Source organism: Triturus cristatus, chromosome 4_2 (genome assembly GCF_964204655.1).
Source record: "Triturus cristatus chromosome 4_2, aTriCri1.1, whole genome shotgun sequence".
Classification (NCBI taxonomy): domain Eukaryota; kingdom Metazoa; phylum Chordata; class Amphibia; order Caudata; family Salamandridae; genus Triturus; species Triturus cristatus.
In genome coordinates, this window is record NC_140586.1 from 630753832 (window position 1) to 630825920 (window position 72089).

At 42.0% G+C, this 72089-nt stretch overlaps 1 protein-coding gene across 1 annotated transcript; it reads left to right on the forward strand.

Moving 5' to 3' along the window:
* Window positions 1-1789: 1789 nt before the first annotated feature.
* LOC146834774 (uncharacterized) lies at window positions 1790-58954 on the forward strand. The gene is made up of 5 exons (XM_085600141.1): window positions 1790-1899; window positions 5474-5618; window positions 11495-11643; window positions 54529-54668; window positions 58734-58954. Exons 1-5 carry the CDS (start codon window positions 1802-1804, stop codon window positions 58853-58855), a joined length of 654 nt encoding a protein of 217 aa, XP_085456267.1. The 5' UTR covers window positions 1790-1801; the 3' UTR covers window positions 58856-58954.
* The last annotated feature ends 13135 nt before the right edge of the window (window positions 58955-72089 follow it).

Below are 72089 nucleotides of genomic sequence, written 5' to 3' on the forward strand. Positions count from 1 at the left end.
CAGCCCTACTCTTACCTACGACACCGCTTCGTACCGTCACCGACTCCACTGCCTACACTGTAGCCATGGTCACCGCCCTCGACGGCACCATAGCCCCTGGTCTACCGAGGGCAGCCTCATCGACTCTGACATTGTCACCTGTCGCCGCTGCCTGCACTGAAGCCACGCTCACCGCCTCATGAGGAGCACGAGATACCGACCGCGACAACACCGCATCCCTGGGTCAACCGACGACTGTGCTGAACAGACGCCACGCCGCTACCTGCACCGAAGCCACGGACACCGTATCATGAAGTGCACGACGCACTGCCTGCGATGACACAGGAGTCGTCAGTGCTCCTGAACTCAACTTAATGGAGTTTGATCTGCAAAGCGTGTGACTTCAAGGGCTCACCGACTTCCACACTGACATGCAGCACCGATGCCGCTCGACTCAAGCGACGCCTCACTGCTACACTTCACTGCAGGGTCCTCGAGGCCTCTTCAAATCCAAGGTACTGTTTGCGGGTCTTCCCAGACACTGTAGCCATCGCTCGACTCCATCCAGGTCGGACTGAACTGTTGGATTTGTTGGTCACAATTCTGAGATAGCCCTGTTTGGCGCTATCAACTTCAAGGAACTGTATTTTTGCTTCATTCTTAACAAAATCATATCTTTCCTTGTGTATGTTGGATTTTTGTCGTTTTGGTTTTGTTCAGATTAGATAAATATTGGCTATATTTCTAAACTGGTGTGGTGTCCATTTTGTAGTGTTTTCACTGCGTTACTGTGTGTTATGTATAAATACTTTACACATTGCCTCTGACATAAGCCTGACTGCTCATGCCAACCTACCAAGGGGATAAGCTGGGGTTATCTTAGCTGTGTAATCAGTAGCTAATGATCAGTGGCTTAATTGAAGGTGTGCACAAAGCAAACACAAGGAGAAGATGGACGGCACACTGAAACTTTTCAGGCACTAACCCTCAGTCACAGATCTGTGTTGAATCCATCATCGTTCTTTAGCTCACTTCGCCACCCCAGTTCGGACCCAGCTATATGCAAATCAGTCTTGACCCTGTGCCTCATGGGAACAGTCCAGCTCCAACTACCAAGCCAGGTCTTCCCTGGAGCGGAAACAAGCATTCTGGGACCGGTTTCTGGGTAACCTCCCTCATCAGCTAGGCTAGCTTGAATCCAGTGGCAAAGTTAGCAAGGGACCCACGTCAGGGCATTCCCTGCCAACTTAAAGTGAACAAAGCAAACACAAGGAGATGATGGACGAAGCGCCGAAACTTTTCGGACACTCACCCCCCAGTCACAGATCTGGGTTGAATCCATCATCGTTTTTTAGCTCACTTCGCCACCCCATTTGTTTTTTCTCAGGTGGATGGTTAAAATGTGCTTTTTTTATCATCTCAATAAGACATTAATATCCTGAAAGTAACCAATATCTCAATACCTTCATTTGCCTCTCGTTTGCTGTTTGAACTAGGCTGTCTGGCTACCCAGCAGCTCTTCCCAAAATCACCATCTTGTCTGGCCCGAAGACCAGTGGCGTAAAGTAATGATTGATTCATTTGAAGATCTTGAAATTCTATAAAGCTGTTCTTTTTCCATAGGCAATCTATGTTGCAGCACCTCTTTTTGGGAGCTTTCTCCATTTAACCTGAACATTGGCATATGTGAGAGCTGTCTTTCTTGCAGATGCCTATAACCTAGGGTTATATATGAGATTACACACTTTGTTTTAGTTTTCTAACACATGTATTGTTGCTAATTCATTACTTTTGTTTTGACCTTAGAAACGAAAATGGATGGATGTATATAAAGCCAGATCTATTCCCAATCTGGTTTTACCTTGTGTGGATGCTCAACAACGCCCTCAACATTGGCTGGCTTTTCCTGTGGGATCGAGAGTAAGTCTAAACTGTGATCTATCTAAAGGAGTATTCACCATTTAAAGTCATAATATAACAAAAAAAGCTATGAAATGTTCTCAACCAGAGAAACTGAGATATCTCTTGCAGAAGAGGATGCAGACGTTGAGGGTGGTCAGTGGAGCTCTGTTGAGGATGAACTGCCCCTATCGGTTACTGCCATCCTATACAATGTGCCAAATACTTACCATCATCTTTGTTACTCTGCTGAACCCCTGTGCTCTATTACCTACCACCTTAGGTGTGTATAGTTCCCACTAAGCACCGCTTGACATACACTTGGGCCTCCAGGAATCATATCACTACACCAGCGACAGCCAGAAACAAGTGCCCCCCACTGCAGCTCCGCTGCCAACATTGAGGGGAAACGGCAAGCCCGACTCTCCGCAGAGTCCCTCTCTCCACGCCTACCTTGCCAGACCAGGATAAAGAAAGCAAGAAAGAAAAAGCTAGATAGGTTGACTAGGCTTATCTGAGTCTGATGAGTAACACCCTCTGGAGGAGCAGGTAAAACAGCAGGGTGTTGTGGGGCCTCCATGGCCCCAGATAAGAGGGAGGACTTGAGGGGAAGAACAGAGAATTGTGTAAGGAGTTTTGGGGTTTTTGTTTCTTTTGCTTGGTGAAATGGTGCCTTGAGGCACACAAACATTTGGAAAGGACTCGGACTGGAAAGAATTGACAACTGACACATTTTGGAGGCTTGTGGTTAGCTGGGTAGGTGGAGAGGGGAGGGAGACTGGGGGGATCAACTGACAGAGAAGGGAAAGATTGAATGGAAAGTTTCTAGATGGCACTTATAACATTTTGGTGGTAACTCCTGGGATCTTTTCAGTGAGCATCACTTTGAGATTGTAAGCAGAGTGACCGAAGCCATGCAAGTGAATGTATTCTCTCTGGGGTGGTGGAGGAGAGGCGCTGTATCGTCATTCACCTACCCTCAAATACAAACCTACACCACAAAATATAAATATGCAGTTTCTCAAAATACATGTGAAATTGTGTATATGTTTACCCCATAACACAGCGAAGCTGAACGTAGAGCAGAAATTAAATAGATCCTGGTTATTTGGAGTAAATAAGAGTGACGGTCACAAAATTAACTCTGACTCCAACACTTAGCCCAAGTCTCTGAGACTCGCGACCTGGACTCAAGAGTTCCCAGCAATGCTTGTATAAAGGGATGGGTGACTCCCCTCGAAAACACAATTTACTGAATGAAGTTTGCATTAAGAAAGATAGGGATGGGTGGAAATGATGCTGCCTGGGGTGGCATCGGCCGATCAGTCATCATAAATTGCCTTACATGATTTTGATAGCACATTATTCGTGCAGCTGCTGAGTGATGCATGTGGTCCCCGAGGGAGTGAAAAGGAAAAACATCAATGGAGGCTTGATTGTTTACCTGCTTTTGGGTGAGGAATTGGATTTTGTGCATTACCGGGTTCTTAGCCATACACACAGCTTCTCATAGGAAGCAGGGGATGAAGCTCCTCCTTGCACTTGACTCAGTGGTCTGCTGGATGCTGGCTCATGGTGAGAGCAGACCCCGTGGCAGATGCTAGGAGGTCGGGATGCTGAGGCAAAACAGAGAATAAGACAAAATGCCGTGGACTGCCATGAGAGGAGGTGACAAGAGTGAAGCTCCACTTCGGCAAGGAATAGAGGGGGGCAGATCTTGCCCTCCTAGACACTGTGAAAGGCAGAATAAAGGATTTGTTTCAGGGAACATACAGAATTTCTTACCAAAAGTGATGAGGTCTATGAGAAATCTTTAAGGCTTGCTCAAACACTAAAGGAAGATGGCTGCCAACCGGTTCCTCTCTGCATCGGTACAGATGGAGCTTGCATGTGCTGATCTATTGATGTTATTAACAAAGAGTGGTCAGATAAGCTTAGAGGAGGCTCCCCAGCTGAACACCTTTAGAATACAGCCAAGGTAGTGATCCTGGGGGCCATGCTTAGTGTTACTAGTCATAGTGGTCAAGGAGCTCGCTGGCAAAAGGAAAACACATGTATAGAACTTTCAAATCTAGAGCTTGAGTATGGGTTTTTGATCCGCTCGCCTGTGCCTGGATGAGGAAAAGGAGATTTACAAACATTAAGTGGTCAGATGTTGCTTGCATAAAAGCAGCTCAGAGACATTATTGAAAGGATGTATCATAAGCACTCAGTTTTCAAGCATAGTCAGTAGGTGAGACATTGGCCCTTAATATTAGCGAAAAGGCCATCACGAATATAATATTAGGGTATATAATAACGTTGGCATGATGATAAAACAAATTTGTGGGAATTTTAGATGTCTTTTGGGAATTTTATTCTCAACTTAATTATGAAGATTCAGACTGTTCTGTTGAGTATCCTAGGCCATTCTGGCTGGGGCTAAAATGCCTCTTTATGAAGAACTCCCCACTAAATTTGAACAACCCTTTACATTGGGGGAGAAAATCATGGGAATAAAAGGTCAACTTGGAAGTAAGTCCATTGGTTCAAAATTAGTTCCATCTGAATTTTTAATGGCATGTTAGCCCATTTTTCCTTGATAAAATCAATGGGTTTTTTGAGCAATTAAAGGTCCCTTTATCAAAAATGTAAATAAAAATAGTGATATTCCTGGAGAAAAATAAACACACCAGGAAATATCCTTCTTACGACCTAATATCCTTTGATTAACACTGGTGTTTTTGAAAGTCTTGAGTAATTGTTTGGCTGGGATAATCTATCAATTGGTTTCCTCATGCAGCATGGATTTATCCCTAGTAGATATTCCACTGTTCATATGAATATGGCCATCTCGTTTTTTGATGTAGCAGACAGCAATTAGAGGTAGGGATGGGATCATCCTAGGAAATACCAAGAATGCATTCAATCGGGTCGCCCGTTGGTTTTCAGTAGTCAAGTTGGGGGTTCAGTGTTAGATTTTTAAAGGCTCATTCAAATTCTCAATGAAAAATGTGTTTATAACTCGTCCCTTTTTTCAAGTCATGTGGAAAATGCAAGCAGAATCCTACCAGCCTTTGTTAATAGTAGCGAGAGGAAAATTACAGATCACATTGCATCCTTTTCTTCCGACCGGCTATCTCGGTGTTGGGACACTCCATCGTCATCCCCCTTCTGGTATTGATTTAAGAAAGCTATCAAAAATGACTGCTCACCTAGTGACCCCCTGTCACCCTCTGACACCCAAAGACATCTGTATCTGGTGGCATGCAGACACTTTATACACCTCACCTCCAAGACACAATACTGCGGCTTTTAGGGAGAAGGAGGCATCTGTATCGATCTGCATGGCTGCCACTCTTTATTTGACAATGCTAGCACTTATCAGCAGATCTGCTGAATTTTCATTGGGACAGTACCAGTTCTTCTCAGCAGAGGTGCCCTTATGACCAAGTAGCTGAACTTCTGGGCCCATAGTGTAGTGCTTTTGATGGAACAGTAGCAGCACTTCTCAGCTCTTAAACACTGTACCCCTGACTAATTCTGTTAATTTGTCTATATAGTGAAAATGTCACCGTATCTCCATGCAACTATTGTTCCACTTCTTCTTTTACAGGTATATCATTCCAGCCCTGGTGTTCCTGGCATTCATTGCCTTCACAAACTACTGTGTCCTCATCATCTCTTACCGCGCACTGTACATTAATGGCTTATGGCTGCAGAAGTCTAGAAAAATAGACCTTTGGCTCATCCGGATTCTCGTAAGTTCCTCTTTATTGTTAATATCAGGATTGTGTGCAGTACCACACCATTAGCTACTTCACAGATATCTGTTGAATAAAATAAAAACAAACAAACAAATAAACAGAATAAAATGTGCAGGCGTCCAATTTTTTCTTATGGCCCATTGCTGAATACCAGGGTTGCCATTACTAAGGAAGCTTAGTCTTGAATCCACTCCATGCTTCTTTCCTCCACCACTCTACACTTCTTGTTTCTTTATCTCACTTTTTGGGCCTCGCCTACGGGCAGCTTTTAGGGGTATGTTGTCAAAAAGCCATATTGTGTCCTGCAGTAGTACATTTTTGTGCCAGCCTGTTTCTTGGCACAGACTTTCTTTCTTGGCAGTCTCATTTGTTTGCTTCCTATTCAATGGCTTTCCTCCTCCTTGTGTTTTTCCCTCCTCTGGAGAACAGTTTCTTTACCAATATTTTAATTGGATGGCTTTTATCCTTCCACTGCTTACATATAGGGAACTACTTTTTGCTGTCTTTCATCACTTTATGGGATTGCAGGCATTTTATTTTGCCCTCTCTTCCTCATTAGCTGCTTCCACCTAAATGCTCACTCCACCCCATTTGCACTGTGTTACTCCCGCCTCAGCCTTCCTGTATAGTTGCTATATCTTTTCTTTTTTTTTTACATTTATTTCTCCCTCTCACCTCAGGCTCCTACCCTCCTACGTTGATTATGCAACCCCCCCCTCCATCTCTTGTTGCCCACGCCTCTGTGTTTCACTCATTGTGCTCATTTAAGAAATGTATTTACAAAATATTTTGGAGGGCTCAGCTGCTTCAATTTGATGCCAGACTACTCCTTTTTTTATGTTTGTGTACATTTGACTTTCTTTATATTTACTGCTCCACGATTGGCGTCCGTTGTCTTGGAACAGTGAGTAAAAACAAAATGGATGCTGAATCATGCCATATGTGAATGCGAGGTGAAGCATGCAGGCATTTAACACAGCATGCCTAGTCGACTTGGCATCATGATGCATATGCCCACAAGTGTGATGACTTATGCCTATGTTGACTTTTGTTTTGTTTTTATTCTTTCCTCTTTTTGCCATATGCTGCTTTGCCAATTGGTTTGCTGAAGGCTAGACCTATTGACTTTGCCATAATTGTTTTTTTAATTTTTTTCTGCTTTCCCTGTGAATTGCTGTTTTCTTGTGTTTCTCTTCCTCCTCCTTTCTCCTGTTTCTGCCTCTCTCTCTCTTGCTTTGGGTCAAAGATGATAAAAAATCCTTATTGGTCCGCAACGACTGGCACAAATTAAACGACAGTTGAATAAGGACGATGGCAGGAAGTCAGAAAGTGGTCTGATTTAGGGAGTTATTTCCTGTCTATCATTTCTCAGTTGTATTCAGTGTTCAGGCGCCTCTTGAAGCTAATGTAGCATGGTTGTGCCTGGAGGTGTAGACTCACTTGAACTACTTCACATATTTGGTGTAAATTTTTATGGTAACATCAAAAACTAACTATCGTATCGTGCTTATTTTCTGGCATGGATGCTGGATTGTGACGAAGAAAATGTTTAGAAATATTTAAAGATACTCCCTGGGCACCTCGCAGAGGAAACAATTATGCTTTTTGTAAGTTGTCTGTTTGAGTACTATAGGTTTGGCTTGAATGTTACCCTTTAGGGCCCCTATTGTGCATCGGGGCAAATAGGTAAAACTAGGTAACATACATTTTTGGGTGGTGATGGAGTAAAGTACATTTTTGGGTGGTGATGGAGTAAAGTCTCTAAAACATGTGTAGATTGGTCTATTTTGTGCATGCTTAGAAAACGTGCACGCCACGGGCACTCGAGTGTGAAGAATTAAATCCAAATGCACAACATTGAGGAACTCAACGCTTATAGAATTTGCAGAACACAAAGCAGCTACAAGAGTAGGCAAAAAGTTACTATCACTCAGCGCCTTATCTGTAGAGGGTGAATAATACTGTTGGCTGGTGTAAGCTGGTTATAGTTGCACAGGCACAGGCCTTTTCATTTGTACAGTTGGAAAGGAGAGCGCATACAAGCTTTTCCCCTAAAAAAGCTGTATATTCCCCATAGTCGAATAGCTGTATAGTCTCTATCGTCTGTGCATGGTTAGGTACACGTGTTGTGTGGGGGCTGGACAGACTATGAATGGTAATTGGTATCTATATAGGAGCCAATGCGGTGAGCCTACAGAAGTTGACAACCAGTAGCGGCTGCTACCGACCAGGGGTTGTGGGGCAGGAGGAGGAAAGGGAGAGGAATAATAAGAAAAAGCACTTACATCTTTACCGCTGGCCGCCCCCTATTCTTTCTCCATCCTCCTCTCGGCAGGAAGTGCACAGCCTCCCAGAATCCCCTGGCCAATCAAAATGCTACCTTAGCAGCGTTGTAATTGGTCAGAGCGCCATGGTTCAGCGCTTACACCGGGGCTGGCAGGCTGTGCATGTTCTCAGCCAGCGTGGATAACTTACAGAGTGCGCATGTGGCTTTGGACGGCCCAAGACTGTCGGCCAAAGCATCATGCGCACTTTAGGTGCTGCCACCTCCGTCCTGACTTCAGCTTCAAGCTGAATACAAAAAACTAAATGATAATAACGAGCGTTATTATCATTTTAAGTTTTGTATTCAGCTGGCAGCTGAAGCAGTGGGGTGACGTTCCTCTACCTTAGCGGAGGAGCCACCACTGTTGACAACCAGTTTCCCTGAACGAAAAATCCAGAGTTGACTGGTAGGTTGAGGGAATCTACATCAGTCCCTGCATATTCAGTTTCTTCCTCCCCTGTACTTACAGCTCCCTCATTCCCACTCAGGGCCTGCTTCTAAGGCAGAAGGTGAAACTGGTGTAGAAACTGGTGTAGAGTTTTTCTTAGATGAGATTGATACTCTGAGGTTCAGCATCCCCAGGGCCAAATTCCAGAGTGAATCTGAGATTTTACTGTGTGCAAAGTAAATGGTAAGCATTTTGATTTAAATTCTGACATTTCCTCAGATAGCTTTTATGTTGTTTTAAGTATACAACTACTCCTCTATTTGCCCTTCTTCTCAATGCAGAATCTCCTCTTGATCGAGCAAGTCTGCCACAACTGATCTTCAATGCATTTAGGTTAGGTGCAAAATCCTCACAAACTTTCAGGGGAAAATATTGGTATTGTGTATCAGTGTACTCAGTTGTACACATTCAGCACCCTGACATGTAGAAACACTGGCTGACCATTCATAAGGAGAGTGCCAATACACTCTAAGTTGTGCTCACCCACAAGATGCCTCCTGTAGAGTGTGATAAGGCATGCTACCTGAGGTCAGGTGGATAGGTCACTATTCATCATGTGCCAAACTAAAATACACGACTATAAGAAATACTATTTGGGAGACCCAGACATGCTAATAGGGAAACAAGACAACAGAGGGGCTGGGTGGATAGGAGATAGTAACAGGCAGTGGTTGTAGACCAGTGGAATTTGTCCATGTTGCGTTGTCATTGTAAATGTGGTCTAAATATCCAAAATTGACTGCCGGGGATGCATCACAAAATTCCACCGTATTTCCTTGTTAACTTTATAACTCAGCAGCATGGAGGTTCAGAACAGAATATTCAAGCCAATTACCATCCCCTATGCATTGTTACTTTTAGACCCCTTCCTCTTGAGAGCTGAATACTCACTCTTCTCACAGCAATTGAGAGTAGTCTTCTTTAATAGCTTTTTTCACTCAACACACAGTAAAACACCTCGCAGAGTGCTCCCAAGGCTGCCCACCTCGTAATAGTGATACGATCTTGGCCATGAGGAGCTCGATGGTGAAGCATGTCGATTAGGGTTTTATGTACTTTTTTAAAAAGAGACATCACACAGTGGGGCAAATGCAGTAAACATTCGAGTCTGTCTACCTTATCCCAATTTAGGAATCTGTAGACACTCCGTTTTTTTCTTTGGCGTTCTTGTACCCAATATCCTATGTAACTATTTATAGCTTCGGAGGGTTTATTGGACATTTTTGTCCTTTACTTCTCACTGGCGTTTTAGAGATCCAAATATCTAAGTCAGTTTTTGCCCCTGGGATACTAGCTCTTTTATAAAGCACAGTTGTGAGCACAGCATACAATTTTGAACTAAACATTATGCTAGGTCCATTAAATCACAGTATCTCACATACAGGCACCAGTGAATGTATTCCCTTTGATGGTCACCCAGTGGTAATGAAGGGGGTCAACATTGCAAGGTGGAGTAAGTCGGGTCTTAGTCATTGTGCTTAGGATAATACAGCGAAAATAAACCTTTTGCCAATAACTCCTCATGTGTTAAATAGCTTTGGTCTACCTTACAGCTATTTATTGTAGACGTCATCAAAACACAATTTCTTAAACTTTGTCTGGAGTGTCAACTACAACCCAGTCTTTACCATCAGAACACTTAAGGTTCCAACCACCTTTGGAGGATTTGAGTTTCCTGACCTTAAGAATTACCTCAAGGCATTTATCCTGTGTTAAGCTACATATAGGCTTCAAACAATTCAGACATCCCCAATTGTGTCTCAATAGAAAATGATGTCCTCCGGTGACTGTTTACAATCTTCATTAACAGCTAATAAGCGCAGAGTGCACTCTTGCTTTATGGTTACGGTTAAGACCACACATTCCACATTGTGTTATGTGGGTGCAGAGTTGCTAGTAAACTCCAGACTCCTCTTGCTGTCTTCAATTTGGGACCTTACTGAAAGCTGCTGTGCAGGTAAGAAAATACATTGGCAAGAGTGGATTGAAAAAGGAATACACACCATAAGCCAAGTAATAAACAGTGGTTCTGTTATTCTATTCAGTGTTTGATAAAAGGCTTTTTTATATCTCCCCATTGGTGAAGTATAAATAAAGAAACTATATAATTGTGCAGAAAGCTGTAATGCCACTAGTGAATGAGGTCTCAAACAAGGCTGATATAATTCTCTAAATAATAGGATTGCTAACCGGCCAATTCTATTGGAAAACTTCAATATCCAAAATAATCTAACTTACCCCCGCAGGAAAGTTTGTCCTGTTTCGGAAACGAGAGAACTGGTTGGAAAATTGAACTTAGAATTCAAATCCCAAATGCAGCTTGCCAAACTTACTAAACATCAGCCCACATGGAGCAATACATTCAGCAAAGAATCATACTGTGTAGCTGTTGGACGCCTTAATAAAATGCAAAACTTGAATGTGATTACTCACTGTGCTGTCCTCTCAAGCTAATCTCACTCATATGGTAGAAAAGGGCCACATAGCACAAGAACGTAAGGGATTTGTTACTGCACATGCATTGTTTGTTTTAAATCTCAAAATCGAGGTAGATAATTCAATATTCTTCTTCAGTGACCTCTCCACATTTTCCAGTTTGACACCGTTCCATAAGAAATGGCTTGTAAAAGCTCTTTAGTAGCAATAAGTCTTTATCAAGTGTCTTATGTTTGGTTTCAGGGATTGTCATCCCTCTCTGTTTGGGGAAACTCCTCTACCACATTTCAGAGTTAGATGTTCCGAAAGGATACTGGACTGAAGGATAAATTCTGTACCTTAAAGTATTTTCATGGCGCAATCTCATTTCTTCAAAAGATGAATTCCACATGAGCTCCTACCACTAAGTGCTTAAATGTGTTGCCTTGTTGCTTATTATGAGATGACTGTATTACATTTTGTTTTTCAATAAAAAAAGGAGAGGACTCAGTGCATCGTTTAGTAGGGGCTACCTGGTGCCCTGCGTAATGGTGCAGTAAGTTATTTCAACTAGGCGTTGGATCTCTAGGGATTCATGCAAACGAGAATGAATAAATAGGAAAAAATGCCCCTTTTTGTCGTACTGTTATTCATACTTTTAAGATCTTAATTTTTTTGTAGGTCCATAATGGAATCGCAGTTTATGCTACATGGACAACTATAGCCACACTTTTGAACTTTTCCGTTGTATTAACGTACAGTGGAGATGTGGCCAACGCGACTTCGACTACGGTGGCATTAGCAATTTTATCCTTCGAGGTTGTTTTATGGTATGTGAAGTCAATATATTTAATAAAAATATACAGCTTTCATTTGATCATTACACTCTTCAAATTAAGGAAACATTTCCTGTGGCAGAAATTGCACCTGTGTTTCCTAATGCTTTGGTGGATTTTTTAGTAACCCAGAGGCTCTGTGACAAGCTGCATTCCCCATCAACTGTTGTTTTATTTAAATATATTAGGCCATGTAAAAAGTTGATAATCTACCACTGTATGGTTAGCCCTACATTTGGAGTAGATTTCTGACTTTCAGGGGATTAAGAAGAATCCTAGGCTTGTTAGTATAAATGTATGTCAGTTGATTTCCAAGCATTAATCCAATTTTTCCGAATTAATTCATGCTTATTTCCCACAAGTCTGAAAATTTGAGAGAGCAAATTATTCAGTAATGTAGCCTTAAAGAAATCTATAGCAGGGAGAGTATTTTCTCCTCTGTAAGTTCTCTGTGAAATATGTGTGTGTTACTTGATGGAGTGGACGTCAATTCTGGCAGCTACTAAAAGGCATAGGGTCCCTGATGAATCTGCTTCCCTGTTACCTGGGGAACATGCAGTGGTGTCTGCGCACATACTGGGGCTTATTTACAAATCACTTTTAATATGGGAAAAAGTGATGTACCGGCGGCACAAGGGGTTTGTAAAAAGGCCCCAGAGTGTATGTGGAGCGATGCTGCTGCCTCCAAGCAGAAGAAGGAATTTCTGGGTCTTTTCCCCACGACAACTCCTTTAAAAGGAAATTCGAAAGTACTTTTTATGAGTTTTATCGTGTCAGTAGAAACAAAGAATCAGCCAAAAGAGTGGCTTCAAACATCTGCAAAGAAATAGACCGAGACAATAGTTTACTCTCTCAAACTCACTCTGTATGTTAAATATATAGCGTTATATGTTTTAATACATTTAAAATGACCATTTATTTAACAGACAATACAAATAAGTGTTTTTGGAACTTAATTGTTAATTGCTTCTTCCTAACTTAGTTGCACACATGTTATCAACCTTAGAAGAATGAAACATTGGTGAAAAACCTATGTTCATGTTTATCCTTGAGGCTTACAGGCTGCTGTTTGTAGCTAACACATAACCCTCCGAGCTATTTTACCAGGATTATGATTGGGTTACACATAATAGCTATCAGCAGGCACATAATTCATCCACACAATTTCATGTTGCAAATCTCATAACATATATTACACAAAGTCTCTTTTAGGCCAACAGAGCCAGATCAATTTTCTGCACACAAGTTTTCTCGGAGGCAGACTTAGTAAAAAATAAAGCACATAATTACTGGCCATTGGTGTGCTGATGTTGACTTCAGACCTGTCAACTCACACAGTGCCACTGTGTGTCACTTTTATATGATTTCGGCTCCTTTCACACGGTCACCTAGTGCGGACAATGTGAGTTGGAATGCACTTGTATGGAGTGTTTCCAACTCACATTGTGTTCAAGGCTGAGCTGATGTCCATTGAGGTTTTACAACCTTCCCAAGACGTCAGTGTCAGCCTTTGAAACTTGAGATTGTTATTTTAAGAGGGTCACTCACGGGCAGTGCCCAAAGCCCCGTTCCCTGCCTTGAAAGCCACACCCCCTCAGAAGCACTTTCAGATCTTCTAAGGTAGTGGATTTAAGGTCTCGCCCCGTCCTGGTGCCCTCATCGCACACAGTGGGTTGTTGCACACTGGCAGGTCTGTGGCTCTCTTCCTTCTGACTCTGCTCTCTCTTGACTCTACCCTGCCTGGCTTCACTTGCTATTCACCCCTGCCATTTTCTACATCCTGAAATTTGTGGGTTCCCAGACTACATATTTTTCATTCCAGCATTGTGTCACCTTCTCTTTTCCATCAGAGATGGTCACTTACTACTTCATTCCAAAGAGTGAATTGATGTGTGTTTTCAGGGTGCAAAAATTCCTGTGATATGTTTGTGAAAATGCACAAACACACAAGTTTGCACACATTTGGTGCCTTGTGCCTCTAGCACCCTTTCCACCCAAAACCTACATCTGTGACTGGAAAATCTGCCATGTTGGAGGACACTCCACCCATTGCAATTTATAGCCCTAAACGTTTCCAATTTTTGATTCTGTGAATCAGAAAGTGTAACTTACTATTGATCCAGCGCAAAAGCCGGGGGAAAAAGAGAGAGCACAACTATCCTCCCTGCGTCGCAGACCCGCCGTCACACTAGCTCATTCACACACGCATTCATTGGTGGGGCCCATAACACCAACACTTGCACGTTCTCTTTCACAGGTCTGCACACAGGAGGGGGGACGATGCGCTGGACATGTGGGTGGGGGTACCTTATAACCTATAGGGAAAGAAAAGTTATTTGACAAAATATACATTAACATTCGCCACCTATAGATTCCTAATCCTAAACATCAAGGCACTCCGCCCACTTGGTCGATCGGACCAATTAGTTGGATTGGTTGATGGTGATTTAGAACCAGCTAAAACACATTTAAGACTCAGAATCCTTTATTCTCTTTAACGAAGAACCACAAACTCATAATTTCTGTTAATCAATATTTGTTTATCTAAAATGTCATCGTAATTAATATTAGCATTTGTCTCTCAAAAGTTTAGAATTTCTAGATCAATTTATTTAAATCACAGAACATCATATTTACCTATTCTGGCTATCTGGGTTTTCTCTATTTCATTGGCCCAGTATAACCAAATTTTTGTCGTTAAATTGTCCAAATAAGCAGGCCAGAACTCAGAGTCCGAAAGTCCTTTGCTCAGCACGTTACAGTCCCAAAGATCGTCAAAGGACCAGAAGTCGTGCCAGCATCCGTCATCGCCTGTGGGGTCAAAGAGGGTGTGCAGTCAAAGTAACCGCCGAATGTGCATAGAGTAGCATACCCCTCCCTATTCTACTGCTCTTTTATAATAAATGTCGGGATAACATGAAACATTTTTGGGCGGAGAATGATTTCTATTGGTTGGGGGCAAACTTCCGATTTTTGGACAGTCCAGGTTCACATGGATTTTGCTGATACGTTTCCGGTGATGATCCAATACTGATTGTTGCAAAGTTTCGACTTCTAGTTGTAACAGTCCATTGTTCATTTATACCCGTTTCTAGAGTTCGGGGTCTTGGCAGTCCACCAATATCCTATCCTTCACAGGGACAGGGTGTATAGAGGTCGTTAGGAAGTTCACTGAGCCAGCCGAGTCTGCGCAGTAGACTTAGCGCTCACGAGACGGTGACCACGTCTGAACTTGGTTTCTGCCGCCATTTTTTCGAAAGGCCCAAATGTCAACTTAAGCGAAACAAACACAAAAGGATAATTAATACAAAGAAATGATGCTTCTAATGTTATACCCTTACTAATCCCTTTATATATTAGTATTTTCCTAGCATATAGCGACATTTAAAGCAATATATTCACCTTTACGGTCCTCCACGAAGATGCAAATGTCACAAAAGCAACATAAATCATGCGATATCTAATTACCACATATACTACTATTAATATGCGTACGTATTTTAGTTATTAGAGTTATTTTGCCTTGCAAATAGCAAGTTCCCTCGTGTAATTTGTGATTGCAAATGGTTAGTTTTAATATATCACAGCACACAATTAGTATATAATAAGTAGGTTATTCAATAAATTTTTCATGCAAAATAGAGGAAGTATACAAAATGTTGCACTACCTGCTTCATCAATCCTCCCTTTGGTGATTTTTAACATCACCACACTACCTTTAAATTTTGAATACATTTAGTAAAAGAAATGAATTCAATTCTCTTAATCTTTTTGTTAGATCACATTACTGTTTCCCCTGTCTCTTCTTCTCTTGTTTTTCTATACATATTGTCTTTCCATTCATCTAATTCTACTTCTTCAAATTATCTTTCTTTTCTTTCTTTCTCTTTGTTTCTTACAGTTTCTCTTTTTATGTGTTTTCGTAATTTTCTTTTCTTGCTACATAAACATCCTAGAATTGATGCCAAAATAATCACACATGTTACTGGAAATAATATCTTACCAATAAAGGTGCTACCTAGCTTTAGTAAAAAGTTCTTAATAGTAGAAAACTTTTTCCCAATCTTTTCCCAAATACCTTCAGCCTCCAGTGGAACAATTTCCTCATGCAAATCAGTTATATTTTTAATGTATGTCTTCAAATCTTGACTTTCGTCAGGAATGTAAGTACAACAATGGTGAACTTTCAGCATTCCACAGACTCCACCCTCTTTTGCCAAAATTATATCAAGGGCAAGTCGATTTTGCATTGCCATGGCACGCACGGCAACCATTTCAGTATTTACCAATAAAAATCCTCCAGCGGTGCTTGTTGACAAGCGATCCACTACTGTTGATAGTTTTCTAATTTTGTGTGCATTCAGAGATATTCCCACTGCTGGTATCAACGCTCCGAAAATGTCTCCTACAATTTCTGACCAAGATTCTCTTTTCTTACGTGTTAGTTGACTACCTAACTCATGTACACTATCTTTTCCTCTTCCCACATGGAATATCTTTGGGAAAACCAGGCCTAGATAACATGTGCCACACCAATGATCTGGTAATCGATAATATGCTATGTTCCCGCAGATAAAATATAGTCCAGGGAAAACTGGATCACTTCCTCCTTTAAATCCCCATCCACCCATGATTCTATAAGTGTCATGGCAATCACTTGTGCCTACAAAGTAATTATCATATGCAGTTTGATTCTTTCTAATACACAACTTCCCTCTCTGAGGCCAATCTAAAGCCATTGTTGGACTAGCTTCTCCTTTCAAATGTTTTTCTCTTTCAACATCCCAGACTGTCTTTTCTTCTTTTCCCTCAGGTACTTTTCTTTGCATTTTTAACCTTCTTTCTTCAACCATATCTAAGAATATTTTCTCCTCTTTCTTTAGACTGCAAGTTAGATTATTTCTAAATGTTGACTCTAATGTTAATTCTTTAGTTTCTAAGAAAATATCACCTAACACCTTTGCAGGTTTTACTTTATTCAACTTGTTAACTTCTTGTACTTGTGAAAATACATTATCTACATATGAAAAATAATATTCTAATTTCCCTATTTTGTAAAACAAACTTGCTAGTACACTACATGTTATTCCATATGCTACTGGGAGGTGATGGTAAGTCACTCCCTCAGATACAGACGCTGGCAACTGCATGCAGACGTAGCAATCCCTCACGTCCATCGTCTTCACATATTCGTATAGTAATTTTGAAAATACATTGTTAGAAAAATCAGTAATAGACCTATATTTATGTAAATAATTTCTATCTATCTTAGTCGGATATACCTTCTGAATCTTTTCTACATTAGTTTTATTCTCACTATGTCCTTCTATTGTTTCTAGTGTAACCTTAAATGAAACCATTAGTGCCAACGCACTCCACAGAAGCATTGGTAATCCTGTACAGCAACAACACATTTTGAACCATCTTCTAAGGAACACACATTTAGATTTTCTATTTTCTGTGTTTGCCATTTCGAAAAATGATCAGTGTCTTTGGACTTAGCCTCTTCTACTTCACAACTAGTTTTGTCTAACCCAAGGCTCTAAGCACCTACTTGGTTCTTTTCAGTTTTATGTCTTTTCTGGTAATTTATTGTTTCTCCATTTTGAACACTTTTATCTTTTTAGTTTGGCATTTGATCGTCTTTCACTTTTCTTTCGTAGTCTTGTTGCAGAATTTCCTGAACATCCGTAGCTTCTTCGATGTCGGACAAGATAACTCTCAGGATTTCCGATTCTTCGTCTTCCTCAACCACTCATGGTACAGTCACCTCTAGATCCCCTTGGCTGTCTGCCTCTTCTTTTATTTCAGGCAGTGCCACATATGACCATTCCGGCGACTTATACTTCTGGTTAGGTTTTCTCGTTCTCTTATTTTCTTCTGCTGTCGTTTGTTCCACGTCTTTCAATTTCTCTTGGCTAGACACTTCATTCACCTGTTCAGCCCTAGATGAATCTACTCATGTCAATCTGTATTTTAATCTCTTTATCTTGTTGGGCCAAATTTCATCCCCTGCTGGCCTTTTCAACTTACTTCCTTTTTCATTTTTCTCAGTTCTCCATGCTCTCTTTCTCAGGACTCGACCTTCTGGTACTTCTTCATTACTGTCCTCTGATTCAGTTCCAACTTGACTTTTACTTTCAGTAGTTCTTCTTTCCACCACTTCTTTTTTATTACCTACTTCTGTCCCTCCTCGTGTTTCTTCCACACAATCTTCCTGCTGACTAACCGTACCTTCCTCTAACTGGATGTGTGAATTCCATAAAACTCCTCGGGGGTCTTCCGCAAAAATCTTTCCCTCACTCTCTGTATCTGGTACCTTACAATCTAATTTTGTTACTTCAGGTGGAATTTCTCTTGAACTTTCATTCGGGACTGTCTTATCAAAAGTTCCCTTTACAGTTTCTTCACTGTTTTTACTCTCTCTTCTGTGCTTGGACCGGTTCAGTGTCTGATTCTGAGCTGGTGTCAGAAATCTGTAACTTTCTTCCTAAAGGAAGATTCTCTGGTGCAATTGCTGGGCTTTGTTCTGGTTCCCCCCTTTCAGGAGTTTGTCTCGTTTTTATTTCTTCAGTATCTGATTCAGAGCTTGTATCTGATTCTTCAAAGTATCCTCCCTCCTTGTTATCCACGGGGTTTGGAATTCGCAAGGTGTGACTAGCATGAATCCAGTTCTTCACTCCTGCACATTTTACTGCTGTTGTCGTGGTCAAGATCACCTGACGTGGTTTTCCCCAACGTGGGACCAAACAGTTTCGTCTTCTGTGCACTTTTATTCTCACCCAGTCCACTGGGCTCAAATCATGAGCTGGCTTCTTTTCAAGAGTGGTGGCATCCGATCCAACCTGATGGAACACAGAATGAACGGAATCAGCCAACCCCTTGCAATAATCCAACACCAAGACATCAGATATAGGCAATAGCTTGTGTTGCATTGCTCTTCCCATGACAATTTCATGGGGACTCAGACCTGGAATAGATCTAATAGTCATGAGTACCAGAGGCAAGACATCTGCCATTTTAAACCTGTGGCTAAACACATTTTTCCCAATCTGTTTTTAATGGTGCCATTTACTTGTTCCACCACACCAGAAGCCTCTGGGTGATAGGCACAATGTAGTTTCTGTTGTACATTCAATGCTTCACAAATTAACTTCATGATTTCATTATGAAAATGTTTTCCTCTATCTGACTCAATTGTGACTGGAAAACCAAACCTAGGAATGAACTCTCTCAATAGTAGTTTGGCTACTGTAATTCCATCACTTCTTCTCGTTGGGTATGCTTCCACCCATCGAGAGAACAGAGAAACCATCACTAAAACATACCTCAACCTGTTACAGGGGGGCATTTCAATGAAGTCAATCTGCATTCTGGTGAAAGGCCCTCCTTCTCGACCTATCGTTCCCAGACTTACCGCTGTTTTTCTTCCAGGATTGAACTGCTGACATATAAGACATCTCTGACAAAGACTTTCAGCTACAAATCTAAATTTTGCGTTATACCATGTCTGTTTAAAAAGTCTGATCATTGCATCTCTTCCTACATGTGCTTGTCCATGATACATCCGTGCCATGGCAGACACCATGCTATCAGGCATAACTGGTCTTCCATCCCGATAAACCCACACATGATCTGTTTCCTGTGGTGCACATCCTGCTTTTACCCACTGTCTCATTTCATCATCTCCTGCTTCTTCCTGCAACTGCCTTACTTCTTCCCAGGTATTCACAGTGTTAGTAAACAATAAGGGACATTAATTCATTTCTCTTTCTCTTCTCGTTAATGGAATTCTGATTTTGTGTGCAATATTGAGCCATATCGTTGGCAAACTGATTACCAGCCGATACGTAATCGCTGGACTTTGTGTGGGCTGCATACTTCCTTGAGGCTTACAGGCTGCTGTTTGTAGCTAACACATAACCCTCCGAGCTATTTTACCAGGATTATGATTGGGTTACACATAATAGCTATCAGCAGGCACATAATTCATCCACACAATTTCATGTTGCAAATCTCATAACATATATTACACAAAGTCTCTTTTAGGCCAACAGAGCCAGATCAATTTTCTGCACACAAGTTTTCTCGGAGGCAGACTTAGTAAAAAATAAAGCACATAATTACTGGCCATTGGTGTGCTGATGTTGACTTCAGACCTGTCAACTCACACAGTGCCACTGTGTGTCACTTTTACATGATTTCGGCTCCTTTCACACGGTCACCTAGTGCGGACAATGTGAGTTGGAATGCACTTGTATGGAGTGTTTCCAACTCACATTGTGTTCAAGGCTGAGCTGATGTCCATTGAGGTTTTACAACCTTCCCAAGACGTCAGTGTCAGCCTTTGAAACTTGAGATTGTTATTTTAAGAGGGTCACTCACGGGCAGTGCCCAAAGCCCCGTTCCTTGCCTTGAAAGCCACACCCCCTCAGAAGCACTTTCAGATCTTCTAAGGTAGTGGATTTAAGGTCTCGCCCCGTCCTGGTGCCCTCATCGCACACAGTGGGTTGTTGCACACTGGCAGGTCTGTGGCTCTCTTCCTTCTGACTCTGCTCTCTCTTGACTCTACCCTGCCTGGCTTCACTTGCTATTCACCCCTGCCATTTTCTAAATCCTGAAATTTGTGGGTTCCCAGACTACATATTTTTCATTCCAGCATTGTGTCACCTTCTCTTTTCCATCAGAGATGGTCACTTACTACTTCATTCCAAAGAGTGAATTGATGTGTGTTTTCAGGGTGCAAAAATTCCTGTGATATGTTTGTGAAAATGCACAAACACACAAGTTTGCACACATTTGGTGCCTTGTGCCTCTAGCACCCTTTCCACCCAAAACCTACATCTGTGACTGGAAAATCTGCCATGTTGGAGGACACTCCACCCATTGCAATTTATAGCCCTAAACGTTTCCAATTTTTGATTCTGTGAATCAGAAAGTGTAACTTACTATTGATCCAGCGCAAAAGCCGGGGGAAAAAGAGAGAGCACAACTATCCTCCCTGCGTCGCAGACCCGCCGTCACACTAGCTCATTCACACACGCATTCATTGGTGGGGCCCATAACACCAACACTTGCACGTTCTCTTTCACAGGTCTGCACACAGGAGGGGGGACGATGCGCTGGACATGTGGGTGGGGGTACCTTATAACCTATAGGGAAAGAAAAGTTATTTGACAAAATATACATTAACATTCGCCACCTATAGATTCCTAATCCTAAACATCAAGGCACTCCGCCCACTTGGTCGATCGGACCAATTAGTTGGATTGGTTGATGGTGATTTAGAACCAGCTAAAACACATTTAAGACTCAGAATCCTTTATTCTCTTTAACGAAGAACCACAAACTCATAATTTCTGTTAATCAATATTTGTTTATCTAAAATGTCATCGTAATTAATATTAGCATTTGTCTCTCAAAAGTTTAGAATTTCTAGATCAATTTATTTAAATCACAGAACATCATATTTACCTATTCTGGCTATCTGGGTTTTCTCTATTTCATTGGCCCAGTATAACCGAATTTTTGTCGTTAAATTGTCCAAATAAGCAGGCCAGAACTCAGAGTCCGAAACTCCTTTGCTCAGCACGTTACAGTCCCAAAGATCGTCAAAGGACCAGAAGTCGTGCCAGCATCCGTCATCGCCTGTGGGGTCAAAGAGGGTGTGCAGTCAAAGTAACCGCCGAATGTGCATAGAGTAGCATACCCCTCCCTATTCTACTGCTCTTTTATAATAAATGTCGGGATAACATGAAACATTTTTGGGCGGAGAATGATTTCTATTGGTTGGGGGCAAACTTCCGATTTTTGGACAGTCCAGGTTCACATGGATTTTGCTGATACGTTTCCGGTGATGATCCAATACTGATTGTTGCAAAGTTTCGACTTCTAGTTGTAAGAGTCCATTGTTCATTTATACCCGTTTCTAGAGTTCGGGGTCTTGGCAGTCCACCAATATCCTATCCTTCACAGGGACAGGGTGTATAGAGGTCGTTAGGAAGTTCACGGAGCCAGCCGAGTCTGCGCAGTAGACTTAGCGCTCACGAGACGGTTACCACGTCTGAACTTGGTTTCTGCCGCCATTTTTTCGAAAGGCCCAAATGTCAACTTAAGCGAAACAAACACAAAAGGATAATTAATACAAAGAAATGATGCTTCTAATGTTATACCCTTACTAATCCCTTTATATATTAGTATTTTCCTAGCATATAGCGACATTTAAAGCAATATATTCACCTTTACGGTCCTCCACGAAGATGCAAATGTCACAAAAGCAACATAAATCATGCGATATCTAATTACCACATATACTACTATTAATATGCGTACGTATTTTAGTTATTAGAGTTATTTTGCCTTGCAAATAGCAAGTTCCCTCGTGTAATTTGTGATTGCAAATGGTTAGTTTTAATATATCACAGCACACAATTAGTATATAATAAGTAGGTTATTCAATACATTTTTCATGCAAAATAGAGGAAGTATACAAAATGTTGCACTACCTGCTTCATCAATCCTCCCTTTGGTGATTTTTAACATCACCACACTACCTTTAAATTTTGAATACATTTAGTAAAAGAAATGAATTCAATTCTCTTAATCTTTTTGTTAGATCACATTACTGTTTCCCCTGTCTCTTCTTCTCTTGTTTTTCTATACATATTGTCTTTCCATTCTTCTAATTCTACTTCTTCAAATTATCTTTCTTTTCTTTCTTTCTCTTTGTTTCTTACAGTTTCTCTTTTTATGTGTTTTCGTAATTTTCTTTTCTTGCTACATAAACATCCTAGAATTGATGCCAAAATAATCACACATGTTACTGGAAATAATATCTTACCAATAAAGGTGCTACCTAGCTTTAGTAAAAAGTTCTTAATAGTAGAAAACTTTTTCCCAATCTTTTCCCAAATACCTTCAGCCTCCAGTGGAACAATTTCCTCATGCAAATCAGTTATATTTTTAATGTATGTCTTCAAATCTTGACTTTCGTCAGGAATGTAAGTACAACAATGGTGAACTTTCAGCATTCCACAGACTCCACCCTCTTTTGCCAAAATTATATCAAGGGCAAGTCGATTTTGCATTGCCATGGCACGCACGGCAACCATTTCAGTATTTACCAATAAAAATCCTCCAGCGGTGCTTGTTGACAAGCGATCCACTACTGTTGATAGTTTTCTAATTTTGTGTGCATTCAGAGATATTCCCACTGCTGGTATCAACGCTCCGAAAATGTCTCCTACAATTTCTGACCAAGATTCTCTTTTCTTACGTGTTAGTTGACTACCTAACTCATGTACACTATCTTTTCCTCTTCCCACATGGAATATCTTTGGGAAAACCAGGCCTAGATAACATGTGCCACACCAATGATCTGGTAATCGATAATATGCTATGTTCCCGCAGATAAAATATAGTCCAGGGAAAACTGGATCACTTCCTCCTTTAAATCCCCATCCACCCATGATTCTATAAGTGTCATGGCAATCACTTGTGCCTACAAAGTAATTATCATATGCAGTTTGATACTTTCTAATACACAACTTCCCTCTCTGAGGCCAATCTAAAGCCATTGTTGGACTAGCTTCTCCTTTCAAATGTTTTTCTCTTTCAACATCCCAGACTGTCTTTTCTTCTTTTCCCTCAGGTACTTTTCTTTGCATTTTTAACCTTCTTTCTTCAACCATATCTAAGAATATTTTCTCCTCTTTCTTTAGACTGCAAGTTAGATTATTTCTAAATGTTGACTCTAATGTTAATTCTTTAGTTTCTAAGAAAATATCACCTAACACCTTTGCAGGTTTTACTTTATTCAACTTGTTAACTTCTTGTACTTGTGAAAATACATTATCTACATATGAAAAATAATATTCTAATTTCCCTATTTTGTAAAACAAACTTGCTAGTACACTACATGTTATTCCATATGCTACTGGGAGGTGATGGTAAGTCACTCCCTCAGATACAGACGCTGGCAACTGCATGCAGACGTAGCAATCCCTCACGTCCATCGTCTTCACATATTCGTATAGTAATTTTGAAAATACATTGTTAGAAAAATCAGTAATAGACCTATCTTTATGTAAATAATTTCTATCTATCTTAGTCGGATATACCTTCTGAATCTTTTCTACATTAGTTTTATTCTCACTATGTCCTTCTATTGTTTCTAGTGTAACCTTAAATGAAACCATTAGTGCCAACGCACTCCACAGAAGCATTGGTAATCCTGTACAGCAACAACACATTTTGAACCATCTTCTAAGGAACACACATTTAGATTTTCTATTTTCTGTGTTTGCCATTTCGAAAAATGATCAGTGTCTTTGGACTTAGCCTCTTCTACTTCACAACTAGTTTTGTCTAACCCAAGGCTCTAAGCACCTACTTGGTTCTTTTCAGTTTTATGTCTTTTCTGGTAATTTATTGTTTCTCCATTTTGAACACTTTTATCTTTTTAGTTTGGCATTTGATCGTCTTTCACTTTTCTTTCGTAGTCTTGTTGCAGAATTTCCTGAACATCCGTAGCTTCTTCGATGTCGGACAAGATAACTCTCAGGATTTCCGATTCTTCGTCTTCCTCAACCACTCATGGTACAGTCACCTCTAGATCCCCTTGGCTGTCTGCCTCTTCTTTTATTTCAGGCAGTGCCACATATGACCATTCCGGCGACTTATACTTCTGGTTAGGTTTTCTCGTTCTCTTATTTTCTTCTGCTGTCGTTTGTTCCACGTCTTTCAATTTCTCTTGGCTAGACACTTCATTCACCTGTTCAGCCCTAGATGAATCTACTCATGTCAATCTGTATTTTACTCTCTTTATCTTGTTGGGCCAAATTTCATCCCCTGCTGGCCTTTTCAACTTACTTCCTTTTTCATTTTTCTCAGTTCTCCATGCTCTCTTTCTCAGGACTCGACCTTCTGGTACTTCTTCATTACTGTCCTCTGATTCAGTTCCAACTTGACTTTTACTTTCAGTAGTTCTTCTTTCCACCACTTCTTTTTTATTACCTACTTCTGTCCCTCCTCGTGTTTCTTCCACACAATCTTCCTGCTGACTAACCGTACCTTCCTCTAACTGGATGTGTGAATTCCATAAAACTCCTCGGGGGTCTTCCGCAAAAATCTTTCCCTCACTCTCTGTATCTGGTACCTTACAATCTAATTTTGTTACTTCAGGTGGAATTTCTCTTGAACTTTCATTCGGGACTGTCTTATCAAAAGTTCCCTTTACAGTTTCTTCACTGTTTTTACTCTCTCTTCTGTGCTTGGACCGGTTCAGTGTCTGATTCTGAGCTGGTGTCAGAAATCTGTAACTTTCTTCCTAAAGGAAGATTCTCTGGTGCAATTGCTGGGCTTTGTTCTGGTTCCCCCCTTTCAGGAGTTTGTCTCGTTTTTATTTCTTCAGTATCTGATTCAGAGCTTGTATCTGATTCTTCAAAGTATCCTCCCTCCTTGTTATCCACGGGGTTTGGAATTCGCAAGGTGTGACTAGCATGAATCCAGTTCTTCACTCCTGCACATTTTACTGCTGTTGTCGTGGTCAAGATCACCTGACGTGGTTTTCCCCAATGTGGGACCAAACAGTTTCGTCTTCTGTGCACTTTTATTCTCACCCAGTCCACTGGGCTCAAATCATGAGCTGGCTTCTTTTCAAGAATGGTGGCATCTGATCCAACCTGATGGAACACAGAATGAACGGAATCAGCCAACCCCTTGCAATAATCCAACACCAAGACATCAGATATAGGCAATAGCTTGTGTTGCATTGCTCTTCCCATGACAATTTCATGGGGACTCAGACCTGGAATAGATCTAATAGTCATGAGTACCAGAGGCAAGACATCTGCCATTTTAAACCTGTGGCTAAACACATTTTTCCCAATCTGTTTTTAATGGTGCCATTTACTTGTTCCACCACACCAGAAGCCTCTGGGTGATAGGCACAATGTAGTTTCTGTTGTACATTCAATGCTTCACAAATTAACTTCATGATTTCATTATGAAAATGTTTTCCTCTATCTGACTCAATCGTGACTGGAAAACCAAACCTAGGAATGAACTCTCTCAATAGTAGTTTGGCTACTGTAATTCCATCACTTCTTCTCGTTGGGTATGCTTCCACCCATCGAGAGAACAGAGAAACCATCACTAAAACATACCTCAACCTGTTACAGGGGGGCATTTCAATGAAGTCAATCTGCATTCTGGTGAAAGGCCCTCCTTCTCGACCTATCGTTCCCAGACTTACCGCTGTTTTTCTTCCAGGATTGAACTGCTGACATATAAGACATCTCTGACAAAGACTTTCAGCTACAAATCTAAATTTTGCGTTATACCATGTCTGTTTAAAAAGTCTGATCATTGCATCTCTTCCTACATGTGCTTGTCCATGATACATCCGTGCCATGGCAGACACCATGCTATCAGGCATAACTGGTCTTCCATCCCGATAAACCCACACATGATCTGTTTCCTGTGGTGCATATCCTGCTTTTACCCACTGTCGCATTTCATCATCTCCTGCTTCTTCCTGCAACTGCCTTACTTCTTCCCAGGTATTCACAGTGTTAGTAAACAATAAGGGACATTAATTCATTTCTCTTTCTCTTCTCGTTAATGGAATTCTGATTTTGTGTGCAATATTGAGCCATATCGTTGGCAAACTGATTACCAGCCGATACGTAATCGCTGGACTTTTTGTGGGCTGCACACTTCACAACAGCTAACTGCTTAGGCAGCTGTATCGCCTCAGGCAATTTTCCAACCACTTCAGCATTCCTTATAGGAGTTCCACTCGATGTCAAAAATCCTCTTTGGGACCAAATTTGGCCAAAATCATGCGCTACACCGAAGCCATATTGACTATCGGTTATCACAGTCACTCTCACATTCTTTCCCAACTTACATGCTCTTGTTAAGGCAAATAGTTCAGCAACTTGGGCTGATTTTACTCTTTTCAGACACAATGCTTCCAATACAGCTGCTACTGTGCATACTGCATATGCTGCACTCAGAATTCCCTCATCTGTTCTCAAGCATGATCCATCCACAAACATCACATAGTCACTTTCTGTCAAAGGTACATCTTTTATATCAGGTCGGGGTTTGGTACAGAAGTCAAGCACTTCCAAACAGTCGTGATCCACAACATCTCTGACTTCCACATTCTCAGCATCAGGTAATAACGTTGAAGGATTCACATTCAGACATCTCACAAGGCTCACATTCGTTGCACCTAGGATGACTTTCTCATATTTAGTTAAAGGACTATGTGTCATGAACTGGGTGCGGCTCCTTGTTAAAAGGATCGCCACATTGTGTGGTACAAATACTCTCACAGGATATCCCATCACAATTCCTTCTCTTTGTTCCAAACTCTTGCAAGTGGCTGCTACAGCTTTCAAACAACCTGACAATGCTACAGCTACAGGCTCTAATATAGCTGAGAAATATGCAATTGGTCTCCTTAGTTTTCCATGTCTCTGTATTAATATAGAAAGTGCACATCCATTTCTTTCGCTGCAATAGAGTTCAAATTCTTTTTCATAATCAGGAATACCAAGTGCTGGTGCTTCACACAAACTGTCTCTCAATTGTTTAAAAGCCATGAATTTCTCTTTATTTAATTCAATGGGGTCTTTTACATCACTTCTCGTCAAGCGTACCAAAGGTTTTGCAATCAGGGAAAAGTTACTTATCCACTGACGACAATATCCAACCATTCCAAGAAACATTCTCACTTCTCTTTGCGTCATTGGGGCTCTCATTCCTTTTATTATCTTGATTCTATCTGCAGTTACTTTTCTCAGTCCCTTTTCAATTTTGTGGCCTAAATATTGTACTTCTTTCTGCCAGAATTGCAATTTTGATGGGGATACTTTAAGTCCTCCATCTGCCAAATGATTCAGTAGTGCAATGGTATCCACTACACAAGCTTCTCGAGTTCTTGATGCCACAAGCAGATCATCTATGTATTGTACCAGAACTGAACTTTCAGGCATTTTTAAATCTTCTAGAGACTTTTTCAATATCTGATTGAATATTGAGGGACTCTCTGTGTACCCCTGTGGGATTCGGCACCGTGCCAAGATACGTTTGCCAAACCGGAACGCAAAAATCTGTTGACTGTCGGGATGCAATGGGATGGAAAAGAAAGCATGACACAGGTCAATTACTGTATACCATTCTGCATCATGGGGAATCTGATACAAAATCACAGATGGATTTGGTACAATGGGACATGACGCAACGATTTTGTTTATTTTTCTCAGGTCTTTCTTGCACTATTCTAAATGTTCCATTAGGCTTTTTCAGGCCCATAATCGGTGAATTACATGGACTGCTCATTATTTCTCTCAGAATACCTTGCTTGATCATTCTATCTATTATAGGAGTAACTCCTGCAATTATCTTGGGTGTCAATTTGTACTGTGGAATATTTGGGTAACTTACTCCTTCTTTTACAGCAACTTTTACGGGATCTACATTTTTCATTAATCCCACATCTTCTCCTGTGAAATCCCATACCTCCGCCTTTACTGTCTTTTTCAACTCTTGAGGCAGCTCTTCGGGGTTAAATACAGCAAATGCCTCGGTAATCTCAGGTTCCATATTAGCCATAGTCATTTTATACAGTACATCTTCATCTGGAGTCTCAAATGCTATACCATCGGGAGTACAAAATATGGTGCAATTCATCTTGCACAGCAAATCTCTCCCTAGTAAATTTACAGGGTTTGAATCGCACACGACAAAGTGGTGCATTTCAGAAAATTCCCCTATGTTAACTTTTACTGGATCAGTGAGATATGTTTTTATCTGTCTGTTGGATACTCCAACTACTTGGATTGTTTCGTCCGAGAAAGGAAGATTTTTAACATCAGCTGACCTAACAGTTGAACGAGTAACACCAGTATCTACTAGGAAAGTAATGTTTTCGTCATTTACCTTTCCATCCACAAATGGGCCTGTCTGGTCTACTTCTAGAGTTGCGCCAAGTATGCACTCCTTTTCCTCCCCTCGGCACCGTCAATAACCTTCTTCTGACTCACTCTCATCGCGTTGTAGCCAATACTGCGAAACAGCACTAGCGCGCGGCAGCTTAGTTACCTGTTCTTCGTTGTAGAATCCTGTCTCATTACTGTATTTCTGATGATTTACGCTCTGTGGAAAAGGCAGTTTTGGCGCCTGATTCTGTTGGGGAATAACCTGCTGCTGTTGCTGCGGTTAACAACTCACCACTTTCTGCACCTGTGAATTCAATGATGCATTATCACCATTAGCACTTGGGGGAAATTTACACTTGGATTTCCAATGCCCTATTCTTCCGCAATTATGACATGGCCATTTCTTTTTGGCTTCATCTATATTAAATTGTCCTTTCCCTTTTCCAATATAAAATTTTGGTTTTATACCCGTACCAGTTGCCTGTTCAATGAATTGTGCTTCCTGTCTTTCTGCTACTTTTACTTGAGCCCACATGGCTTTTTCTTTTAATTTACGCTGCTTTGCTTCAATTTCATCACTAAAATATTTTGCATGTCTTAGTACTTCAGCTATTCTTTTATTTTGCCAATCTACTGTATGCTGTTTAATCATTTCACTTACTTCAGGTCGCAATCCATACACAAATTGATATCCAAAAGGACTCAAATCCTTTTCACTCAAGTTTTCATCACCACTATACTGTTTAAAGGCAAGGATCAGCCTTTCATAGTATGCATGTACTGGTTCTTTCGCTTCTTGATGAGTTCTATCCATTTTTACCCAATCAGTTTCTTTAAGAGGTACTTTATTTTTCAGAAAAGTAATTACTTGTTCATATTTTCTCATTACTTCTGGATCAGGGGCACCTGTTTTTGGATCTCCTGGGTATTCTTGTGTAGGCCAGCTAATCATTACCTTACATTCTGTCCATAAATATGCTGGTACAATTATGTCAAAAAGACTATTCAAGTCAATCCATAGAACTTTTGATAATTTTACGAACTTGTCTACCTGCCTACACTCGACTGGCTTTTCGCGCAGTCGGGGAAAATCATTGGTAATTGACAAAATATCTTGTCTAGTCCAGGGAATATGTACATAGCCTCACCTGGAATCTCTCTCATGGGACATTCAGTTACTACCTTTTCTTTTTCTCTTACTGGGTAAGCTGCAAACGTTTTATCCGTTGCATCGTCTCATTTTCGAAACCATCTACTCTTCCATTTGTCTACATCACCCCATTTTCTCAGTAATTTGATTAAATCTTTAATCTGAATCATTCGTCCTGTCGTGTTTAAATTTTCAATGTCCTTTTCAGAAAAATCTACTCTATATTGTTTTTGCAATGATTTTACAGTTTCAAAATCAATTCCCATTTCATTTGCCACTTCTTCTAGTCTTTCATGTAAATTTCTGGCTCTCCATGTCATGCTTTTGCATAGAAACATTAATTCTTCATCCTGATAGCTCTTTAATTTTTCTGTAGGAATAGTCCCTACTATTAATTCCTCTAATACTATTTTTAATTTGGACACATCTAAAGGTTTAGGCTCAGCATCTTTTTGTTGTAAATTTCTTAGCCATTCACTTAATTCATCAGAAGTAGGACCTACAGGAATCATTTCATTTCGTGTCTGTTCTAATCCTTTTGGTGATCCTGGTACTGACTTTGTCGTCATTATTGCTCTACTTACTAAACTCTGATTTACTGTCAAATTTTTAGGAGTACTTTGTTCAGAAATTCCTACCGTTTGTCCCCACAAATTTTCTCCTGTATCTCATCTTTGTATTTCATTTTCTCTGTTTCAATTATAAGGAATCGTCATACAATGCTCACTATCCTTCTGTTTATCAAAAATCGGCATTACAGGTCCTATTGTTACAGGAACAGTTACAGCTTCCATATTTTTAGTTAATTCTCTAATTTTCTCAGTCAATTCTAAAGTGGTTCTAGCTAATTCAGCCGAATTTTCATTAGCCATTTTACTAACTTGAGTATTTTCTGTTTCTTTGAAAGGATTATTTCTTCCTGCCTCATGTGGTACTGTTTCAAATTTTATATTCTGTGGCGATTCTTTTACTGGGGCACTCAGTGTCAATGTGGAATTTGGTTGATACGGGGTGGATTTTTATAAAACATGTCTTCCAGCACATCATCCTCCGACTCATGCACACCATACTTAGAACTTTCTGATCCTGTATTATTTCTCTTTTCTGTACATTTTCTACTAGTGGTTTCTTCCACATTTCTCATAGGAAACAACCCATCAGTCATATTTGCACTTCGCCATCTCTTCATTCTATCATGATGATTCTCTTGTCCATATGACCTACCAAACATATATCTATACCTTCCGCCACTTCGTTGCCGTTCTCTGTCATACATCTCATCTTCCCATTCTGTCAATGCTTCAAACTGTGTAAGTCTAGGTCTCGGTTCTAATTTCATCATTCTTTCTCTCAGATTTCTCAAAAACGCTAAATTAAATGAACCATGTTCTAGAAATGCTAAAACTCCATCATCTTCTGTATATTTTGCCCAATTGTCTAACCAAATACATGTATGATAACCATATTACGTAATCATAAAAGATGCAGGTGATTTCGCTGGAGGGAGCAACTGTGCCTCTCTAGTCACAATCGGTTTGTCCTTTTTAAATAAGTTCTTGATTTTACCGAACCAGGACTTTTTTTTCTTTTCTGGTGGATCATAATTCATAATTTTCTCTTTTCTGTATCGCTAGATTTCTTCTACGACTGTTTTGTTTGTTTTATCCAATCGTAGCGCGACTCACACTAACGCACCAATCCTGAGCGTCTATGTCACTTTTGCAATTCTCCAATCCCAGCGCGACTCTCACTAACGCACCAATCCGGAGCGTCTACGTCACCCTGTAATTCTCCACTCCTAGCGCGACTCTCACTAACGCACCAATCCGGAGCGTCTACGTCACTTACTGACTGTCCAATCCCAGCGCGGTCTTTCTGACATCAGCTTTTCTTGCTGCTCCTGCTTCTGCTGACCCCTCCTTTACAAAATTTATCGGCAAACTTTTTACATTTACTTTTTACTAAAATTCTGTTAGTAACGACATAAAAACGCCACCATTATCTGTTTTGCTAACAAAAGGATAGTCCTGACCTTTTTCCACAAGAATTCCGTCTTTCCCGAGATCAGCGCTTACCTCTGCCCTACTACGGAATCGTTACATCCGTTGATAAAGTAGCACTTCCCTCTACTTCACCCTTCTAGCAAGCATTAGCTAACCGTTTCTCCAGAAATAAAACACCTGTTGGAGACCCGAAGCTCCTGAGAATTAAAACCAGAGTTTCACAATTAACCTGAATGCTATTTCATTTACACACATTCATACGGAAAATGTAGTTCACTCGCACAGAATCCTGTCTTTCCCAAGAGCAGCGCTTACCTATGCCCTACTACAGAATTATTTCATTCGTTAATAAAGTAGCACATCCCTCTACTTTACCCTTCTTTCAAGCTTAGAAAACACCTATTACCTTTCCAGTGATAAGCGTAATCAGAGTGCCTTTTGGACTCCTGGTACTTAAGACCAAAACTTCACAGATGACCTTCGCTACCATACACTTCTCTCATACAGAAAATGTCCCTAATGGCAACACACGACGATGTTACCGAATCTAACCCAGACAATGCGTTGTGCAACTTCAATCGTCACACGTTTTCCCCGTGTACCTACAGGGCAAAAACAATCCCGTCTTTCCCGAGAGCAGCGCTTATCTCTGCCCTACTACGGAATCTAGGTTTTCTCTAATTCATTGGCTCTGTATAACCGAATTTTTGTCATTAAATTGTCCAAATAAGCAGGCCAGAACTCAGAGTCCGAAAGTCCTTTGCTCAGCACGTTACAGTCCCAAAGATCGTCAAAGGACCAGAAGTCGTGCCAGCATCCGTCATCGCCTGTGGGGTCAAAGAGGGTGTGCAGTGATAGTAACCGCCGAATGTGCATAGAGTGCATACCCCTCCCTATTCTACTGCTCTTTTATAATAAATTTCGGGATAACATGAAACATTTTTGGGCGGAGAATGATTTCTATTGTTTGGGGGCAAACGTCCGATTTTTGGACAGTCCAGGTTCACATGGATTTTGCTGATACGTTTCCGGTGATGATCCAATAGTGATTGTTGCAAAGTTTCGACTTCTAGTTGTAAGAGTCCATTGTTCATTTATACCCGTTTCTAGAGTTCGGATTCTTGGCAGTCCACCAATATCCTATCCTTGACAGGGACAGGGTGTATAGAGGTTGTTAGGAAGTACACGGAGCCAGCCGAGTCTGCGCAGTAGACTCCGCGCTCACGAGACGGTGGCCACGTCTGAACTCGGTTTCTGCCGCCATTTTTCGATAGGCCCAAATGTCAACTTAAGCGAAACAAACACAAAAGGATAATTAATACAAAGAAATGATGCTTCTAATATTAATTACCACATATACTACTATTAATATGCATACGTATTTTAGTTATTAGAGTTATGTTGCCATGCAAATAGCAAGTTTCCATTTTATTTCTCGCCTATGTCCCTTTTTTGCGGATTGAGGCCATAATGTACCCTTTTCTGATGGGAAATGTGATGTATGGTTGGATGGAAGTTTGCTGGTGTCCTCGGTGTTTGCGATATGTAATGCATTTTAACAACGTTCTCCCATGTCCACAGTCTAAAACCCAGAGGTTGAAGTGGGCGAGATCGGAGGGGTACAACGTGCCCATACATTTTTAACTTATGAAAAACCGTTCCCCTACTTTTTGTGAAAAGACAGCTGTCCCGGGGCGGTTAATTCCAGATAGCTTAAATGCTTAAGCTGAAGTTTCATTCAGTGAGTCTCCTGTGCAGTGAAACCGAAGCCGGGCAGACTGCTGAGCAAACCTTCTTGCCAGTACTAGGTTATGGCAAATTCTGTTTTTTCAAAGGTTCAAAAAAGGGGTTTTGTGCATGACAGAGGAAACTGAGTTCCAAATTCCAGGGCTCTTCCTGAAAGTGATTGAGGACTAGCAGCATTGGGTTCCCCCAGAGGGGAAGTTTGTCATGTATAAGAGATAAGGAGGATCTGGTTTTAATGCCCTGCCAAATATATACACAGTCTTGAATGGTCTTAAACCGTACACGTTTAAAATAATTAGGGTAATTGATTCGGTACAGAAACATCTGGCTCTCAGAACCAAGAACCAATCAATACCAAAAATCTGTTTGCTTTGGTTTCAGAAGGCTGCGCAAACGGCCAATGAAAGCAGCCTAAAAATAAAGTTTAAAGTCAGGGAGGTCTAAACCGCCCTGATTATATGGGAGCTTCATAGACCCGATGGCACATCTTGATTTTTTATAACCCCAGATGAAACTGCTCAAGGCCCCATCCAGCTTATTAAAAACTAATTGGAAATCCTAAGTGGGATCGACCTAAATAAATAACAGAACTTGGGGAGTATCTTCATCTTTGTGACGTTGTATCTCCCTAAGATACTTAAGGGGAGCTTGTGCCACAACTTCAGTTGCTTAACAACAGCATCTATTAGAAAATCATAATTTAAAGAGTGAAGGAGTTCAATCTTAGGCGAGATTCATACCCCCAAGTAGGTAACGGTCGAACAAGTCCCTTCCACTGGAAATTCCTGCTGAAAATTAAGAAGGACTTGGGTTTTATCACTATTCAGTTTATATCCTGAAAAAAAGGCCAAAACTCCTTGCCTCCCTATTAATGCTTTCTATAGCCCCCTTAGGCTCCTCCATGAAAATAGCGATATCGTCTGCATACGCCATGAGTTTCAAGAGGCCCTGTCCAATATTCAAAGGACAAATCGTATTATTGGCCAACAATGCCCTAATAAATGTCTCTATATAAAGAGCGAAAAGAAGGGGAGAAAGGGGACAGCCCTGCCTTGTGCCGCAACGAATAGAAAAAGGAGTAGTTTGAATATTAAAATATCGTAGTCTGGCCATAGGGTTGTAATACATAGCACCAACCAGCTTCCGGAATTTTTTCCTAACCCCAAATGCTGTGAGTGTTGCCCAGAGATATTCCCAGGCCACCCGGTCAAATGCTTTTTCTGCATCCAATAAGACCATGCCCAGGTTGATTTTTAACTTCCCTGCAGCATCAAAAGCCGCCACTGCCGTGTTGACATGGGCAGTGGTGTCTCTCCCATGAATAAACCCATGCTGCTGCGGAGAAACCAGGCTGGCCATCATTGGAGCTAACCGGGTGGCCAATATCTTAGCAAACACCTTAGCATCTGCATTTATTAAAGAGATTGGGCGATACGAAGCCCGTTCCTCTGGGACTTTATCTTTTTTTAGAAAAAAATTATGTTGGCCATATTCCATGAATTTAGGACCCGACCAGTAACCCACACTTGGGCAATTAGATCTCGAAGCACCGGGCCAGGAGGCTCTTCCAGCACTTATAAAACTCTGCCGGAATAGCATCGTTACCAGCCGCCTTCCCTAGAGGGAGCCCCCCAATTGCTTTAGCAATTTCCTCCACTGTGTAATCTCCTGCTCTAATAAAAGAGAATCCTCTTCTGTCAAAGTCAGTAAATTGCTCGCTTGCAAATAACTCTGCATACCAATCAAATCTTGTGTTGAATCGGGAGAATATAGTTGCTGATAGAAAATGGAAAACTGATAGGCGATCTCCTGGGGGCGCCTGTATACAATTCCACCCTCGCCTTTAATAGCTTTAATCTTAGTTTTAAGACGGCTGTCCATGAGCTGATGTGCTAAGACTTTCCCTATCCTGTCCCCATACTCATATTGCAGTGTCTTTTGCTTTATTAAAACAAGCCGCTACCTTCTCTTTAAGTACCCTAATAATCGTGGCCCTGTGCTCCAGAAGAGATATATACAGAGAGTCTTGATCTGCCTTTCGCATTTGGACAGCCTCAGCATGTTGAAGCTCGCAAATAACAAGCCTTTGATAAGCTTCCTTAGTTAGTTTCTCCCACTTTCTATTTTGTTGCCAAACAAACTGTTGAGTGACTCCACGAATAAATGGTTTCATAACATCCCATACCACAAATGGTGAAGCAGACCCTATATTATCTGTAAGATAGTCTGACATTTTTTGAGAGATAAAAGCCAAATATTCAGAATCCGTAACCAAAAACTGTGGAAAAGAAAAGGAACGGGTCGTTTTAGAAATAGAATTGGCCAAAAAGGAAATTATCATATGGTTGTGATCAGATGTGATCCTAGGACAGATCTCCATGTCTGACCCCGCCAGTATGGTATCTGAAACCCAGGCCATATCAATACTAGAGTACTGCCGATGTGGCATAGAATAGTACGTGTACCCCGGTGCAGTTGGAAATAGAGAATGCCACGCATCTTGCAGCGAGTGCAAACGCCCTAATTCTAAAATGGAAGCCCTCACCTTGGCCATTCTAGGAGTAAGTGGCCGGCTAGTAGAATCCGTGCCATAGTTAATAACACAATTAAAATCTCCCATTACAACAAGCACACCCTGCCATCCCATTAATTCTAGACAAATATCATCAAATAATGTCGGATCGTCAACATTAGGGCCGTATAGAACACAGAACACGTATTTCAAAGTATTAATCTCAATTTGAGCTAGGGCCCACCTCCCTCTTTGGTCCGCTAATAGCTTATGGATTTGACAATTGAGTGTTTTAGACACCAAAATGGCAGTCCCCCTGATTGACACATTTTGTGAAGTACATATTATATTCTGGAAACCCAATTGATTGAGAAAGCCACGATCTTTATACGCTAAATGCGTTTCTGTTAAAAGTACTATATGGGGTTTATAAGCCCTAAGCTCTTCCCGTACTAATTGTCTTTTAGATCCTCTATTCAACCCAGACACATTCCAAGATAGACACCTAATCCTTGCCATACCCATTAATATAATTACCAATCATCAAAGCAAAAAGGTAATAATCCCAAAGTTCACACCACCAAAACAAAAAACTGTAAACCTTCTTTTTGACTTTTTCTTTCTTTATACCCTTAACCCTCCCAGGAGTGCCCATCTGCAGCCCCCTCAAAAACGACCTACCCCCCTCCCAGTTTCCAAAGAAGGAATAACCCACCCCAAAAAGCTGAAAATGGCAGCTAACGTCTCAGCGCACCACAGAGCCAGCCCCGGCTAGCCCCCAACAGCTGCAAGAAAAGAAATGAAATATAACAAGCTAAACCCCTAGCCGCCACAGAGGCTGCAACAAAAGGCCCCAAGCCCAGCCTCTATACTTTTCTAGTCTACCCCTCCCGATCCCCTTTGCAGAAAAAAACCCAGAACATTGTCTACTTTATCAATTCCTATTGTATCGGTCAGTCCTGCCGAAGGTTCATGTCATTTGCCATTTGCTTAATACTTGCTAAGCCTCGAGGTCCGAAACGAAAAATTGTGACTGCCCATCCCTGATAACTTTCAATCTGGCAGGCTCCTGCAAAAAGACCTGAGCCCGGTCGCTTTAAATGGATCGATGAGTTGTCTCATTTTCCATCTTTTTTCCATTGTAGTGCGGCTCAAATCAGATCTTAAAAAAATCGATAAAGAGTCAACCCCTACTGGCGAATTTGGCAGGGCTTTAAAAGACAGTGCCTTTTTTAACAAATAATTCCCCTCAAAAATTAGAATAGGCCGAGGATACCGAGCATTGAGCCTCTGCGCAGTAACAGGGAGTCTATGTGCTCTTTGAACCTGGCAGTCCCAATCCCAATCCCAATCAGACAGATCCGGAAAGACTTTTTGGAAAAAGTTGGACCACAAATGCTCGGGGGTCAGCGCCCTCCTTACCCTCCGGAACACCAAACAATCTTAAATTATTTCGCCTTTGCCGGTTTTCTAAATCTTCAATCTTAGCTTGACAAGCCAAGAGCTGTAGGTTGTGAGACTGCACAGTATTCGCTATAGCAGTAACTGACTCCTCTGTCTCTGCTACCCAGTTTTGTAACTCAACCATATATCTTGTAATTCCGGCCACAGTACCCGTCACCTCATCCAATGATAACTTAATACTAAGGTAGTCCGTTCTAATCTGAGCATGATGATCCTGAGCCTCTGTTGTTGTTCTTGTAAGGCCTGCAGTATTACCGCAAGAGACGGCTCTTTAGAAGAAGGCAGCTCATCTGTCTCTTGCACCAAATCTAGTGAGGATGGCTTGGTCATATTACCTAGCTCTTCATTTTGACCGGGCGAGCTTTCTGAGCTGTTCCCATTAGAGTAGTCCGCAGAGTTAGTTAAGGGTATCTCTTGTTCCCCAATGGTTTCAATATTTTCACAATTCACAGAGTCCTCCGCACATTGGCCACTTGACCAGCCAGGACCAGAACCCTACAGACAAGAACTCAGAGCCTTGACCTCCCCCTTTGCTTGGACCCACTTTCTTAGTGGGCTGCTCTCCATTCCGCCGACCTACAGAGCTATTATGCCAGCTAGCCCCTTGCAGGTCCATTGATCTTTTGCGAGGTTTGGCTACCTTGAGATCCTTTTTGCTGTTATTTTTATTTTTATTCCCAGTAGTGTTAAGGGTCTTTTGTGGATCCCGTCGGTTCTTCCCTACAATCATGACCTCAGGCATAGCATTAGATACAGTTAAACTCTTATTTTTTGGTTTCGTGCCCAGATCAGAGCGCTTGGGAGTACAGTCTTGGCCACATAATAACCTTTTTGAACCATTCTGATCCACCTCGGGACTAGACAGGCTACAGCTCTGGAGAGTACTACTAGGGCTATCGCTGTTAGCATCTAACGCAATATCCTCAGTACCCCCCAGTGCTACGTTAGGCATTTCTACGATGGCATCCTCCTGAGTGACTGGAATCGCCTCCGATTCAGTGGCCCCCCCAATGGTCCAACACTCTGGGTGGTTCACCAGCATCGTCACATTCGGTTTCCACTTCTAAGTTCCCCACTGGATCCTCAAAAGACAGTCTGTTGTTAGCGGCTGGCTCCTGTGTATCTTTCTGCGCAGCGCTACACAATATAGATGCTATAGCTATTGCATCAGCCGTTTGTACGAGAAGCTCTCCCTCCGCAATTAAATCAGCGGTTTTACCTGCTTCCAGGAGCCGAAGTGCGGGTCTGCCCACTCGAGCTGGTGTGTCTTTAGATTCATTCTTGTTGTTCAGCACCATCCAGCCTTCTTCACCGAGCGGTGGGGGTTGTAAGCCCGTAGTCCTTGTAACACAGGCTGCTTTCGCTGTGTTTTTCAGCGGCGCCATGTCAGTCTTTAACTCCAACTCGAAAAAAGAAAGGCACGACCAACCGAGCCCCGATCTGCAGAGGCCGGACCGCTAGCAGACTCGCCTCGCTGCCCGCCAAAGCTGCTGAAAATTACACCTCGGTCCAAGCATCCACGCTACGGAGTCAGCTACAACGCTGGGGAAGACAGAAAAATAAGCCTTCTAGCGTATCACTCATCTAGGTAAGTAGGCACCTCATAGCCTTTATTCAGCAGCTAGCGGTAATGACAGGTACTGGGGTAGCCAGCCAGGAGCTTCGCTGTGCTGTGAGACGAGGCGGCACTAGTCCGCCATCATCCTTCCCGTAACAACCTCCGCCATCTTCCTTCCTGTGACAACCTCCGCCCGCTAGGGAGTGTTTTCCAGAGTCAAAAAATGCAGGAGGAAATATCATATAGGAGTAAAAACCTCCCAAGAACTGAGGCAAGGCTAAATACCTTCAATAAACATCCATATGCACTGACAAAGCTTAAAAAGATAACAGCCATGAAAAGAATCAGGACGATGCTCACACTTTAGCCTTAAATATGAAAGAACCTGCCTCACCTCCATCAACCTTCAATTATCAATGATAGGTCAGATGACTTGCTAAATCTAGGCCTGCCAACATCTTAAAGGCCTCAGCCTACCCATCCGTATTTTTGATTGAGGGCATCCTGAGTCTTCCGCGTCGACTTACCATGTAATTATGTGTCCCATCCCTACCAAGTCTGTCCCAGATCCACAGGCTGTCAAGCTACCCTGACTTAACATATGTCTAACCGAACTACTGCTGTTTCCAGTGCTTCCCACAGACAGATGTTCCTGACGTTGGGAACTCATAGTGAACACACTCTAGGTTGCAATATGCTATACCCCACACCTACCTGCCTTCCAAGACACTACTCTGACCTAACTGATTTCCAACTCAGTGGACCCTCAGCAGTCTAAAAGCTCTATGGTACTCTCTGTTACTACAGTGGTGGGTTCTGTGTCTTAATGTGCACCTCTAGTTCTCCAGCATAAGCAAAGTTTTTGTACAGGGAAAGACATCCCACCCTCCAAGGCTGAGCAAACTACTGTCAATATGAACATCCTTGCTCTGAGTTAATTAAAACAATGTTGGAGCTTATCAAAACGTCCTCAAAGCGTTGAGCATCTATCTCCAAGCACTGAAATGACATATTAGAGGACCAAAAGCATTCATTTCCGTGCACTGTAAAATTGAAACCAGACACACCAAGAAACTGCTCCTATGAAACAGCTGTTCTCATTAATAACAATTATTTCATAACGTTATCAGGAAGGTACATTTACTATAATGAATAGGTGCATCTAGACATATATATCACAAATCAGTGGATGACGAAACAATGAATGAATCAAATCAAAAATAAGCTTTATTCGGAAAGTTAATTTCAATCCATGAAAGCGTATACATTATAACATATCATACTAAATACATAAAACACAAAAAAAGGTTTATAAAATCCTATATGTACAAGATATAGTGCAAGGAAATTGTCGGTACAAAATTGGGAAAAGCGAAAACAACTTTACAGCTCGAAAATATACAAGTCATTATTTCAAATTTAGCTACCCTGTTATTAAATTGGTGAAAATTTGGTGGAACTAGGGACCAGAAACAATATAATGTGCGCCCCTACTGCGTTATTAAGATGCGATTGGGGGATAAATCCAAAACAACGTATGGAACTATGTCTTTATATCAATAATACTGTTTGTCCATCTGTTCACCTAAAACCTAACTGGGAACTATTGCTTTGTATGATCAAGTGCGGGAACAAGCATTTACATGTCATGTGAAGGCAATAAAGAGAATCCACCCAGCAAATATATAATACAATATTAACAACTTTAAAAGTCCATATATACAAAGATGCTAAAATGAGTTAACAGTTTTTAGGGCAAAATAGAAGAAACGTATGCCCCCTACTGCTTTATTAGGATGCATTGGGGGATAAATCCAAAACAACGTTTGGTGACTGTTGTCTGCCATTCTTCTAAAATTTACTCTGTTCACAGAGAATCTAGAACAATACTATTTCTGTGTTTAATCAGATGTTTTAAAAAGACGGCAACATTATAATTTATACTGTTGTTATCAAGACATTGAAGAGCCAAGAATGCTGGTCGACATTGACGAATTCCCCAAAGTTTAAAAATTGGTTTCAGCCATCTCTTTCTTAGTTCTTCATAAAATTTACAAAATAAGGTGACATGAATTGTTGATTGCACAGAAATGGAATCACATGGGCAGAGTAATAATTCGTTAGACCAGTTATTGACGGTTGGAAAAGTCACCAGCCTATGGAAAACGTTCAGACGGAAGCGGGTGAGCACAAATCTGTCGTAACTTTTATCTGTGTTTTGAAGATATAGTTGCATGCCTAGTGAAGTAGATATCATTATGTTGTGGCTCACGGATAGTTTTGTGGCTTCATTGGTTAGTCTCAAACTCTCCATGTGATTCATACAACGTTTCTTAAAATCTTTCCTTGCAATAGCTGTCATGGAAAAGGGATTGTTAAAATAATCGGGATTACCAATGTCTGTCATAAAATCCTTCACATACTTAATCCATTTAATTTCGAGGCAGTGGTCCAGTTTAAGAACGTCTTGAAGCACCAACTGATTAAAGTGGTTTGTTTCTGACTTCCAAATACGGTGCCATAAAGTTATGGGTTGAATTTTTATAATGTCCGTAATATAAGGGACTCCCAGCTCAGCATGGCAAACGAAAGTGGAAGTTGAAGCTGGAACCGCTAATAAATATCTTAGAAATGCGTTTTCCACTTTCTGCAGTTCAGAAACATTCCTATGTCCCCAGATCCCTGCCCCGTATGTTGCTACGCTTATACATTTTGCGTTATAAATTTTAATAAGTTCTGATGGTGGTCTTTTCCCTAATTTTTGGGAAAAATTGACAAGGGCAGTGGTAGCTCTCGTGAAAAGGAGTTTTCTTTGTGTAATTGCTTGGTTCCATGTGCCCTTATCGTCTACAAGAATTCCCAAATATGAGTAAGTAGGAGTACAAGCCAATTTATTCCCGTTTAGGTAGATATCTTTACTCTTTTTACTACCTTTGCCACAGTTCATCACAAAAGTTTTTGAAATATTAATATTTAAATCGATGCCTTGCATATATTTGTTATACAATTCTAATGCCTTCTGGAGAGCTATGGGCGTCCTAGCTAGGATCACAGCGTCGTCAGCATACAATAATGCTGGTATGCGTCTGGGGGTCGGAGTTTGCTGAACCTGGGGGACGTCCTGGATTCCATCCAATAGGGCCTTCTCAAGGCCATTTGTATAAAGAGTGAAAAGGAATGGAGCCAGGACGCACCCCTGTCTAACCCCTCTGAGTACTTTAAATGACGAAGCACATTCTCCCGCTTTTCCATACCGAACTCTCGCTGAGGCATTGCTGTAGAGGGCTTTCAGGAAATCTATTAAGGGTTCTTCTACTTTCATTTCCTTTAAAATATACCACAGTTTATCATGAGCAACGCAATCGAAGGCTGAAGAGAGGTCAACAAACGCAAGTTATAGTTTCCCTCTCTTCGCCCTCGTGTATTTGCCCAACAGAATGGCTAAATTAAGTCCCTGGTCTATTGTCCCCAGGCCTTCTCTGAAGCCGAACTGTAAATCAGACAGTATGTTCTTGTCTGCTGCCCAGGTTTGCAGCCTCGTAAGAAGGATCCTTCCTGCTACTTTTCCTAGCGAATCCAGGAGTGAGATTGGTCTGTAGCAGGAAGGATCCTGTCTATTACCCTTTTTGTAAATAGGGACCATGATGGATTCCGTCCAACTATTAATGAGGCCCTGTGAGGAGGTTGCGTTGAGAACACGGGTTAGTATTGGTGCCCAGAGATCTGTGTTATATTTATAGATGTCTACCGGGACCCCATCAGGACCAGGGGCCTTAGAGCCTTTGCTTTCATTTAGTGCAACCAGGACTTCCTCAAGTGAAAAAGATAGCTCAATGGTATGGGGAATAGGAACTTCATATTGCAGTGGCGAATTTGTGGCAGAACTATTTCTCGGCTCTGAGTCGCCAAAAATTCTTGTAAAGTGATTCACCCATTGGGCCTCGTCTATCGCTATTTCTATTGAAGGTTGATTGTCCGTTGAAAGAAACGGGGACCTAATTACTTTCCAGAATGTTTTAACATCATTCTGGCTGCTTGCCCTGTGTAGATCTTCCCACAGTGATTCTTTTATTACCTTTTTCCTGGTTGCGATAGCCTGATTGTATCTTTTCCTTGCTTGCTGGACAGCTAGTCCGTCTTTGTCCCTATTATGGATCGCTCTTTTTAGGGTGCGATAGGCATTTGTGCAGTTTTTGTCGAACCATTTGGTTTTCTTAGGGTCAGTATTTTTCTTGGTTACAAACAGTGTATTTTTTATAATAGTTGTAATGGAGATGAAACTGTCTAAGATAGTCGATGGAGGAGAATTCTCTTCCAGACAGGACATGATATGGGGTAGGGCCTTAGTCACGACTGAAGAAGTAATGGTTTCTTGGTCTACTAGTTCCCATTTTAAAGAGAAACCATTCAGACTATCAATAGCAAGATTGGGACAAAGGTGACGGAATGTATTTGTTTTACGTTTAGTGGGGGAATTGGAACTTTTCCTCATGATAACTACGGTCTGTGGGAAGTGGTCGCTAATAGCGATCTTGTGGGTGGTAAATTGCTTTACCCTGTTTTCAAGATTATTTGATGTCAGAATATAATCTATTACAGAGCCTGTTCCTCTCCCATTATAGGTGGGTGAGAATGCAGTTGGGGGGATCACCAGTTCATTTGCGAATCTCAGGTTCAGCATAAATAAGGTTTCATTCAGAGCACCCCCCAATATATTGTGGGGAAAGTGTGTAAGATTATAATTGTCCTCGTCAATCATACCACAGATCCTATTATTATTATTAGGGCACAAATTAACGTTAAAATCCCCTCCCCAGATGATTTGGGCGTCACCTGAGTTGACCAGCTGAATGTCATGAACAACTTGTCTGAGGTGGTCAATAACTTTAAGTTCGTTCTCTTTTGGGATGTTGTTATAGAAATTGACAAGTATTAGAACGTCATTCCTATCCAATGTGAGAGTGAGTATTTGAAAATGAGGGTTTGAACATTTTGGTTTGACTTTTTTTATTACCACAAGGTTGGATAAATATATACATAGGCCTCCCTTTGGTCTTCCATGAGAGGAGGGAGAGGCTGGAATATGAAAAGTTTTGAAGCCGTTGATATTAATTGCGCTTACCGACCAAGTCTCCTGCAGACATAAAATGTCCGAATTTTTAGCAAAATCAGTGAAAAGGTCGTTGTGAATTTTAGAGTATAAGCCCCAAATATTCCAGTATGTGATGTTAATGTATCCTTCCTCTTTCCTAGGTATTATAAGTGGAAGGTCAGCTAGTCTTGGGGCCTCTGTCTCCTCTGTAGAAGGATTCGGGTTGATTTTATTATTGCAGACTGTAACGTGTATATCCTCCTGCGCTAACTTATGCTGTGGCTGCCTCTCGGTGTCAGCGACTCTAGTTACTAAATCGGTCTCAATCTCAGGAGAGCTCGTTTGAGGATGGGGAAGCAAGCAGATGTCGGGGTTCCCGGCTAGACTCCTAACTCTATTTAATGGCTTTAGAGAAAGTCAATCTTGATCATCTAGAGAGGTAAGTACGCCAAAACGATTACAGACGGGGATGTTAAATTTTTGGTTCAGCGAGAGTTGGTGATGAACCGAGTTCATTTGTTCGGAGGGAGGGCGATAGAAAAAGCCTAGGGGAAGAATCTTGATCCCTTTGTCGAATGTGTTTTTGGGCGCAAACCCCAAAATTTTCCTAACTAACCAAGGGGATCTGAAAGTCAGTATCAAGCAGTCGCCCATGAAAAATTTCCTTGATCTTCCTATCCATCCTATTCTGCGTATCATCTTGAATTCTTCGAACAGGCTGTTAGTGTCACCCACTCTGTCTCCCAACCAATGTAGAGCTTTGTTCCTTAATGATTCGTTGCTCTCCTGATCGTTTTGGCCTAGATGGGGAACATTGCCCAAAATCACTGTATAGGGAGTACATGCTGGTGGAAGATCAAGATGTAAAGAATGGGATGCCTTTACAGATGTTGGATTAATAGCAGAAGAGGAGTGTCTATTAGAGACTGTATGAGACGACGGGCCTGTATTATGTGGTGTCTTTGTTACCCTAGGCTGTTTGATACTCTCGGTTGTGGGAGTCTCTCCAAGTGTGTCAATGTGGGAAGGAGGGGTTCGAGGTTTCCTGGTGTTATTCGCGCTATTACTAGTGGGCCTAAAGCTGGGGGATGAGATTGTTATGTCTTCTTTACGCGAAAGGAGTTTCGCGACCTGGGACTCAATCTGATCTAGTCTAGAACCGATCGTCTCGACTGCTTCTCTAACGAAAGCATCAAGGGTTTTTATAGAAGAGAGGATACATTCCGGTTCAATCCCCTTATTATGTTGTTTGGGGTTATTTATTGCTATATGGGGTGTAGCGGGAAATTGTGTTGAGCTTTTAGCCCTGTCTTGGGTTTTTTTCTTTCCAAAAATATCCTTACCTCTATGTGGCCTAGATTGACTAACCTCTTTTGTGCCTTTACCTTGTTTCCCTAACTGTTTCTTGATCATGGTTTTACCCTTATCTTGTTGTACTGTGTTTAAATCGCTGTGGTTGTGTACTATTATATCATTTGTAATATTTTGAACACACCCGTTAACTGGTATTCCAATATCTGGGCTCACAGTCGAGGTAATGGGGTTAATAAGAGTAAGTTGATCATCCCCCTCTCTGACTTCTTCATTCACCAGAGTACCCGCTGCTAATGATTGTTCTACTGAGGAGATTTGTTTTTCAATTGCCCCCATTGCCCCGGTCAAATATGTTAGTAGAGATTGCTTTTTTGGCTTCTTTGTGTCCATTCCCTCTGTTGGTTCGCAGCTCAATGCTTTCCTTTTGCCCATAATCAAGGATGATTTTAAACAATATCTAAAGGCGTTTACTTTGCCCACAGTCTGATAGATGTGATTAAAATAGTTCGGCTCAGTTAGTGTTTCAGAAATGAGTGGCAATTACCTGCGGATGTGCACCAATCCTTGCGGGAAGATCGTGATGGGAAGGTGTAATGAAAAACCACGATGGGTGGTCCGGTCCGGTCTCACACGGGCACAGACGGGCAAGGACGGGCCCGCCCTTGGCCCGGGCTTCGCCCGGGCGCTGCCCGCGCGCGTCCCGCGCTGCGTGAGCGCCTGCTGGGATTTAAAGCAAACCGGCGCTGATTAGCGTCGTCATCAGCGTGCGCTGCAGTGGGGAATGCTGGGAAATGGAGTTTGATCAGGCCGTTTCCCTCACGGCGGTGTTACTCCTTGGATGTTCAGCCCCGCAGCACCTCTGCGAGCCGTTCCCCTCACGGCGAGTAGGTAGATTATGGTTCTCTGCTTTCTCTGCTTTCCACAATAAGCGTCCCGCGCTGCGTGAGCGCCTGCTGGGATTTAAAGCAAACCGGCGCTGAATAGCGTCGTCATCAGCGTGCGCTGCAGTGGGGAATGCTGGGAAATGGAGTTTGATCAGGCCGTTTCCCTCACGGCGGTGTTACTCCTTGGATGTTCAGCCCCGCAGCACCTCTGCGAGCCGTTCCCCTCACGGCGAGTAGGTAGATTATGGTTCTCTGCTTTCTCTGCTTTCCACAATAAGCGTCCCGCGATGCGTGAGCGCCTGCTGGGATTTAAACTAAACCGGCGCTGAATAGCGTCGTCATCAGCGTGCGCTGCAGTGGGGAATGCTGGGAAATGGAGTTTGATCAGGCCGTTTCCCTCACGGCGGTGTTACTCCTTGGATGTTCAGCCCCACAGCACCTCTGCGAGCCGTTCCCCTCACGGCGAGTAGGTAGATTATGGTTCTCTGCTTTCTCTGCTTTCCACAATAAGCGTCCCGCGCTGCGTGAGCGCCTGCTGGGATTTAAAGCAAACCGGCGCTGAATAGCGTCGTCATCAGCGTGCGCTGCAGTGGGGAATGCTGGGAAATGGAGTTTGATCAGGCCGTTTCCCTCACGGCGGTGTTACTCCTTGGATGTTCAGCCCCGCAGCACCTCTGCGAGCCGTTCCCCTCACGGCGAGTAGGTAGATTATGGTTCTCTGCTTTCTCTGCTTTCCACAATAAGCGTCCCGCGCTGCGTGAGCGCCTGCTGGGATTTAAAGCAAACCGGCGCTGAATAGCGTCGTCATCAGCGTGCGCTGCAGTGGGGAATGCTGGGAAATGGAGTTTGATCAGGCCGTTTCCCTCACGGCGGTGTTACTCCTTGGATGTTCAGCCCCGCAGCACCTCTGCGAGCCGTTCCCCTCACGGCGAGTAGGTAGATTATGGTTCTCTGCTTTCTCTGCTTTCCACAATAAGCGTCCCCATATACATAACAGGGCTAGACACAACCTCACACGGAAACTTTAGGTATTTACTACCTGTTCACGTTTCCACTACTCGCCTCTGCTAATGTTTTATTTATTCTTTACAATTATACCTTTTTATGTTTTAAAGAGAAGGTTAGTATCAAATAAATACTGTCCCATGTTATTCATTGAAACTGAATTTTCTCTGGAGGAGGTTCCTGTGGCTATCTTTTCTAGATTTGCAAATAAAATCCCAGGTCCAGATAGGGTGCCCATGGGCCTCTATAAACTCGAGGTGGCTCTGTGGGCAAACAATGCTAATTTGGCTTCCTGAACCGGATTCAGTGGCTATAGGCCAATTTCCCTGTTAGATTCTACAGTGAAAGTCCTAGATAAGGCTATTCTTAATAGATTAACATCTTGGGTGCCCGACAATCATATAATATCCAGAGTGCAGTAGGGATTTAGGTTCGGATTAGGTACATTGGTGCAGTGTCTTGACCAGCACCTCCTGATATGTATATACATGATTGCCAAATGCAGTCCCATTTATCTAGCCTTTAAGGTTCACTCCTGTGCGTACAGTGTAGTCAGATCCAAATTGTGGGCCATATTAGAGTCGATGGGGGTTGATAGTGGTTTGGTTCCTTTTTTACAAGCTTTCCATCTTGATTTTAAGGCCTCTGTAAGATACTAGGCAAACGGCAAATGCTTAGAGTCCTTTATTCTGGGACAAAAAGTTCAAAAGGGCTATGTCTTTGTGCCCATCTTAATTCCCGAATACATCAATGGGATAGACTCGGGCCCTTGTTAGCAAGAGCAGGAGCATGTCAACTTTGAAGGGTAGTGTCACATTTCCTGTTACATGGGGATGATGCTGTATTACTATCTAGAACATCCAACTGGCTCCAAACCCCTCTACACGCTTTTGTTAGCTTTATAGACGGTCTAGGCATGGCCACCAACCTAACCCAAACCTTTGAAATGGTCTGTATCCCTAGGAACCTTAGGCCACTGTGTATCACACTACATTATTCCCCAATTGCAAGAATACACAAATGTCCTTTTTTGGGGGTTACTTTAGATTTTCAGGAGGCAAGGTTGAAGTTTTGCAGTTCTGTTGTTTTTTTATTTAACCTTGCTCCCAAAACTGATAAAAAGCTTATAGTGCCACTTATTGAAATTTATAAAAGAAAATGCTTACCAACTCTAACTTATCGATCTGGTGTGTGGGGTTATAAGGTTGTCAGATGTCTGCAGGGTGAGGAAAACAAAAGTATGCAGTCACATTCTGGATCTCTAAGCCAGATCACCAACCTATGCAGTCCATTAGGAACTTGGGTTATTTTGTGTCGAGGATGATATGAACTTTACCCCTTAATGTTCCTTTTGGTGCCATCCTGAGGTTGTTTATAACAAGGAGATTATAACGGACTGCTTATCCTGTGTAGGGGCCTCTGAATCCATTGGTTATGCTATACCAAGGATGTTTGCACTAAGCTAGTTGGCCCTCTTTCTTCTTAAACCCGTAATTGTTATCTGCAATGAATAAACACTGGCTTAAAATACATTTTATGGAGGCCAGGCAAGGGGAAATAGGGAAGGTTGAACTTCAGAAACCCGCAAATAAAGATTATATGTTGATTCAAACAACACAACGTTTGGAGCCGTACATCGACATGGTGACCAACACGTGGGATAAGTTAATCCTGCCTAGATTTAGGTTTGGAACCATTAGATGCCAGCTTTGCTTTTGCTTGGGTCAATTTAATTCATCTGCTATCCTTACCTGTCTTTGTGTTGAGAACTCTCCAGAAACCCTGGCAAACATTGTATTTATCGTATTTACACCAAAAGGTTTTTAATCTCGCCACTCCGGAGTGCCACATTGACCAGATGTATTCCTGCGTTATTATATTTACAGATGCTCTGTTTCCCTGAGGTTTGTGCATGCATTGCAACATTTCTCAAATTTACTCTGCGTTGTAGGCAGTCTCTACTGTTTTAAACTGTTGGATATATATTTAGGCTATTTTTATTATGTTTATCATCTTTTAATCTGGGTTTGTATTTCTATGAGTTTTGTATACTGTTGATGTTGATGTGCTTTTATGATTTTTTTTATGATCAAATAAACTTATTGATTGATATTTGTAAAATATAGGCTCATAGTTGTTTTTGAAGTCTCATCCAGAACAAAGGGGAAGTTCAACGTATGTAAGTGACCCTTGCAGAGTTATTGACAGATCTAAAGTAATCACCATACGTGTCCAGCCTTGTGAATTATGTCTAGGGAATGGTTGGTGAGAGCCCCATCTCTTATCCTTGCTTTTTGGATCCTCAATCTCGTTGAACAAATCAAGGATCAGGGCAAAAATCTTTTGGCTGATATCACACCTTGAGCCCTTCACATTTTTTGATAGTAAGGCGACACTGGGTTAACAACATTTTTGCGTGAGTAGTATGTTCATAGTTTGCTTTTGATTCACTGACTTGTTATCTTACACATTTTGTGAAGTGTACTGTTCACCATTTCACTGCCATACTGACAATGTTGGTTGCCTCGGTACACAAAGGGGGTCTGTTGGATGAAAGCTGTTCCAGTACCAAGGCTTCATAAGAGGTTTGGATTTCTGGCTTTGGAATCCTTGAACCACACTGCCTGGGAGCACACTGTGACACTGTCGCTATGCAATTGTTCCCCTATGATGGATTTGTCAGCTCTTGGGGTTGGGCAGCAGTGTGTTTTGGAGGATATGAGAGTTGCCTCCCACACACGCTACTCCACTTGTGCCAGTTCCCATGGTTGGGAAAAGAGAGAGTACGAGCGGGTATTGGCGCTGTCCTAGGTTTTCAATTCCCTTAATTTCTTTACCTCTTCACATTTTTTTTTTAATACGGATTTTTACATAGCTCGAACTTGACCCGGTATCGGGTATCAAAGCACTTTACATAGCACCAGTTGCGTTACATGAGGACACATTCATTTTTGTTAGGCATGGGGAGATGAAGTGATTTGCCCAGAATCGGGGGATGTTCAGCGTCCTTGCCGAGACTCGAACCCGGTTCCCCAGATTCAAGGTCGACCGCCCTAGCCGTTAGGCCAACTCCTTCACATCCTCAGACTCGAGGGGAACGCTGACTGGACCACCATTGGCATCACAGACTTGTACCCTACTTTTCTGAGAAAAGAGCAGGAGGGGCATTTCCATGTAGGGGGAGGGGCAACAAACACTCACTATGCCCTCTCAGCAGTGGGACAAGGGGTGGCAGAAAAGAGGACGGTCAGTAAAGGCGAGGTCCACTAGGAGAGAGGGTTGGGATTAGAGGAGGGGCTAAGGTACAGGTACTCAGATCTCTGTGTTGTAAGGGTCAACAACCTCGTGAACTACACTGGGGAGAAGATTGATGTCATTGGTTTTAGGCAACTTGTTTTCAGATTCAAGGGTAGACATGCATTATGTAAGTTGTACGTGGCTAAAGAGGGACCCTCAGTTTTGGTCTGGAAGGATCAGAAAAAACTTGAGATTATCCTAGATCCCAGCAGTCCAGAGAAAACACTAAGAACTGGGTCTTACATGAATTTCCAGCTGTCCGCAATGGCAAAATCGAAAAATTGAAGGGTTTCGCTCATATTATTAGGTTAAAACAGGAAGCCACACCTAAAATTCACAAAGCACGCAACATTCCCTTCATTGTTAGAGATGAAGTTAAGTCAGAATTAAATAATTGCAGGATTCTAGTATTATAGAGCCCATAGAAGCCTCTGAATGGGTATCTCCATTAGTTGTAGCCAGACGTGCCAATGGCAAGGTGCATCTATGTGTGAATTTGAGAGGTCTCAATGATAACATCATCGTGGATCAGTTTCCTCTCCCACGCATTGACGAAATGTTAACTTTAACTAGAAATGACAAATGGTGCTCCACTTTAGACATGTCTGCTGCTTATCACCAGGTTGTATTGGATAAAAAAGTAAACATCTTGCACCCTTTGGATGCTTCCAATCCAAACGTATGTCATTTGGTTTAGCATCTGCAGCAGCCTTCTTCCAAAGGCTTATGTTTGAACTTTTCAGTGACTTAAAAGAGGTGACATTTTTAAGATGACATCTTGATTATGCGTAAAACTAAACAGCATCACGATGAAATTTTAAGGAAAGTACTCGACATTCTTTGTATGAAAGGTTTAGCTGCTGAAATGAGTGAATGTAAGTTTGCTGGAAAAAAAGCCACTTACCTGGGATATGAAATGTTTTTCTGTAAGAAGGGGGATGTGTAGTATTGTTTTTTTTTTGTATTTCTCTTTGGAAGAATTGTCCTGGTTCTGTGGAATTAAGAATCAGAACACGTAGAGTGTTCTCAGTACTTATTAATGTGTGTTAGAATGTTAGGGAGATGCATTGGAGCTGGTGACATTGCTGCTTGCCTGGGCCTCGCTCGGGGTTGCCAAATAAAGAAGAAATCTACATCTTTATTAAGTCTCCTGGTCATTACTTCAGCCTCCTCTCTCTAATCGATACATTTACTTGCAGCTCTCCAGATATATCAAATCAATTGCTTGCAAAATGAACACGAAGACTGATCGTTGGGCAATTTTTAAGTGATTACTCATGCTTTGTGGCAGACCTTTTTACTTTAATTTAGTTCATAAACCAAACTACTTCCAGTGCATGTCTAAGCTATAAGTAGTGTATATGTAAGATATAAGTAGTGTATATGTAGGTGGTGAGCGCACACTTATAATCAGAGTATTCCAGTATGCGTGCAGTGTTGCAAATGTGCCTGCGAGCATATGAATTGTAATCTAATGAGTGGCCTAGACCTTAGGAATGGCTAGGACTGCAATCTGCACTGCAAATGAACTTTTCTTACGTTCAATTCTATTTTTACTCAGAACAATTTCCAAACAAAATATACATTTCAATGTAAATATATTTTCATACTTTTCAATACTTTACACAAACAAGTTAAGATTGACAAAATTACATGTTTTCTAAACAGAAAAAACATTAATATAACACCCAATGCATTTTGGGACACTAGGTCCCTTCGTCAGGGGTATGCTGTAAAAAGAAAAAGGAGATCATTTTCAAAGTTTGCACAATTAGGATCAAGTATGATATGAAATACTATTGTGATATGTGAATATATGTGCTCCCCACCACAGTGATCGAAACACATTCAAAATTATTGGTGATACCTGACGTTTGCGGCACTAGTAATCTAGATTCCACGTGATCCAAACACTATAAGAGAAGACACAACGCTGAAAAAATATGACCCTAACACACCAGAACCACTACAATTGAAATTATTCTAGGAAAACCACTGTGATTAACTCCTACATACCTGCCGGTTTTATTTGCAATAATAGTCACGGTTCTATCTTTTACCCAGTGTGGGGTACCTAAAAATTGAAAAACCATAATAGTTGTGACTGTTTTTTTTAAAAAAGGAAATACTCAGCAATTCACCAATACGTTTAAATCATAGCTCACCTTATAAAGGAGCAAGATATGTCAAATATAACCGTTTAAATGGGACGTTTCAAAGCAGCCTTCAATGAATGGAAGGACTCCGTTTTACTTGTCAGATACGACCGTCTGTATAAAGCGTATCGAAGCTGCCTAAAATAAATAAAAGGCTCTGTGTTACCTGACAAATACATATATTGAATGAGAAATCAGGCCTCGATGTATCACAAAGACGCGTGAATGCTGCTTACCAGAATGCATCGGCAGCAAGTTCCGTGGTAAATTGAGTCGAGTAAACGCGTTACGTTGAAGATGCAGAACCGAGAGTAAACTTCCTGTTTTTAACGTCGGCGTGATGACGTATACGACAGAATTAACAACACTGAGAACAGACTCTGCGGACCTTATTAGAAGAGATAAACGCGATCACGTGATCCGGCAATTCAGTATATTTCAACCTGGCTTATTCCTAATTAAACATAGGCTTATGAAAAACGTAACGAAGATGAAAAAACTTAACGAAGGTGATAAAAATGCCCATATAGTTACCACGCTGTAAAAAGCTATTTATGTGTGGATACCCATCATGCAGGTGTATAACAGATGTGTCACCAAGTTGCTCAAAAAAAAGATCATTATAATATCAAAATGAACACAATCATATACACAGTATTTACTTCATAGAATTAACCTTAATGTCATAATTATGTAAACGAGGAAGTGTTCATTCTTGCTTAAGCTACTCGTGTGATTATTCTGACGCTGTTCTTGATCTAATGAAAGTTTGTGGTTTTAGTGTGAATTACTTGGTATTGGTGTGAATCTTAATGAAACTTCTCCTAAGTACATCAATTATGATAATTGCTTGCAAAATGAACACGAAGACTGATCGTTGGGCACATTTTAAGTGATTACTCATGCTTTGTGGCAGACCTTTTTACTTTAATTTAGTTCATAAACCAAACTACTTCCAGTGCATGTCTAACCTATAACTAGCACAGATTCTAGTCAAGGTGTCCCTGCTCTGAGTTAACACATATGCATTTAAATTCCTCATTTCTTGCATTCTACTTTTCAAAGAGGGGGCAGCTCTTACCCTTCCCCTGTTCTCATGGACCTGTCTTGTTTATAAAGGTAAGAGAACACGCCTGTGATTCTACTCCTAAGGTTGTCCGCCATTTATGTGTGGGTGAAGTACCATTTTGTAGCACCTGAGCTATAGCGCTTCATGCACAGTGAACAATGGATGTTGGTGACGAAAGCTTGTGATATGTATAAATGGCAGAAACAACTACAATACTTTCCTGTTGTTTAAGGATAGTGACCCTTAGTACAGAATGTGATGCGAAAGGTGGAAAGACACTATGGTGGAAGAAAATGAAAAACCAATTGAACAATATTGGTTAAAAGAATTCAGGTAATCAAAATACATGTTGATAGTGCTCGTCAGTTTCGTTCAAACGTCTAGGAAAAAGCTGCTGCTTGTTTTTGCTTTCGTAGTTGCTTCTCCAACAGTTGTCTATGATTTAGCATTTTTGGTAAAAAGATGGCATCATGTTGAAAACATCAATTTTGGGTTATGCATTTCATTTAACAATAGCCATGCTCCATCTTGATGTGTCTGTCTGTGTTTGAAAAGAAAACTGAGTCATACACCAGTGATGTTACTTCCTATTTGAGCCAATGTAAGTTTTTTTGCATCTTGTCACTGGTTGCCGTATTTTAATTTGTTGTTTCCTGTTACATTTTTTCCCATCGAAGTTTTATTCTTGAAAACTTTGTCTTCGACGAGTATGTGCGTTACACCCTCACTATATATCCAGTGGTAATTGTCTCATTATCTGGAAGCCTTAACAAGCACTTTGTATCATCAGATCCAGGACGCAACAACATCTTTTTAGGTACAAATAATTTTTTATTAAAATTAATGGTCACGTTGGTTGTTTTTGTTTTTTGGTGGAAGTAGTAAAAGTTCCACATAAATGTAAATGTCATTCTTGTGATGATGTTGGATCAGGAAAACTTCTGCAGTGGCCGGTTCATTAGAGAAACTATGCTTGATGTAGCTTATTCCTGAAATTGAGAGGAAATGGGCTTTGATTATTAGTCTACAATATATGTTGTTCTATTTTATTACACTACTTCAGTGAGTCGATTTCTTCAGTTCTTTATGGATACCATTATTGAGCCTCACTGGCCAACAAATTAGGCGCAACTTACCCTTGATCTATGATCATTGTTAAGATGTATGTGTGCTCTTTATTTATTCCCGAGAGTCTTGTAGAAACTGAAATTGCACTTACTGTAAAGTTCCTCTTCAGTGATAAGTTCCAAACAAATCGTGAAGGCGTATTGAGATCTCCACCCAGCATGTGGAAGTAAGTTGTGCGGGGTCTGGAGGAGGAGTAGGCTGGGTCTGACACCAATAGGAACCTCCCATTCAATGTACACAAATAAAGAGAGAGAAAAACAATATACTTATTGGGAGGAGCAAAGGTTCCTTTGAGCCCCATAAGTATGAGAGCTATATGTTTGTTTTCCCCAGAGCTCACCTAAAGTCTTCCACTTTCTTAAAATTGATGGTATTACTTAATTTGCTTGTTTGCTTAGTCTACCTGCAATTCTGCCATTATCACCTTGGTGTCCGATTACTTGGCAGGTATCAAGGGGTGCTGCTCCCTTCGGGTTAAAAGTTTGGCTGATGCAACACTCTGCAACCAAGGAGGGATTGGATAAACCCTTTGGAGAGTAACATTATTTATTGCTTAAATAATATGCTATGACACTCTATGGTTGCATCAAAATGCTGAGGTGGGCAGTGTAAAAGAAATAAAGAAGATGGAAAAAATAAGGTAACAGTAAAGAAGAGGGAAGGAGCCTTGTGAATAGAGTTGGCCATCTCTAAATTCTTATATCTTGCCGGAAGGGGTAAATGAGCTTTGTGGACTGCCAACTTAAAGTGTCTAGTTGGAATAAGTGCCCAATCACCCTTGAGGCTGTATCATTGGTTTACAAAAATGGCTAGTGCTTTCGCACAGCAGTGTTTTGGTCCAGCGAGTAATGGCAGAACAGGGTGGCATCAAGACACAGGATCAGGAAAATATTTAGTTTACAATCTATAAGTCAGTGGGGAAAAGCGCCACACAGTGGCCACGGGGTAGAAGCACAAGAGCGAAAGATCATCAGAGAATCACACAGGTGACTAAGGCTTATGAGCAGTTTAGTTTCAGTAAGAAAGATGTCACTCAACATACTGTTAGTTACAGATTTATTGATATCACACAACAAAATTACATAAGATTTATTTTCAAATAAAACATGCAAGTTCCCTCTTTTTGTCTTCTTGCACTACCCAACGTTTACTTCACAGGTAACCAACGATTGTTCACATTAAAGGCCCTGCCTTGATAAAGTCAATTCTGGCCGAAACAGTTGTTGATTGCCCTTGGAGAAATGTAATATGTTATTGTGAGATATTTGCAGTTGGCTATTTTTTTCAATAAAATATTATGATACTTTACAAATTATGACCAGGATGCATAATTAGGATTTTTTGTTTGAAAATAAAGGTTAACAAAATGTGGTTATATCAATAAATCTGCATTGAATTCAAGGAGTCTCCCATTCTTTCGAAGAAACACCAAAATGCCCCAGCAGTCTCTACAGCAACAGGATACTGCGGGTTTAGAACCCGCCACACATACTCTTTGATAGATACAAATTGGGACTTAGTTGGTGTAGGTGCGTACCCAGTTTTCACAGATGCTGTTTGTCTTTTGTAATAGTGGCGATGTACTGTTAGTGTTTATTTCTCAGTTTCTATATGTCTTGTAAGGCCGCTTTCTCAAAGGAGGATATAAATAAGTTACTTGGAAAGTGAAGATTTTTTCAATTTTCTTGGCTATCGTATCCAAATTTACCAAAAATCACTTTAAGCACATTTTACAAATAAAGTGACTAGCTCCGCCAACGAGGAACAAATAAAATATTTTTGCTTGGACAAATCACATTTGAGGCTTCATTTATGAAAACCATTGCATCACTGTGACAAAACAGCGATGCAACAGTTTTCACTGCACCCTCTGTGCGACACGATGGATGTGCCGCATTGAATGTACGGTGCTCCATGTCACATGGGAAGACAGATATGTCAGGAATCCTGACGTATCTGTCAGCACAAAAGTCATGCGTTGCTGAAGTTGTGTTGCAAGCATGAAGCAACTCCACCAAGGAGTCGGCGAGGCCTTTCCTTAATGCACTGCATCACCCTTATGCCTGCCATGATGAAGGCGTAAGGATTTGACGCTATGGCAGCCTAGAAGTGGCGCACTGAAATCTTATAGATTTCAATGCACCACTTCTACGAGGCTTTTTATACCTGGCGCAATTATAATGTGGCGCAGGGGTTTACAAAGTGACGCATCTGCCTAGATGCGTCACTTTGTAAATAGGGCACAATGGGGCACATTTTTTACGCCGCTAGTAGGGCACAAAAAAGTGACGCACTGGTGGCATAACAGTGTTGCAAAAGCTCATAAATGAGCCCCTTGGTGACAGTGTTTAGTATCGTACTAGGAAAGTTCATGATTGGAGCCTTGATGTTGTTACAATTGCCAATATCGCTGCTTGCCAGCTTATACGTACTCTTGTCTCTGTGGCTGAAAGTGAGCGTTTTCTTGTGTTTTCCTTTGACTTTGTTAGTGTTCCTGTCTGAAAAGGAGAAGCATTAAATGTAGTTAGGTTAAGGTTAGTGTTTCTTATAGGCTGATCGTTATGTGATTAGTACCAACTACTTGTAGATAACTTGGCCTCTTCGGATACCTTGAAAGATCTCAGTTTTAGTCAGAGCTTGATCGATAGGAGCTATGCATCCTCTAGGGAAGCCTATGCAATTTCCTTATTGTGTTGATGAATATGTTTTTTAAGTTTTTCTTTGTTTGCCTTGCATGTATTTTCTAAAACTTCCTATTTCAGAATTGATTAAGCATTTCTAAAAGAATAGTTTTAGAACAGGTTCCTTCCAGTTATACTGTCATTTCACATGTTGTTTTAGTGACTGATAGGATTCAGCCCCAGGAGAAACTGCTAGAAATAAACGTTCATTTGTTATGGAAACAAAATGTAGATACACATGCTTTGTTTTTAGGTCTTGGCTACAGATAGATTTAACCGTATGTAGGACGACCTGTTGTTTCCAACACATAATTTATACTTAGAATGGGCTTCGTGCAGTCCCTTGCTCATGATTGGGCGACTCAGTTGACTATCTTTGAAGACTGCCCAAGATTTGATAGTTGTACTCCCTATGCTTAGGTTTGTCTTGCTGATTAGCATTTTGTTCTCAATGTTCTGAGTGAAAGAGGTGTATCCGTCCAATGCATGATGGAGGCGACTTATTATTTTTTTTTTTTAAGTATTGAACGCTCCATTGGAGTTAATGTGTTCATTTGCTCTTTACCTACCTAAAGTCTCCCTCTTTCACTACCCCCAGGTGTGCTGTCATTTCACTTTCCTAGATTTATCTCAACCCGCTTCCCGACTCTCTCCCCGTGTACGATTTTTGAAATTGTTATTATATTTATACAATGACCTGGCACTTAGAAAGTGTTGCCAAGATTCTTGTTTCCTTTTTTGCATGCACTTTCATTGTTTTAAACATTTTCATTTACCCTTTGGACTAGAAACAGCCTAAAATACCCACAGCAGCAATCATTCAATCCTTATATTAAAAGTCATAGTGTCAATTCTGTCAATATTTTGTCTCAAGATGTACAGTATGGCATATATATGGTGAGTCACTGCTGCAACTCCGTCCTCAGTTCTTTGGCGAGACTGGTTTGTTCTCTTAGTTGCTGACCAAGAATGTGAAAAAAAGCATTTGTGTTTTTTCTTGAATGTTGATTGATTGATTCATGGACTGTATTATTTCATCAATTGACACTTATCTAATTGTTTTCCCTTTTCAGCTGTGCTGCTGGCCGTGGCTTGTGCTGCATTTCTCGTTCAGCTCATACTTGTCATATGGAGACACCTTAAAAGGCCGCTGTACAGGTCTCAAGTCTTGAAAGGGCCAGACAACTCCTACTAAAGCTCAGTGACTGCACAGGTGGTGCATGTGAAGGACAGGACGATAATGTGAATAATGTGCCTGACCATATAATTAGGCGTTTAGTATAAAATGATTGGATCTGTAGATTTTTTCGTAATTTCTAAGTTATAGTTCTGATATATCTGCATAAAACGCATGATAAAAAGTAGAAAATAAGTATCAGATGTTTGTTTTTTGTTCTGCGCTTTCTTTTATAACGCATTAAGAATGGATGTATGAGAATAAAAGAGCTGGCATCGCTGGTCTTCCTGGTGCCCATTCTGTCATTTCCTATTGAGTCTTTGCTGTGACCATAAACATATGTTTTGGCAAAGGAGGCCATATTTGATGTTGCTTTAAGGGGTGACACAAATCACTCCATCCCACAGGAAGTGACACGCCTTACACCCCATTTCTTCAGGAAAGAATACAAATAAGTGGGAGACAGAAACAACTGTCTAATGGTCCCTAGTTTTTAAAGAGCACTTTCTTGCATTCACCATGGAATCCATCCGTCATCATACTTAGCAGCATGATCCATGCAACTGGAAATTACCCTGGCGCGGTTCACGTCTTACAATGTTTTCCTGGATGTCGTGGTCGCTGTGCTCTGGCACCTGTTTTTTTTATAGTGGAAGAACACATTGTGATGAGTAACATGTCCTCTGAAGTTGGGGCTAGTTCTTAAGATGGTTGCTGCAAGGAGGAACTGAGACCATTTCGGAATGTTGTAAAGACATAAATATATTGTTAGAGTGGGATGTGCTCACTGGATTATCAAAAGACCAAAGAGAGAAGAAGCTCTTACTGGTCACTACAGCACTAACTCATCTTAAAGATTTTGAGAAGAAAAGGGAGACTTGTGGGAGGTCATGGAACATGCAGGAGATGGATGAAGGAGTTTGCTGGTGTGTTAGAACACCGTTACCATTTCTATCCAATAGACCTTTGTGGTTGACTGAGAGGCAAAGGAGTTAGCAGTCAATAAAACAATTTAAAGTTTGTGTAGCTTATTTGACAACACAATAAGGACCAGGATTCGGTGAGTTTATTATACATTAATAATCAATGCAAATTAAGCATCAGATTAGATACAGAATTTGAATTGGAAGCATTAGTCAAAGATGTAAATTCAGTTTGCTAGCATCAGACTTGGGACAACATAGCCACACAAGTACAAATGGCAAAAACCAGAAGTTTATGTTCCTTAAAGAAACCCAAACTCTCCTTCTCAGCATGCATAAAGCTTATAGCCTTCTAACCAGGACTCCAAGTTTAGATTGAGGATGGTTCAGAATTGAAAATCTCAGAGGAATTTAAGAAGCAAGAAGGTAACATTAACAAAGTAGTAAGGTGTTAGTATGGGGAAGATTTCAGTAAAGATCTTCTCAAAGGAAACGAGTGCTTAGCATATAGCTTCACACTCGTGAGAATAGGGTAAGCAGAGAAAGTAAACATCGTTTACCACGAATCCTTTTCCCCGCAGGCTATTACAACGCAGTTGTTACAACGACTGCGTTGTAACAATGCATACCATTACCCCGCGAATCATAACAAGGACTTGTGGAGGGGTCAGAAGTTGTTGGATTTAAAATCCAACACCTTCCCTACTGTTGCACAGACTGGAGTTGGAATAGTAAATTATACTATTCCAACATCCAGCACCCCCTCTAGTGCAAGTCGTTGTTATGACTTGCGGTGTAATGGTATGCGTTAGTAACGACCGCTTTGTAATAGCCTGCCGGGAAAAGGAATGCGTTGTGAGGAGGCATATTCAAGCAGAGAGATTTGTTCCTCTCAGAGTTCAAAGGGGTCTGCCGTAAACTCTTAACAGTGTATACATTAATTAAAGCATACAGATACATTCTCGTCATTCGATCTTCACACCTCCCCTCTGGGGACCAATGGAGTTGCACTTCACATTGCTCTGTGGCAAAATCTTCAGATTTTCTGGACATTTACAATACCTTGGGTAGTACACCGTTACTGATACGCGATAAATAGGAAGCTTCTTCAGATTATTAGCTTGTCACGTCTCTGCCAAGATTTTCTTCTCACGCCTCACTATCTCTAATACACATTCATCCTTTTTCTAGCTACTGAAGCCTTGAATCCACATATGCAGAGGAGAGTACATGCAAGGCAAAAATATGCATTTCAAATTAAGGCCTAGTTAAATTCGCTATGGTGAAGTTTCACAATCTGCACTTCCGCTACATAATGGTTTTAAAAAATATATTTTTGTTTAACACTTTTGAAACTACATAGTGTACAGAGCTACTGTAAAACATCATATATTTACCAACACACAGTGGCAATTTATAAACCATACAATGCCAGGTTAATATTCACATGACTCACTTCTAATGATGCTTTGTTGTGTATATATCAACATTGCAACCCCCTGTATGTACGGGCTTTCCTGTTTTCTTATTCAGTTTACTAATGACGGATGGAAGTTGCCTGACTCGTCACACATTTTCAGTCCATAGTTTCGTAGCCAGGAGCCCCAGATCTTGGAAAATTTATTTGGGCACCATCTTGCTTTATGTCACTTTATCCTCCCCCATATAGAGGTTCATCCCCGACCTCCATTCTGCCATCGTTGGAATGTTTGGGGGCCTCAGTATTTCGCTATATCCCTTTTGGCTACTACTAGTACATAGTCCCAGAACATAAGGGTATGTCTGGGTACATCTATGTCTGAGGGTATACCTAATAGAGTGTATGTGGCATCTCTGGGCAGCTGTAGTTCCTCAAATATCTTGGCCCAGTATTTTTGTATCTGGGGGCATTCCCACAGGGTGTGTATGTAACTCCCTACTTTCCTGCTGCACCGCAGACAATCCGGGGATGCCGCCCACCCAATTCTATAGAGGCGGTGTCTGTCAAAGTATGTCCTGTGTAAGCTTTTAAATTGTATCAACCGTAGTTGCAATTTAATAACTATCTCCATTGGGTACATAAAAGCCGCCTTCCAGTCTACGTCTTCTAGTTCTCCCAGGGTGTCTTCCCTTTGCGCCCTAAGACCCTTTAGATTATCTGGGATATTATTCATTAGTGTTTTATATATATCCATGAGACAGCTTTTTCAGGTATTTCTCCAATAAGGAGTCATTCCTCAAGTGGTGCATAGTCGGGTATGTTGGACATGTCAACCCTCTTAGCCCTCCAGGGATGCTATCATTGCAGGTATTGATATCCCTGGTTATCAATTAACTGGATTTCCATTGTAGGGAGCTGAAGGAGGTCAGTAACCCTCAAGGAGGTCTCCCAGCATGGATGTTCCGATTGCATCCCAGGGCCAAAACCCCCTCAGTTTCCCTAGTTCTGGTAGGCGTGTGCCCTCCCAAATTGGGGTCTCCTTTGTAATTTTCTTATCCAATTTTTATTTGTCTCTCAGCTACTTTCCAGGCCTCTATTGACCTCTGGGGCGCAGGTAGGAGTTGCTGTAGTCCCTTGCCCCATGTATGTAGTAAAGGTAAGTGCGGGATTCAAATCGGCTTCTCTCAAGTGCGTATGTTGATTGATCCCCTGGTTAGTGTCCCCACTCATTGATGGCTATCAAATGTGCAGCGCAGCAGTATGATCTTATGTCTGGGAGGTCAATCCCACCATTGTATTGGTTGCGTTGGAGTGTTAGGAGTGCAACCCTCGGCTGGCCCCCATCCCATAGTAACGTTTGCAGCTCGTCGTTTATTGTTCTAAAAACATCTTCAGGTATCTTGTTATAGGTATTTTGGAGAACCTACAGTATTTTCGGAAGCGTGATCATTTTAAAATGGCTGCTCTACCTAGTAAAGTCAGAGGTAGCCATCGTTCTACCTCCTCATGGAAGTCTGTTAAGATCCTATGGATATTTCGGGTGAGGCTCAACGTATTATTGGTAGGTATGTAGATACCTAAGTATTGAAATCCCTCATGTTTTACTTGCAGTTGGCAAGGGAATTCACGGGTGTGGATAGGTCCATAGTTGGATAAAGATTGGTTTTATTCCAGTTAATTCTGTATCCCACATGCCTTCCATATTCCGCGAATATGTGTAGTATGAGTGGGAGTGTCACAGTGGGGTTGGTGACATATAGGAGGATGTCATCGGTATATAGAGAGATCCTTTCGTCATGACTTGAATCGGTGTCCTAGGTAAATCCGCTTATTTCTGGGTGGGCCCTGATTAGTCATGCTAGTGGTTATAGTATTAAAGCAAATATCAAGAGTGAGAACGGTTTTGAGATAGCATCATTGACCCGTACCTTTGCCTGCGGTGAGGTATATAATAATTTGATCCAAGCCAGAAATACCAGACCGAAGCCATACTTCCTTAGTGTGTGTCGCATGAATGGCCAGTGTATTGCATCAAAAGCCTTTTCTGCATCTAAGGCTAGGAAAACGTGGGGGTCTGTTCTATTTTTAACCCTATATAACCAGTTCAATAGACTATGCAGATTAATCTTGTCGATGTTCCTGGCATGATCCTGACTGATCTGCATGCATAAGAGAAGTAATAACTGACAGCAGTCTTGTCGCTAGGATGGTGGCAAGTATTTTGGTTTCTATATTTAGGAGTGATATTGGCCGGTAGGATCTACACTCTGTCCGGGGTTTCCTGGCTTTAAGAATAACTACTATTGTGGCCATTCGGAGGTTAGGGGGAAGTATATCCTCTGTTTGTGTTTCCAGGTACATTTGCAATAGGTATGCACTTAGTAGGCTAGAATTTGCCTTATAAAATTTGGCGGTATTCCATTTGGTCCTAGGGTCTTCCCAGTTTTTGGTTTGCCTATTGCCATCCCTACGTCTTCTAGGGTAAGTTCTTTCTCAAGAGCCTCTCGGTCTTTTGAGGACAGGGAGGGGAGGTCAACCGACTGGAGGTACTTTTAAATTTGGGTACCTTCTGCCAAGGTCCTGGCTTTATATAAATCTGTGTAGTACCCTGCAAAGGCGTCTGCTATGTCTTGTGCTGCTGTTAGTATACTACCTCTCCTGTGTATGGCGGACACCCATCTAGTTTCTCTCTCTTTCCTTCCCAACCATGCTAAAAGCTTCCCCGTCCTGTCCCCAGTCTCATAAAGGAGGTATTGTGCGGCCAGGCAGAGTGATTTTACCTCTCGGCGGGCCAGGGCAAGATATTTCTTGTCTGTAACTGATATATGATGTAGAAGGAGTTGGTCAGTGTCTAGGCCTATATCCCTTTCCAACTCTAGGAGCTGACTTTCCAAGGCTTCAACCTCCTGCTGTTTCTTCTTCTTTTTTTGTGCTATTGTATTTTGTGCCCTGTCTCGTAGTTCGGGGTTGAAGGCCTCACAGAGGAGCACCGCGGAGGACACTGAGCCCTTATTTTCGCAGAAATATAGTTCGAGTTTTTCATACTATCTTGGGCGATAGCTGCGTCTCGGAGATTCCATGGGTTGAGTCTCCATTGATTATATGTTTTTTGGAGGCGCCCTTCTATTTTGAGCCATAACTGGGTGTGCTCGACAAGCCCCACGCCAAATATTCTACCGTGATCACCGGCCCTATATCTCCAGCAGGGCTAGAAGGTAGTCCAGTCTGGAGAGGGCTTTATAGGCACCCTAGAAATATGAGTACACATGCTCTGTGGGGTGGTGTAGGCACCAGAGGTTGGTTAGGTCCAACGTTTGCATGAATCTGGCCGAGGGTGTGTCTCCTCGTTGCTCATGGTTTCTGTGTGTTCGATTCATAGACGGATCCGCCACGTCATTGAAATCTCCTCCCACTATAAATGTAGAGGATTCAGGATCCCTGTTACCTTTTCCAGGGTCTGTTACTGTAGTCTTGGGGGTGCTCAGACACTAATCGGAGTGAGTTCTGGTCACCCCCAATCTCCTAGTACTGCAGTGTATATACCATTTGGATCCACCCATTTTCTATGTATCTGAAAGGGTGGTGTCTTTTTAATGAGGATCGCCACCCCCCTGGAGCCTGTAGAGAATCCTACATGTGCCAGTGTTGTGTATGTCCCCCTTCCGAGAAAGGCGCAGTGGGTTTCTCTGAGGTGTGTCTCCTGGAGGAGGACTATATCTGGTATCAGTCTCTTGACATAGTCACCAGCCCTCTATTAATCTTGTGGGCTAGGCCATTGACAATCCATGTCATATCGGAGTACCCCTCCTCATCACGAGTCTGAACTGATGGGTCTGTCATGGTTCCTGTCTGTGCGCTGCCTGAAGTGTGGATATGTCTTCATGTGTGCGGTCTTAACGTCTAGCTGCTCTATAATACATCTTAAGCTGCCTGTGGGAGGGCAGGTTTGATATGCAGACGAGGAGGCTGTATATATTTTCCAAATGAGGTAGTTTTATTTTCTTTAGTGGCAATAAGAGGTAGTGAATAAACAGTTCCTTTTGGTTCTCCTCCTGTTGCTCCCTGAGCGGGACCCAAAGGTGATGTTGAACCCGCAGGGTGGGACTCTTCTGCGTCGCTAGTATCGGGGTCTCCCCGGAGGCTCATAGGAGAAAAGAGAAAAAAGGAGCCGTCAGTTCTGTGTTTGTTTATGATCTTTTGGGTAGTTTTAGTCTAACCGTCACCACACCCGGAAGTGTTCTAGGGGATTCTCTTGTCCTTAAGGGTGCGCGGGATACGAGCGTGCATAAACGAAAAGAAAACAACCAAAAACCAACTGTGACCTTATACGGTCTGATAGTTAAGTGAATTCTTTCTTCTCTGGGGAATTGGTAACACCAAGAGAGGTTTTTAGGGTCACGCTGAGAACGGTCGTCTTTATGGCCAAGGCACGTTCTACTCAATAAGAGGCTAAGGAGAAATATCTATGGGTCATACGGGTCAGGCACTTTCTTTTACCTCCCCTCCCTCTCTCCTCTTCCCCCCCTGAATCCCTGGGGACGGTTGTACTCACAGGCTCCGCCGCAACTCTCCGGAGTTGCGGCCGCTCTCCAGCATCCTCCGTCGGACACCACCACTCCTCGCACCACTGCTCTTCCGGATCTCCGACGTCGCCGCCTTCTCTCCACGCGTCCTGGTGTTCATCTCCGCCTTCCGCATACGTCGTACCGGGTCCGCCTTCTCTCTCTTGTTCTTCGTGTTGTTCTCCGTCTTCTCTATCGCTGTTCTGCCACACACGCTCTCTGCTACCGCCCTCTTTCATTGGCTCTGGGAGACAACTTCCTGGGTCGGCCCCGCCTACTTCCGACGGCTCCCGGATCTCCTTCTGTGGAGAGACAGGGGGTTGGTATGGGTAATGCAGCCTTTGGCAGTCCCGTTGTCCTGTAAGACCGGGAGGATGGCGTGGACTACGAAATGAACCCTCCCCGGGTGTTCTATGGGTATGTCCGTCCTGCAATCTCTCACACTGCCCTTTCCCCTGTTTCTTGGAAGCGGTGTTGGGCTTCCCTCCCACCCCACTCTCTCCCACTGCCCATGCACTTTCCCCGAACTGTCAACATGACAACTTTGTCGTAGGTTAAGCCTCAGAGGTCTGTAACCCCCCAACCCCCTAATAAAAGAACAACAACAACTTAACTAGGGATGTGTCTATTAAATTGACCTTTAGACCCTTCTTTGATGTATTAGGAGAGTCCCAAAAGGGGCACCCAGTGCCGTCTTACTGTTCTTCGGCCTCTGACTGGCCCAGGGTGTTTCATCCTTCCTCGCTCTCTTCATGCCATAGTTGCAGGGGGTTTTCTTGTGCTGCTGTGCCTGGTTCCTGTTCCTCCATGCGGGTGATTTTTTGCAAAACAGGGTGCTCACTTTCAGAACCGGTCGAGAGTTCCAGTTCCGTAGGGTCTGGGGTTGACTGTGTTCTCGGTCGGGTCTTAGAGAGGTTCTTCCCAGTTTTAACTTGTGGCTGACCTTCATCTGTATCCAAGGCATGGATTTCTTGTTCTGTGATCCACCCCGATGTGAGAGGGGTGCCTCTATGTAGCTTGCCTGTGCGTCCTGGGCCACACTTCAGTTTCAGCCTTTGTGACCGGGTTTTGATGTCTGGCATGTGAAGCACTGCCGGATATTCTGCCGGATCGCTTCGTTGCCGCATGGAGGGAGGTTCTTCTATCCAGCTCCATGTCTCCTCTGGTGTCTGAAAAAAGAATGTTTTGCTTTTGAAAATGACATTTAAATTCACCGGAAAAAGTAGCATGTATTGAATATGAAGGTTTATAGTTTTTCTTTGACCGAATCGAAAGTTCTCCTTTGTTTCTGGACCTCTCAAGAGTAGTCTGGAAACACTATTATTTTTGATGTTGGTAAGTCGGATCTCCCCTATCTGCTGCATCTCGTGGAGTACAAGGTCCCGGTCTTTGTAGTTCAGGAAACGGGCAATTAGTGGTTGTGGGGGGGACCCGCCGGTGGTCTCAGGCCCAGCATCCTATGAGTCAGTTCAATCACAAAACAGGACGAGAACTGTGCCTTCGGAAGAGAGTCTTTGAGCTATTTATGTAGAAAGGTTTGCTCGGCAGATCCCTCAATGGCCTCCAGAAAACCTATGAATCGTAGGTTGTTTCTATGTGTACGATTTTCTGCATCATCTACTTTCCAGGGGATTTCCTTCATGGAGACTGAAAGACAAGTAACCTCCTTGCGCAGGGTGTGAGTTGTATCTTCGACCTTCGATATGCGTTGTTTTGCTAATGTGACTTTTTCTGATATGTTGCCTAGGTCTTGTCTCAGTAGGGTGCCGTCAGAGCGGATTTCGTCCATTTCTTTTGCTTCCAATACTCCTCTGGAGGATTGTATTACCTGCAAAAGAATTGCATTACCAGGCACATCCACCGTCCCCCCCACTGTCTCTGGGGGAATGGCCAGCACTTTTGCATATTTGTCCATGTTCCCTTGTATTTGTGGCTTCGGTTCCTTGTCTCTTGCCATTAGGGAAGAGTGTGATCGGTTGTGTATTGGGGTATTGATCTGGACTACGGCTGACCGAAAGATTCCGTCTGGATTGTTCCTTCCAGTCTCTGCACCAATGGCTCTTACTTCGTGAGCGTTGGCATTTATAGGCAGGCCTTTCTTTTATCTTGGCTTTTTAACCCTGGGGTTCACCAAATATCACACAGCCCTGGTGATCTACCCAGGCGTATTTCTTCTGTTTTGAGGAGGGCCTATCAGCCCAGGCACAGTATAGCACCTATTCTGGATTGCACACTGGTGTCTTATCGCCAAGGCAGCAGTTACAGCAGCCTCCACTAGTAGTTTGCTGTGTCTTTCGTAGATCTGGCGGGGTTCAGCCCGGAGTTATCTCTCTAAGTTGTGCCTTCGAAGGGGGTTGTCAATCCTGATGGGGCTATCACCAAGGATGGGGCGAGGGAGGCCCTTGATGGGCCTGGTTTTCATCTCCTTCAGAACAAAGGGGAGGTTCAAAGTATGTAAGTGTACCTTGCAGAGTCATTGACATAACTAAGGTAATCACCATTCTGGTCCAACCTTGTGACTTATGTCCAGTATATCGTTGGTGAGAGCCCCATCTCTTTTCCCCGCTCTTTGAATCCTCAATCTCGCTGAACAAATCAAGGATCAGGGCAAAAATCTTTTGGCTGCCATCACACCTTGAGTCCTTTACTTTTTTTGACAGTCAGGCGACACTGGGTTAGCTACATTTTTGTGTAGTATGTTAATAGTTTGCTTTTGATTTACTGACTAATAACATTTGTTATCTTACACATTTTTGTGAAGTGCACCGTTCATCATTTCACTGGCCTTCTGACACTGTTGGTTGCTTTGGTACACAAAGGGGAGTCTGCTGAAAGAGAGTTATTCCAGTGATAGGGCTTCATAAGAGAATCGGGTTTCTGGCTTTGGTATCCTTGCACCACACCACCCAGGAGCACAATGGATAGTTGCCCCCTCAGTGTGGTAATTCTTGGTATTTTGCAGGCATTCTTCACATGAGATGATGCATGTGCATAAAGAGCAGAATCTATTTGTGTGTGGCAAACTGATGTTTGGGCACCAAACGTGTTTGCAAAAAAAGAAAAGTTAACATTCTTATTAAACTTTTCAACATTAGCATTAAGGAATCAAGTTTGTTTGTGCTGACTGAAAAGCTGATATTTGATAACAAAATGTGTGTGTTATATTGAATTGGAAGCTGCTGTTTGCGGATTTAATTTCTATATATATTTATTTATATATATATATATATATATATATATATCCATACACCAAGTTTACCTTGCTTTGAAGACGCCACACACGTGGAAGTTAAATCCTTTTATTGATGTAGGCAACAGTGAAACCTTGCTTGCTGCAGCTGAGAAAGCGCCATACGCGTTTCGGGCGTGCTGCCCTTAATCATTGGCATGCAAAATAAAGTCCCGACTGTCTTTGCTGCCGTGAGGATGCCCCACCGCAAGTGCGGTCCTACGGCACCTGTCATGCTGGGTGCCAGTGCATTTTGCAAGAAGTTCTGTCTGCACCGGGACTTTATTTTGCATGCCAATGATTAAGGGCAGCACGCCCGAAACGCGTATGGCGCTTTCTCAGCTGCAGCAAGCAAGGTTTCACTGTTGCCTACATCAATAAAAGGATTCAACTTCCACGTGTGTGGCGTCTTCAAAGCAAGGTAAACTTGGTGTATGGAGATTAATTGCGGCAAAGCCTCGCCGTGAGGATGCCCCACCGCAAGTGCGGTCCTACGGCGCCTGTCATGATGGGTGCCAGTGGGACGTGGAAGTCTGTTGTTGCGGGATTGACATTTGCAGTGTACCTACCTGTTTGCACAGCAGAATAACCACTTGGAGATGTAAATATTTTGCAAGAAGTTCTGTCTGCACCCACTGTGGTTAATGAATTGAACTGCAACACCCACAAAGCATTGGGGCACTTGTCCATCAGGGCGGGCCCAGAGATGTTTTAAATGCAGCAAAGACAGTCGGGACTTTATTTTGCATGCCAATGATTAAGGGCAGCACGCCCGAAACGCGTATGGCGCTTTCTCAGCTGCAGCAAGCAAGGTTTCACTGTTGCCTACATCAATAAAAGGATTCAACTTCCACGTGTGTGGCATCTTCAAAGCAAGGTAAACTTGGTGTATGGAGATTAATTGCGGCGAAGCCTCGCCGTGAGGATGCCCCACCGCAAGTGCGGTCCTACGGCACCTGTCATGCTGGGTGCCAGTGGGACGTGGAAGTCCGTTGTTGCGGGATTGAAATTTGCAGTGTACCTACCTGTTTGCACAGCAGAATAACCACTTGGAGATGTAAATATTTTGCAAGAAGTTCTGTCTGCACCCACTGTGGTTAATGAATTGAACTGCAACACCCACAAGGCATTGGGGCACTTGTCCATCAGGTCGGGCCCGAGAGATGTTTTAAATGCAGCAAAGACAGTCGGGACTTTATTTTGCATGCCAATGATTAAGGGCAGCACACCCGAAACGCGTATGGCGCTTTCTCAGCTGCAGCAAGCAAGGTTTCACTGTTGCCTACATCAATAAAAGGATTCAACTTCCACGTGTGTGGTGTCTTCAAAGCAAGGTAAACTTGGTGTATGGATATATATATATATATATATATATATACAAATTCACTGAAAAAACCATAGGTTTCACACATGTTATAGTTAGCGGAAATTTTACTGATAAAAAACCAATGAAATTCCCCCGTTATAGTTAGTGCAGGCAACTATAACTCACGCGACCGCAATCCTCTGCTGATGCTAATACTGTATTTAGACACTTATTTGCCCATGTCTTCTTCCATACATTTTTAGCTATACATATATTACAAATATTTTTTTTTCATAAAGACACATATGTCATCAGCAGAAGATTGCGGTCGCGTGAGTTATAGTTGCCTGCACTAACTATAACGGGGGAATTTCATTGGTTTTTTATCAGTAAAATTTCCGCTAACTATAACATGTGTGAAACCTATGGTTTTTTCAGTGAATTTGCAAGGTTTTTTAAATGCTAATTCCTAACTATAACGTGTGTGAAACCTATGGTTTTTTCAGTGAATTTGTACGGTTTTTTAAATGCTAAGTTACTTTACGCCATTCGTGGCGTGCGCGCCCACTTAACGCAGTTCGTTCCGTGCGCGCACGGTGCGCTTCGCGCACCGTGCGCGCACAGTGAGCACGCGGTGCGCTTCGCGCACCGCGCGCCCACTTTACGCAGTTAGTGGCGTGCACGCACGGTGGGCACGCGGTGCGCTACGCGCACCGCGTGCCCACGTTACGCTAGATGGGCCATGTACTTACTTGTAGGTACCAAAAAACAAACAATAAACACAAGGGCTCTTTTTAGAGCCACCTTATATCTAAACACTTAAATGCGATTTTTTTTAAATTTGTTTTATTAAGTTTTTTTTCGGGTGCGCGCTGGGTGCGCGCACTCGGCGATATTTTTTAACAAAATATTAATCTTTTTTTTTGCCCTACAAGGTCCTACTTTGACCCCCTTACAATGCCTACTGGGTCTATTTCTACCCACTCTGCCCCCTTTTCAAGTTCTCCCCCTTTGTTTATCACCCCCTCTTTATGCGATAGACAAAATGGCGGCCGCCGCTTCCTGATTTCCACCGATTCAAATGTTTACTTAAGATCTAACAACCAATCAGAATTGCGCTCGCGCACGGCGAGGTGCGCGCACCCAGCGCGCACGGAGCGCGCTTAGATATATATATATTGATTTAAAGGCTATTTTCTCATAATCTACTGAACAGATTTACACCAAACCTACAAAAGGCACTTCCTTGACCTGGGGACTACCTCTCTGCCAAATTTCTAGTAATTCTGTTCAGCCGTTCGGGCTGTAGCCCTGTCTAAAGGTCCTATGGAAAAATGCATGGGGAAAACGCGTTTTGGGACCCCCCTTTTTTCTCAGCCCCCGCTTGACGAATCCCCCCGAGACTTTAAGGGTAGGAGCGGAGCGGAGCGCCCCACCTATTTTGAAAAATTCACGAGGATTCGTCGACCGGCGCCAAAGTTATTCCAAATAGAATGTTGAGGTTTTCCTATGGAAACGTGGTCCTAACTATAACTACCTACTGGCGACCGCCAGTAGGTAATATATATATATATATATATATATATATATCAAGTAAAACAATCCTGAATTACCACCTTCCTTGGTAATTTCAACACAGGTACGGACCACAGCAGTGCAGTTTAAATTTGCTTTATTTTCCCAATCACAAAATCAGCATGACGCGTTTCGGCTGCGTCACCGCAGCCTTGATCACATATATATATATATTTTTTTTTTTTTAAAGCTGACTTTTGAGTTTTAGCAAGTATTGCTGTCTTAGACCCTAGCTTC

What these genes read in the sequence shown, in the direction of transcription:
- LOC146834774 (XM_085600141.1), top strand. Translation starts at nt 1,802, where the DNA reads ATGTATATAAAGCCAGATCTATTCCCAATCTGGTTTTACCTTGTGTGG. An exon ending in TTTGGCTCATCCGGATTCTC is followed by an intron (nt 5,619 to 11,494) that starts GTAAGTTCCTCT and finishes ATTTTTTTGTAG; the next exon opens with GTCCATAATGGAATCGCAGT. An exon ending in ACGCAACAACATCTTTTTAG is followed by an intron (nt 54,669 to 58,733) that starts GTACAAATAATT and finishes TTCCCTTTTCAG; the next exon opens with CTGTGCTGCTGGCCGTGGCT.